The sequence below is a fragment of the Rattus norvegicus genome, chromosome X (genome assembly GCF_036323735.1).
Source record: "Rattus norvegicus strain BN/NHsdMcwi chromosome X, GRCr8, whole genome shotgun sequence".
NCBI lineage: Eukaryota > Metazoa > Chordata > Mammalia > Rodentia > Muridae > Rattus > Rattus norvegicus.
This window is the reverse complement of record NC_086039.1, coordinates 85018217-85087196: the sequence shown is the minus strand read 5'-3', so window position 1 is coordinate 85087196 and position 68980 is coordinate 85018217. Positions and strand designations below refer to the sequence as shown.

Below are 68980 nucleotides of genomic sequence, written 5' to 3'. Positions count from 1 at the left end.
AAAGAGGACCCATAAATTCATCTAGTACCAGTCAGACATATATGTCTATATTAGGCAAAACTTCCAAGAGCAAAAAGCAGGTCAAGCACATACTATTTAGCAGATTTCAAAAGTTTCCTGTCCATACATCAAGAAACTGGAAATTGATGTGCAGTAAATTTTACTATGCTGAGATTGCTCAAAATGTTTCCTCTAAGACCTGTAAAACCATCATAGGTAGAACAACATATCTAGTCATTAGAGTCATTATTCCCAGCACCAATCTATGAAAAGAAGAAATTTAATCCATGACTCATGTGCATGTTTTGCTTGTTCTTAAATTAAACCACAAAATGGCATTGAGGAGGGGAAAGAAGGAATGATTTTTTTTTTCAAATCTGAATCCTCTTGCCCATAGCAATGTATGGACATATATAAAATATGGAAAAATATCCAGGATACATGAGTTAAATAAAGACAATCTGATGGTAAATGTGTCTATTCTTGTATCAGAGCTTTCCTTGTAAGTCCAGTTATCATGAAAATCTCTGGAAGAGTTCTAAAATCTAAGATACCTTTTATACCTTTATCTTGCTGTTTCACATTGTAGGCTATATATTTTGATTAGTTTGTAATATAGCTTCATGTTCCTCCTCTATGCATAGTGCACAGTGCACAGTAATACCATAACTGTGTGTGTGTGTGTGTTTGACATTGTATTCAGTTGTATAAGATAAGAAACAGTAGCATGACATCTGTTTGAATATTTCTTCATATTATTGAATGAATGTTTTGCTCATTCTCTCATAACTATCTAGAATGTTATTGGGTATTTACATTCTTATTTCAGTGTTAGGAAATCTTTTGTTTATCTCTAACTGTGTGCCACAGAAATCAAATGTCGGTGAATACACCAGCAATACTAAAACTGTGTTGTTTACTTTATAGGCCTATTCTTTCAAAATTACGATTATTTTATATTTTTCAAATTTGGTTTGAATAATGGAGAAGGGATTATACCTAACCCTGATGTTGAAAGTGACTGTGATAATAGGAAATTTTAATAATGTGTGAGTTTAATGCAATTTGTGAATTAGAAAAATCTTAGAGAGGTACAGTGACCAGATTTGTTACAATTTCACAATGTGATTCTGTAGCAGTATCATTCTGCTCTCAGCTACAGGTATAAGAGCACATTCATACATATTGCATAAATGAGTCACCTTTGAGAAGATATGGATTTGTGAAAAATCCCTATGGACAAAGGCAATACAAAGAAAAATAGAAAATCTATCTGGAAAATCAACATGAGCAAGAGATGGGATTTGTATTTTAGGGCACATGACAACATACTTTAACAAATAAAGTAAAGAAATAAGTCAGTAGCATTTGCAATTTCAGCAAAACTAGAAAGAAGCAGAAAGTTAGCTAAACTTAAATGACATGCGCTTTTCCAAACATCTGGGCTCTCACATAGTTGCATCTAACTTTAATTGATTCAAGTACGCATTTGTATTTACATAAATTCTCTCATTTGATAAAGCAATAAAAGGAAATGGTAAAAAATACATACTACTGCTTTCTAAGTATACAAAGCTCTACAATGAAATTTGGTAATTTGAATATACTTCACTGTATGAGAAGGGTAATGACTGGAGGTACAATATTTGTAACTGTTTCTTTCCTTTCTTCTTTAATACACATAGTACATTAGTTTTGTCCTATTAACTTGCCACATGTGATCTTGAATAAATTCAATATACACAAAGGATGAATTGCAATTTAGTATGTCAATATGTAAAACCTCCATGCTATATGTGTCAATACATCCTTAAATGGAGCCTAGATTTAAGTAAAATTAAATTATTTATTATTATCCCCACTCATTCAGTGATATCTTGCTTTTTGTTATTTTCAGTCTTGTTGAAATGTCACACTCTTACCCAGCCCAATGTACATCTATTTACTTGTTCAAGAACATATCAAATGCTGATCTTTTATGAACCTTCCTCCATTAAAAATTAAAAACCTATCTCTTAGTGCTCTTGTAGTTCTTGCTTTATCTCTTGACAATACTTGCCACTTGAATATAAAAACAACATTTCCTGTTTAGATGTCAGCTCCCTAAGGATAAATGTAGTATGCTATTTTTATTTGTATGTACCAAAAATATATATGTAACCATACAAATTTATATTAATTCTAGACACTGTATTTATTAAAATTAGGGAATCCATTTATTTGCCTGCCTTTATTAATATAAATATCTGAGTATGAATCTGAAAAGAGAGAATTGCTATAACAAATGAAGGTAAACAATTGAATAGATAGAAAATGAGACTCTGAAGTTTTTCTATGCTTCTCCATACTACCATATCTGTTTTCCTTCTTTCTTAAAAAGAAGCTTAAATCTGTGAGGGAAAAATATTTACATGCCAATTCTTATCTCTCTGTTCTATTAAAAGTAACATCTCTTTTACCCAGGGAGGGTTTTTTTTTTTTCGTGAAAATTAGAAAGCAGTTAGTTTTAAACCTGTAATATATTTGGTCAAAATTTATGTGATATATTATATTTCAGTTTAAGTAACATTAAGACAAAAACAGTGCTACTTATCGGGAGATGGATTGGGGGTGGTTTCAGTATCATATGTGGAGAAAGACAGAGGGGGTGACCAGATTGCCATAAGCATGAATGGAAATCTGCAACAGATGAGGGTGGGGATGTAGGGGGCATCTCAAGGAGGAAACAGAGCTCTAGGATAAAGGAGACACACAAAAATCTATGGGGGTGACCTTAGCTGAGACTCACAGCACTGGGGATACGGAACCTGAAGGGGCCACCTCCCATAGCCAGGCAGAAACTACAATGGAGCAATAGAGACACCAGCCCACCTACAATACTTTCAACCCAAAATTTATCCTATCTACAAGAAATGTGGAAAAGGGGGATTGAGCAGACGCTGAGAGAAAGGCCAACCAATGACCAGATCAACTTGAGAGTCATTCCATGGGCAACACCAATCTCTTTCACTATTAATGATATTCTCTTATGTTTACAGACAAAAGTCTAACATGGCTGTCTTCTGAGAGGCTCCATCCAGCAGCTGACTCAGGGAGATGCAGACATCCACTCCAAATAGTGAATGGAACTTAGGGACTGTTATAGAACAGGAGGAAAGATTGCAGTGCCAAAGGGCATAGGAACTCCATAGGAAGACAAATATACACAGGCAAGGCCTAGGCTTTCTTGTACATATGTAGCAGTTATGCAGCTTGGTATTTATGTGGGTCCCAAACAATTGGAGAAGGGGTTATCCCAAAAGCTGTTGCCTGTATGTTGGATGTGTTCTTCTATTTGGGCTGCCTTTTCTGGTTTCAGTGAGAGAGGATCCTCCTAGCCTCATAGAGACTTGGTGTGCCATGGTTGGGGAAACCCCAGGAAAGCCCTACTTGCTCAGAGAGGAAGGGGAGGGGGTATGAGGGATGGGGAGAAGAATTGTGGGAGGGGTGACTGGAAGGCATACAGAAAGACAGAGGAAAAGTGAATAAGTGAAGTAATAAAGAATTTATTTTCAAGGTAAAATAAGCATAACATACAATCTTAAATCATTGTAATATACCAGTTTAAAAAAAACAGATATACTTTAGATTTAATCATAAGTATGTGTGTTATGTGTTTCTGTGTGAGTAAGTGTACATGATTTCAGGTACCTTTATATCCCATGGAACTATAGTTGTAAACCACCTTCCAGTGCTCCTGGGTACTTAACTCAGATTCTTTGCAGAAATAGTATGTGCTATCTTTTGCAGAACCATTTTTCCAGACTTGGAAAATGCTGGAATTGAAAAAATAGCTATATTCTTCTATAAGCACATTTTTCATAACCTAGTGTATTTATATGAAGATATATTAAAATGTCATGTTAAACCATCATTGAAGCAAAATCATAATGATTAGAAATAGCAAAGAAACAGATAATGACTTGACAGAGAAGGTGATAGAAATTTATCTATGCATAAATTCTTCCAAGAGAGTTAATTTCATGTTATGACTGTACTTTTACAGTAAGGTTTGTCATTCTCTTCATGAATCCAGCATATATATCCACCAAACCTAGACAATATTGATGAAGACAAGAAGTGAATGCTGACAGGAGCCTCATATATCTGTCTCCTGAGAAGCTCAGTCAGGACATGACAAATACAGAGACAAATGCTATCAGGAAACCATTGAACTGAGCACGGGGTCCCCATTGGAGAAGTTAGAGAAAGGTTTGAAGGAGCAGAAGAGGCTTGCAACTCCATAAGAACAACAATACCAACCAACCAGAGCTCCTAGGGACTAAACCACTACTCCAAGAGTACACATGGACAGACCTATGTCTCCAGCTGCATGCTCCAGAGGAGGGGAGGAGAAGCCCTTGGTCCTGACAAGGCTGGGAACCCCCCCACCCAGTGTAGGGGAATGTCAGCGCAGGGAGGTGGGAAGGGGGGTTGGTTGAGGAGGGGGAACACCCTCATAGAAGAAGGGGGTTGGGGGCTTATGGATGGGAAACGGGGAAAGGGAATAACATGTAAAATGTAAATGAAAAAGAAAAAAATGCTACGAAATCTTACATTGCCAATGAAGTTATTCGAACCCTGGTCAGTATATCATCTAACAGAATTAACCATGAAACTGTGTATAGACCCATTTTCCCTTCAGCATTTGTTTTAACATCATGCTAAAAAAGACAAATTTAGTATTACAATTTCATTGCTACTTTTATAGTTAATTATCAACATGGGTAACATTTGCATGTTAACATGGCAACATTTAGATGTAGCCTGCTTTTAATTTTGCAGTGGGTAGATTTATTCATTTCATAAATTTTTTATTCATTACAAAACACATTTTTCCTGTAAATACCTTCACATTTCTTCTCATGCACACATTTTCGTTTTTGGCTTTTCTGAAAATTGGATCTATGAGAATCATAATTGTAAAAGGTAGCTTTTATGGCAACAATCTTAAATTAGACTAGATAAAATGTCGCAATAAAATGGACACTGCTGTCTAATAATTTTAGCCACATTGTATAAATGTGAAAAGCAAAGCCAGATCTTGTAAAAATTATCATTGAATATTCAAGATTGGATTTCATTTCAGTTTAAACAGCCCTACCTTATAGAATACCATTTGACATTACATTATTGATCCAGTGACTTTTAAACACTTAAGGAATACTAATGGAATTCTTTACTGTCATTTTAAAGAATAAAGGTATACATTTCAAAAGACTCTTCTTTATTGTAATTGTTGGGTCTATTTTTTGATGTTTTACTCCTGCTACTCTGTAACAGTTTTAGAAGCAAAAATGTTTTGCCAGGGGCAGGAGAAATATAACAGAGGTTAAAGAGTGCTGACTCCTTTTACACAGGACCATGATTCTGTATGTACCTGTTGCTCTTATGCTCATGAAGATAGATGCATACACATGAATAAAACATAAATAAATGCATGCTTGAAAAGAATGCTCAGTAGCTGTTATTTTGCAGAAAACCTATGTTCAATTCCCATCACTCACATGGTAGCACTAAATCATTTATAATCTCAGTTTCATGAAATTCAATGCCCTAGTCTACCCTCTATGTGTACTAAAATTGCATATCATACATGTATATATAGGCAAGTACTCATACACCAAAAATAAAAATAAGTAAATATCAAAAATTAAAAATAAAACATAAACTTTTAAAAAATATCCTTTGCCAAAGAAGCAAATTTAATAATAATAATAATAATAATAATAATAATAATAATAATAATAATAACAATAATAATAATATATTCTGTACATTCTATAATTGTCAAGATTCTCTATTCTAGTTTTTTGCTTAAAAAGTGTTTTGGCATGCATGTGGTTGTTTGAATATAAATAACCCATATGTTAAGATATTTGAATAGTTGATTCCCAAATGGTAAATTATTTATGAAGCATTAAGAGATGTTGCTTTTTAGAGAAATTATATTACTGAGGATGGGCTTTGAGGTTTCATGCCATTCTAGTCTCCCTCTACTTTTGTCTCCAACTTGTAGACATGATGGGAGCTACTGTTTCACCATCATGCCTATCTTCTTGGGGCCATGGTAACCATGGTAACTGCAATGGAATGATACTCTGAAACTGCAAGCAAATCCCAGTAAGTTTCCTTGGTCATGGTGTATATTCAGAACAATAGGAGTGTAACTAAGACAGCACATACTCTTTCCTTTCTTTTTCCTGCAATTAATAAGATATTTAACAGTGAGATAACATTAAGCATGATGTACAGAACAGGTATAACTCAAACAGCATGTTTTAAAATACTGATAATTCAAGCCATTTAAATATATATATATATCTATATCTATATCTATATCTATATCTATATCTATATATATATATATATATATATATATATATATATATATATATATATATATATATATCTGTGTGTCCAAAATCAACAATGCTTTCTTACCTTGCCCCTAGCAAAGAGAGATCTTGTGTGTTGTGATCCTGATTCTTTTGTGACGAGTGTTTACTTTATAAATCAACAACGAAACTCAAGCAGTAAATTCGGCTGAGATTTTTTTCTATTTCAGTGGACAGTGTATTTCTATACTTTGGAGAGGAGAAATCCAATAGCTAGCTATCTGTAACAGTCACCATTTTACCCATTTCAAAGGACTTGCCTAATTCTTTTGGGGGAAACAAATCAAAGCACATAAAAATTGAGTCCATACTTAAAACAACAAAAGTTTCAGACTGAGAAATAAATTATAAGCAAAGTTCCAGAATGTTATAATAGAAATTAAGAAAGCATTTCAGTGTAAGATGACAAGAATTGACAAGAGTATAGCACATAGCAATAAATATTCTGCAGGCATACATGTGGAGAGGAGAAAAGGCATTTAGAATAAAACAACTGATGAAATATTTAGTAAGTCACCCACTGCTCACACAGGCACAAAAAAGTGAAGGATCAGTGTTCTCAACGCTCTTTCTTTAAGAGTAAATATTATGGCTTGCATTTAAAGAATATATAAATTAAACATGCAGAGGCTGTAAAATTTAGAATGCTGCTGTGTGTTTATAGGATATATGTAAACAAAGTCAGTGAATATTCATTAGGAAGGATTTCCCACTAGATCTCAATTTGACATTATTAGACAGAAATGGAACATATTTTTAATTAGCTAGAGAATGAAGAAGTAATACTGAAATATGACAGGTAAGCCATTTTCAATGACCCATTGCAAGCTACTAATTAAAGGACACATATAGCACTAGATCCATTATTTCCTAGCATTATGTGATTACTTTGTTAAAATGTTGGTTATGTTATTTCCATAAATACCTGTACTGTTTTTATTTTATTTATTTTTCTGAAATTGGTCTAATGTGCCTAACATTATTCACAGTTGATTTCATTTTCATGCAAATGATAACTTCATTCTTTTTTATAGCTGTATAAATTCAGTGTGTATATAAGCCACATTTTCTTTCTCTGTTGATGGACATTACATTGTTACATAACTTACTTTTATTAAAAATAGTTTATTGGTTATAGTTAATTAAAATTAATTAATAATATATATCTCCCTACCACAGAATTCCATCCCTCCTCTCCTCCATGTACTTCCCTTTAACCTCTCCCTGAATCCACTCCACCTACGTATCTCTTCAGAAACAGGGAGCAACACACTGACAGCAAGCAATTTTGTATAGTACACATTTTTTAATTAAGACCTAATGATTTTTGGATTTCCTCATTGTCTGTTTTTATGTCCCTCTTTTGTTTCTGTTTTGTCAGTTCTTTCTGCCTTCTAGTTAGTTTGCCTATGAGGTTTTTCTATCCTGCTGATTTTTACAAAAAATTAACTCTGTTTTATTGACTGTATTGTTCCCTTTGTTTATAGTTTATTGATTTCAGCCCCGACTTTCTTTCCTGCTGTCTAATCTTCTTGGATGTGATTGCTTCTTTTTGTTCTAGGACTTTCAGATGTTTTGTTAAGTAATTGATATGAGATCTCCCTAATTACTATGAACTGTCCTCTTAGCACGGCTTTCATTGTATCCCATAAGTTTTAGTATGGTATGAATTCATTTTAATAGGATTCTATAAAGTATTTGATTTCTTTATTTCTTCATTGAACTTTATTTCTTCATTAAGTAGAGTGTTTTTCACTTTACATGAGTTTGTAAGTTTTCTGCTGTTTGTTTTCTTGATGAAGTCCAGTTTTAGTGCATGCTGGTCTGATAAAAATATGTGTTTATTTCGATTTTCTTGTATCTGATGAAACCTGCATGGTGACCAAGTATATAGGCAATATAGGAAAAGGTTCCATGAGGTGCTGAGTACCCAGTATATTCTATAGTGTTTGGATAAACTGTTTTGCAGTATCTGTTAAGTCCATTCGAATCATAATATTTGTTAGTTCCATCATTTCCCGGTTTAGTTTCTGTATGAATGACCTGTTCATTGGTGGGAGAAGGGTGTTGAATATTAATATTAATGTATAGGGTTCAATGTATCATTTACAATTTAGTAATGTTTAGTTTACAAATGTGGATACCCTTGCCTTTAGAAGAACATAGATAATCAGAATTGAGATATAATTTTGTTAGATTCTTTCTTTAATGAATGTGTAGTGCCTTTCCCTATCTCTTTTGCTAACTTTTGGTTGAAAGGTTATTTGTTAGATATTAAAATGGCTATACTAGCTTGATTTTTGGGTTCATTTGTTCAGAAAACTTTTTTCAGAACTTTACTCTAAAGTAATGTCCCTATTTAATGTTGAAGTGTGTTTCTTGTATGCAGCAGAATGATGGATCCTGTTTTCGCATTCATTCTGTTATCCTCTGCCTTTTTATTAGGGAATTGAGTCCATTGATATTGAGTATAATATTATTAAACAATGATTGTTAATTACTGTTATTTTGTTGTTTCTAATGGTTGTGTGTGTGTGTGTGTGTGTGTGTGTGTGTGTGTGTGTGTGTGTGTTTCCCTTACTGTCTTATTTTGGTTTTGCGAAGGGACATTCTTTTTTGTGATTTCTTGGATGTAGTTATCCTCCTTGTTATGTGAGTTTTCCTTCTGGTATCCTCCATAGCACTGCAATAATTGATAGATACTGTTTAAGTTTGGATTGTCCTGGAATTCATTATATTCTCCAACCATGGTGATTGTGAGATTTTCTGGGTATAGTAGTTTTGGATAGCATCTGTGCTCTCTTAAAGAATGCAAAATATCTGTCCAGGCCTATATTCTCTGTGAAGCTATTTGTAATCCTGATAGGTTTGCTTTTTTTTCTTTTATTGCAGAGTTTTTTATTTACATTTCAAACATTATTCTCTTTCTCTATTTCCCGGACATAAGCCCCCTATTCAATCCCCTTTCCCTGCTTCTATAAGGTTGTTCCCCTCCTCATCCACCTTCCCTCCCATAACCCTGACATTCCCCTACACTGAGGGTCCAACCTTGCCAGGTCCAAGGACTTCTCCTTCCATTGGTTCCAACAATGCCACCCTGTGTAACATATGCAGCTGGAGCCATGGAACAGTCCACGTGTAGTCTTTGGCTAGTGGTTTCATTCCTGGGAGCTCTGGTTGGTTGGCATTGTTGTTCTTATGAAGTTGCAAGCTCCTTTAGCTCTTTCAATCCTTTCTCTCATTCCTCCACTGGGGGTACCATTCTCAGTTCAATGGTTTGCTGTTAGAATTCACCTTTGTATTTGACATTCTCTTACTGTGTTATCAGGAGACATCTATATCTGACTCCTGTCAGCATGCACTTCTTAGTTTAATCACTGTTATCTAGTTTTGGTGGCTGTTTATATATAGGCCACATGAGGGGCAGGCTCTGAATGGCCATTCCTTCAGTCTCTGCTCCAAACATTGCCTCCATATCCCCTCCTATGAATATTTTTGTTCCAGTTTTTGAGAAGGTGTGAAGCATCTGTATCTGGTTACTGTCAGCATGTGCTTCTTAGCTTCATAAATCTTACCTAGTTTTGATGGCTGTATATATATATGGGTCACAGGTGAATGGCCATTCTGTTCTAAATTTTGCCTCCATATCCCCTCCTATGGATGTTTTTGTTCTGCTTTTTAAAAAGGAGTAAAGCATTCACATTTTAGTGAGCTTCCTCTTGAGCTTGATGTGGTCTTGTAGGTGGACTGAATCTTGGGTAATTTGAGCTTTTGGTCTAATATCCACTTATCAGTGAGTGCCTACCATGTGTGTTGTTCTGTGATTAGGTTGCCTCACTCAGGATGACATATTCTAGTTCAATGCATTGACCTAAGAATTTCATCATTGTTTTGGAACACCAATGTGTAGATGTTCCACATTTTCTGTATCCATTCCTCTGTTTGAGGGCATCTGGGTTCTTTCCAGCTTCTGGCCATTATAAATAAGGTGGCTATGAACACAGTGGAGCATGTGTCTATATTGTATGTTGGAGCATCTTTTGGGTATATGCCCAGGAGAAGTATAGCTGGGTCCTCAGGTAGTAGAATGTCCAATTTTCTGAGGAACCTCCAGACTGATTTCCAGAGTGGTGGTATCAGTTTGCAATCCCACCAACAGTGGAGGAGTGTTCCTCTTTATCCACATCCTTGCCAGCTTCTGTTGTCATCTGAGTTTTTTATCTTAACTGTTTTGACTGGTGTGAGGTAGAATCTCAGGGATATGTCTGCGTTTATATATTGGCTATTTCCCTTGCAGCATTTTAATATTCCTTCTTTTATATGTACATATAATGTCAACAGACTAACTCTGAGCAACCAGCTCCCATGTAATGACACAGAAGCATATTAATATTTATAACATCTTAAGCACTAAAGCTAGGTACATCCCAACTAACTTAACTAACTTAAATTCGTCCATTAATTCTTTTTTTAAATGTAAGACATGAATTTATTAAATACTAGCAAATAAGGTATTTTTTCTTCCTTTTTTTCTTTATTAACTTGAGTATTTCTTATTTACATTTCGAATGTTGTTCCCTTTCCCTCTTTCTGGGCCAACATCCCCCTAACCCCTCCCCCTACCCTTCTATATGGGTGTTCCCCACCCCATCCTCCCCGCATTACCGCCCTCCTCCCAACAATCATGTTCACTGGGAGTTCAGTCTTAGCAGGACCAAGGGCTTCCCCTTCCACTGGTGCTCTTACTAGGCTATTCATTGCTACCTATGAGGTCAGAGTCCAGGGTCAGTCCATGTATAGTCTTTGGGTAGTGGCTTAGTCCCTGGAAGCTCTGGTTGGTTGGCATTGTTATTCATATGGGGTCTCGAGCCCCTTCAAGCTCTTTTAGTTCTTTCTCTGATTCCTTCAATGGGGGTCCAGTTCTCAGTGCAGTGGTTTGCTCCTGGCATTCGCCTATGTATTTGCTGTATTCTGGCTGTGTCTCTCAGGAGAGATCTACATCTGGTAATTGTCGGCCTGCACTACTTTGCTTCATCCATCTTGTCTAATTGTTAATTCTAGTATATATCTGCCACATGGCTTGTTACCTCACAGTCTCAAAACTTCTTACTTGTACCTATATATCAGCTATTGTTCCCTAGTTCTTTATTAACCAATCATAAGTTGACAGAGGTAAATATTTACAAATTACTTAGGCAGGTGATGATCCATAAAAATAGCAACACTGCTATTACTCAATGCTACAGAAATATAAAAATCAAGATTTGAATAATATAAAGACAACATTTATACATTGCACACAAAGATTACCCACAAGAATTTAGTGTTCTATTTATTATGTGGTGGGGTGCTTTTTTTCCTATTCCAATCTATGTGGTGTTATATAAGCTTCTTGCATGTTTATAAGCATTTGTTTCTTCAGGTTAAGAAAATATTCTCTTATGATTTTGTTGAAATATTTTCTGGTTCTTTGACATGAGTATCTTCTCTTTCCATTCCTTTAATTCTTAGGTATTTTCCTTTTCATAGTGTCCCATGATTCCTAAATGCATTGTGTTGGAAACTTTTTAGATTTAGCATTTTCTTTGACCAAGGTATCAATTTCTTCTTTTATATCTTCTATACATGAGATTGCTTCTTCAATCTCTTGGATTCTGTTGCTGACACTTGCATCTGTAGTTCTATTTGCTTAAAAATATTTTCCATCTCCAGGATTAACCATTTTGTTTTTTCTTTATTGCTTTCTATTTCCATTTTCTGGTCTTGTACAGTTTATTCATTTCCTTATTAGTGGGAGACTTCAAAACCCTACTCTAAGCAAAGGACAGATCAGGTGAACAGAAAATAAACAGAGACACAGAGAAAACAAGTTATGAACAGATTTAATAGATATCTATAGAAAATGTCATTGTAAAACAAAAGAATATACCTTCTTCTTAGCACCTCATGGTACCCACTGCAAAACTGAGCTCATAATCGGTCACATAAAAAAGGCCTCAACAAATACAAGAGGTTGAAATAATCCCATGCATCCTATCAGATCACCACAGACTAAGGCTGGTCTTCAATAACAACAAAAACGACAGAAATATCACATACCCATAGAGTTTGGACAATGTTTTACACAGTGATAGCTTGGTCAAGGAGAAATGAAGAAAGAAATTAAAGACTTTTTAGAATTTAAAGAAAATGAAGGCAGAACAAACCCAAATGTATGGGACACCATGAAAGCAGTTCTAAGGGTAAAACTCATAGCTATGAGTGCCTCCAAAAAGAAAATTGAAAGAGCATACACAAATAGCTTGTCAACACACCAAAACTTACTAGAATGAAAAGAATCAAATATACCCAAGAGGAATAAACTGCAGGAAATAATCAAACTCAGGACTGAAATCAACCAAGTAGAAACAAAAGGAACTATGCAAAGAATCAACAAAACCAGGAGCTGGCTCTTTGAGAAAATCAACAAGATAGATAATCCCTTAGCCAGACTAACCAGCAGGCACAGAGAGATGGCCCCAAAAAACAAAAATGAAATCACAAATTAAGAAATAAACAGGGATATATAACAACAGAATCTGAAAAAATTCAAAAATAATCAAATCCAACTACAAAAGGCTATGCTCCAAAAAAACTGGAAAATCTTAGGAAATAGACAATTTTCTAAACAGATACCAGGTACCAACGTTAAATCAGGATCAGATAAAACATCTAAGAAGTTCCATAACTCCTAAAAAATAGAAGCAGTCATTTAAAGTCTCCAACCAAAAATAGGCCGGGACCACATTTTCTATATCCATTCCTCTGTTGAAGAGCATCTGGGTTCTGTCCAACTTCTGGCTATTATAGATAAGGCTGCTATGAACATAGTGGAACATGTGTCTTTGCTGTACGTTGGAGCATCTTTTGGGTATATGCCCAGGAAAAGTATATCTGGGTCCTCAGGTAGTATAAATTTAAATTTTCTGAGGAACCTCCAAACTGACTTCCAGAGAGGTTGTACCAGTTTGCAACAAAAATGGAAGAATGTTCCTCTATCTCCACATCTTCACCTGCATCTGCTATCATCTGAGTTTTGACCTTAGCTATTATTAATGGTGTGAGGGGGAATTTCAGGGTTGTTTTGATTTGCATTTTCCTGAGAACTAAAGATGTTGAACATTTCTTTAGGTGCTTCTCAGCCATTCGATATTCCTCAGCTGTAATTCTTTGTTTAGTTCCATACCCCATTTTTAATAGGGTTATTTGGCTCTATGGAGTCTAACTTCTTGAGTTCATGGTATATTTTGGATATTAGCCCTCTATCAGATGTAGGATTGGTAAAGATAATTTCCCAATACGGTGATTGAGATTTTGTCCTAATGAGAGTGTCTTTTGCTTAATGGAAGCTTTGCAGCTTTATGAGATCCCATTTGTCCATTCTTGATTTTACAGAATAAGCCATTGTTCTATTCAGGAAATTTTCTCCAGTGCCCATGTGGACAAGACTCTTCCCCACTTTTTCTTCTATTAGTTTGACTGTGTCTGGTTTGATGTGCAGGTCCTTGATCTACTTGAACTTAAGCTTAGTACAAGGTGATAAGCATGGATTGATCTGCATTCTTCTACATGTTGACCTCCAGTTGAACCAGCAACATTTGCTGAAAATGCTATCTTTTTTCCATTGGATGGTTTTGGCTCCTTTGTCAAAAATCTAGTGACCATAGGTGTGTGGGTTCATTTCTGGGTCTTCAATTCTATTCCATTGGTCTATCTGTCTGTCTCTGTGCCAATACCATGCAGTTTTTATCACTATTGCTCTGTAATACTGCTTGAGTTCAGGGATAGTGATTCCTCCTGAAGTCCTTTTATTGTTGAGGATAGTTTTAGCTATTCTGGGCTTTTTGTTATTCCAGATGAACTTGCAAATTGTTCTGTTTAACTCTTTCAAGAATTGGATAGGTATTTTGATGGGGATTGCATTGAATATGTAGATTGCTTTTGGTAAAATGGCCATTTTTACTATATTAATCCTGCCAATCCATGAGCATGGGAGATCTTTCCATCTTCTGAGGTCTTCTTCAATTTTTTCTTCAGAGGCTTGAAGTTCCTATTGTACAGATCTTTTACTTGCTTGGTTAAAGTCACACCGAGGTATTTTATATTATTTGGACTATTATGAAGGGTGTAGTTTCCCTAATTTCTTTCTCGGCTTGTTTCTCTTTTGTGTAGAGGAAAGCTACTGATTTATTTGAGTTAATTTTATACCCAGCCACTTTGCTGAAGCTGTTTATCAGGCTTAGTAGTTCTCTGGTGTAAGTTTTAGGTCACTTAATATCCTACCATATCATCTGCAAATAGTGATATTTTGACTTCTTCCTTTGCAATTTGTATCCCTTTGACTTCCTTTTGTTGTCTGATTGCTCTGACTAGGACTTCTTGAACTATACTGAGTAAGTAGAGGAAGAGTGGGGCAGCCTTGTCTAGTCCCTGATTTTAGTGGGATTGCTTCAAGTTTCTCTCCATTTAGTTTAATGTTAGCTACAGGTTTGCTGTATATGGTTTTTACTATGTTTACGTATAGGCCTTTAATTTCTTTTCTTTCCAAGTCTTTTATCATGAACTGGTGTTGAATTTTGTAAAATGCTTTCTCAGCATCTAATGAAATGAACTTGTGTTTTTTTATCTTTGATTTTCTTTATATTGGATTACGTTGATTCTTTTTTTGTATATTGAACCATCCCTGCATACCTGGGATGAAGCTTACATAATCATGATGGATGATCGTTTTGATGTATTATTGGATTTGGTTTGCAAGTATTTATTAAGTAATTTTGTGTCGATATTCATAGGGGAAATTGGCCTGAAGTTCTCTTTCTTTGTTGGGTTTTTGTGTGGTTTATATATAAGAGTAATTGTAGCTTCATAGGTGGAATTTGGTAGTACTCCTTCTGTTTCAATTTTGTGGAATAGTTTCGACAGTATTTGTATGAGGTCTGCTATGAAGGTCTGATAGAATTCTGCACTAAACCCATCTGGTCCTGGGCTCTTTTTGGTTGGGAGATGTTTAATGAATGCTTCTATTTCTTTAGGAGTTATGGGGTTGTTTAAATGGCTTATCTGTTCCTAATTTAACCTTGATAACTGGTATTTGTCCATTTCCTCCAGATTTTCAAATTTTTTTGAATATACTTTTTTTTGTAGTAGGATTTGATGACTTTTTGAATTTCCTCAGATTCTGTTGTTATGTCTCCCTTTTCATTTCTGATTTTGTTAATTTGGACACATTCTCTGTGCCCTCAGTTTAGTCGGTCTAAGTGTTTAATCTAGTTTATTTTCTCAAAGAACCAGCTTTTGGTTCTACTGATTATTTCTGTAGTACTTTTTCTATCTACTTGGTTGATTTCAGCCCTGAGTTTGATTATTTCCTGCCTAACCAAAGACTATACATGGAATGACCCAGGGCTCCAACTGCATAGGTAGTAGAGAATCGCCTTGTTGCAGCACCAGTGGAAGGGGAAGCCCTTGGTCTTTCCATGATTGGACCCCCAGTGCAGGGGAATGTCCGGGGTGTTAATAATTTGGATGGAGGGAAGCACAATTATGGGGGAGGAGACGGTGTAAGGGTCTTATATACAGAAAACTGGGAAACAGTAACATTTGAAATGAAAAGAAAGAAATATACTCAATTAAAAAAAGTATAGAAAAAAAGCTGTATGGCATTTGTACATAGACAGGCAGGTAGATCAGTGGAATAGATCTGAAGACCCAAAATTAACCTATATACCTATGGTCACATGATCTTTGACAATGGAACTAAAAGCACTCATTGAGAAAAAGAGCATTTTCAACAAATGGTGCTGCTTCAACTGGAGGTCAGAATGTAGAAGAATGCAAGTCAATCCATTCTTATCACCCTGTACAATGCCGACATCCGAGTGGATCATAGACTTCTACATAATACCAGATACACAATCAAACTAATAGAAGAAAAAAGCAGAAAGAGGTTCAAACACTTCACTGGGGAAAATTTCAGAACACCAATGGCTTATGCTCTAAGATCAAGAATCAACAAATGGGACTTCATAATAATGGAAAGCTTCTGTAATGCAAAGGATACTGTCATTAGGATAAAATGAAACACAACAAATTGGGAAAAGATCTTTACAAAGATAGAGGGCAAATGTGCAATATACACAAAGAACTTAAGAATTTTGACTCCAGAGAATCAAATAACCCTATTGAAAATGAGGTACAGGGGGCTGGGGATTTAGCTCAGTGGTAGAGCGCTTACCTAGGAAGCGCAAGGCCCTGGGTTCGGTCCCCAGCTCCGAAAAAAAAAAAAAGAAAAGAAAATGAGGTACAGGGCCAAACAAAGAATTCTCAGCTGAGGAATATCAAATGGCTGAGAAGTACTTAAAGAATTGTTAAACATCCGTAGTCATCAGAAAAATGCAAATCAAACAATCTTGAAATTCCACCTCACATTAATCAGAATGGCTAAGATAAAAAAATTCATGCAACAGCTGAAAGAGGAACACTCCTCCATTATTGCCTGTGGGATTGCAAACTGGTACAACCACTCTGGAAATCAGTCTGGAGGTTCCTCAGAAAATTAGACATTGAATTACGTGAGGACCCAGCTATACCTCTCTTGGGCATATATCCAAAAGATGCTCTAACATACAACAAATCACATGCTCCGTTATGTTCATAGCAGCTTTATTTATAATAGCCAGAAGCTGGAAGCAACCCAGATGCCCTTCAACAGAGGAATGGATACAGAAAATGTACATCTACACAATCGAGTACTACTCTGCTATCAAAAACAATGACTTCATCAAATTCATAGGAAAATGGACTGAACTAGAAAATACCATCCTGAGTGAGGAAACTCAATCACAGAAAAACACACATTGTATGCAGTTACTCATAAGTAAATATTAGCCCAAAAGCTCTAATTACCCAAGATGCAATTCACAGACCACAGGAATCAAGAAGAGGGATGACTAAAGTGTGGGTGCTTCATTCCTTCTCAGAAGCTAGAACAAAAGTATTCATAAGAGGAGATATGGAGAAAAAGTTTGGAACGGAGACTGAAGGAATGGCCAGTTAGAGCCTGCTGCACCTGGGGATCCAGCCCATATACATACAGTCACCAAACCCACACAATATTGCTGATACCAAGAAGTGCATGCTGATAGGAACCTTATCTAGCTGTCTCCAGATAGGCTTTGCCAGAGCCTGAAAATACAGAGGCAAATGCTCACAGCCAACCATTGAACTGAGAATGGGTTCCCCTGTGGAGTATTTAGAGAAAGGTTTGAAGACACTGAAGGGGTTTGCAACCCCAGTGGAAACAACAATACCAAGCAATCAGAGCTCCCAGGGCCTAAACCACCATCCGAAGGTTACACATGGACAGACCCATGTCTCCAGCTGCACATGTAGCAGAGGATGGCCTTGTTGGGCACTATTGGGAGGAGAAGTCCTTGGTTCTGCCGAGGCTGGACCCCGCCATTGTAGGAGAACGTCAGTGCAAGGAGGTGGGAAGGTGTTGGTGTATTTGTTTTGGAGCACCCTCATTGAAGAAGGAGGAGGGGGACAGTATAGGGGGGTTATGGTTGGGAAACTGGGAAAGGGTATAACATTCGTAATGTAAATAAAATCCAATAAAAATGTTTAAAAATGACATTTATTCATTTCCTCTTCAAAGGCTTCTATCACCTTCATAAGATTTTATTTACTGTCATTTTGGTGTGATTCAGCTGTGTTGCAATATCCATGGCATGCTAAGTGGCATAGCTGACCCCGGTGGTTCCATATTGACCTGATAATTGTTGATTGTGTTCTTATACTCACTGCTAGTGATATGGCTTTGGGATCGCTGTAGGTTTAGGTGCCCATTTCTGATTTATCTTAGTTAGACATTTGCTTTCTCTCTCTCTTTCTTCCTTTCTTCCTTTCTTTCTTTCTTTCTTTCTTTCTTTCTTTCTTTCTCTCTCTCTTATTTATTTATTTATTTATTTATTTATTTATTTATTTATTTTGCTGGTGTTTTGTGGGCTTTCTGTTTTGGGGGTTTTGGTTGCCAGTGTTGTAACTGGAGTCCCTAGAACTGTCATGGCCTCCGGAAAAGGAGCTGGGGTTGTGAGTTGGAATATGGCGCCCAGGGGACAGGGTAGAGAGTAAGGATGCTGTTAGGCTTTACGGGAGTTGGTAGACAGTAGACAAGTTCTTACCTGAAATCTCTGGTAAGGTTGTGGCCTCCAGGATTGGAGCTAGGTTTCTGTCTTTAACTTAATTTTCAATAATTAGTTGGTGTAGAGGATACATTAAGGAACTTGTTGATGTTCACAGTTGTTTATTGCAGGAGCTAGAGACTATACCTATAATTATATAAATATTGCATATAAATAATTCTTATTTGAGGTGTATCCAAAATATTAAAGCAATATTAACAAAATCCAAGAATCAAGAAAGCTTGATTATATTATACAATGATCTTCATCCAGGAAATTCTATTCTCTTCATATCAAAATTAGATGAGGTAGGGACTGAAATACTCATATCATTATGAATGTACATTTAGAATTGATTATTAAACACGTACTTCAATGAAGTCCATTAACAATTCTGTTTATTCATAATATATAATATTTTGTATAATTATTATAGTCTCTAGTCAAAAGTTCAAAAGCCAGCTAAATCTTGAATTAAAAACTGATTTTAGAAAAAGTAACTTTGTGAAACACATTATACTGTTTGAGGTTCAGACAATTATAAAAACATATTGTACAATGATCACATTAAGTTATTGTTGCCATCATTAAAATAATAAATTTAATAATGAAACTAACCAAGTGAGTGAAAATACTGTACACTGAAAAAAATATTTACTGTACATTGATAAAAATATTTAAATATCAATTAAAAGCAATTCTCCATGCGTTGGAAAAATGGTTATTATGGTTATGTTCACACTAGCCAAAGAAAGTGACATCTATTACATAAAACCCAAAACTATTTTTTTAAAATTTGTCCAGAACGGCAATAGTCCATGGCTAGCTAATATAATCTTGAGAAAAGATTAATTGTAAAAAATTAGCATACTCCCCTAAAGAATATAAAATACAATATATAAACACAGCAATTGAAACAGTATTTTACTGGAATAAATACAGTTGTATCAATTACTATAAGAGAGTTATAAATCCAAGTGGTGAAATGATGTCTGACTAAATTGTCACAAATATTCAATATAGCAGGCAATTTTTTTTTACTATTTCTTGATTTCTATTCACTTTTTTTCTTGATTTCTTATTTACAAGCATTCTTTATCTTCCATGGAATCACACTGTTATTTACTCTTTTCACCTCTCCACTTGTTTTATTGTCTTTATCTTTTGTTGTTATTCCTTGTGAATCCTCCTGCTCAGTTAAGCTACTTACGTTGAAATGATGCTCGAGCATTGCTTTGTACACATTGCTTTCTTTTCTATTTGCACATGACTAATTTACATTAACTAATCATTCTTAAATAAATATCTGCAATGAATTATGTATACTTAGTCCATTGAGAATACAAACATGAGTAAAAGGAGTATAATACAAACTTTGTATAATCTAGTGGAATAATGAGAGCGAAAGAGAGGCTGAGACAGAGGCAGAGAACAACAAACAGAGCAACTCCACAGCATCAGCTGATTCGGCTACTCCAAATTCAGGTTGCAGACATACAGTAAAAAAGCCAACTAAATGGTCCACACACTGAACATACAGAATGCAAATGATTCCGGAAAAGCAACCAGTATCAGCCACTGAAACCTGTGTGGTATTTTTCTAGCTAAGTGGTTTTATCTATAACTATTCAAGCTATCTAAGTTCTTTGATCCTCAAACAAATCTGTTCTCTTCTAGTGATTCTTCTAAAACTGTAACTCTTATAAACAGTAATTAGCTAAAATAAATGGTTCATTAATGTTGTCTTAAATATGATTTTATTTTATATTCAACGATATTTTCCCAGCTGCCTTATCTGTGTGAAGTTGTCAGGGACCTTGGAACTGGAATTACAGACAGTCTGACAAGCAATGTGGGTGCTAGAAAATGGAACCAGGTTTTCTGAAAGAGCATTGAGTGTGTTCACTCACTGATCAATCTCCCTAGCCCCTAAAACTAAACATTTTACACTTACAGTTTCAATACAAATTTATCTCTGTTGTTTTGTTTGGATGTGTGACTGGACAAAAGAGGATAGAGCTTGTAATTGTTCAGAATTAGCAGAGGAATACAAAAGGAAAAGATATATATATATATCTTGATATATATATATATATATATATATATATATATATATATATATATATATATAACATGGAGAAAAGATGAAAGGGAAAACATAGGAAACATAATTTAGAGAAGAAATATATACAAGTTAAAAAATACAATGAATATTGATTACACTCACTGGAGGAAGGTATATCAGGCAATGTAGGTGCTATTTGGGCTGAAATCATGCTTTGTTTAGATTCCTCAAAGACAACAACTAAGGATATTATTTCATAATTCTTGAATGAAGTTATAAATAAATGTTTAAAAGATTTGTTTTAGAAGGTTGCCTGCATGGTAGAAAACATGAACATAAAACAGACTATCTTAAAATTTGTATTAGTGTAACTAGTGTTTTAGGAATTGATAGTTACTGTTTGCAAAAAATAGTTGCATAATAACATATGAATTTCAAAAATTGTTAATTTGTGAAAAGTTTGAGGAAAAGAGAGAAATAAGTCCCTCGGGAAATTCTGTTACATTATTTTTAAAATTGCTTTAATTTTGCAAAGACTTTTATATTGGCAATACATAAGGGATTTAAATAGTATTTTCAATTGATTTTAAGATTTTAAACTATTTCTCAAAATATGTAGTGTAACAATGTAAGAATGCATATATATTATTAGAATATATATTATTCTCAGACAAAATTGCTTTATTTGTGTCTTAAAATAATATAAATTTAAGATTGCAATTATTTGTTAACTGTCTTGTTTGACCAATGACATTATCTTATATTATAGCATACAATATTTATAATACTATAAAATAACATAGAATATAAATGTTATCCTACAGTCAGCATCACCCAGTAAAATATTTCTTTGAGAAAAATATTCTGGATTCTATAGAAAATAGAGAGAATGCAAGGCATATATCAAATACTTAGGTATCTCCATGGTACATTATCATGAAAGGAATATCATATCTTCAATTTCTTATATTTTTCAGGTTTTAATGTAATTATATCAATTTCTAGACTCATAGTTTTTATTATAATCTATCCAATATATACCTCCTTATTATATAGACATGACATGAAAAAATATACCTGAAGACCCAGCTATACCACTCCTGTGCAGATGATGCTCCAACAAATAACAAGGACACCTGCTCCACTATATTCATAGCAGCTTTATTTATAATAGCTAGAGGCTGGAAAGAACCCTGATATTCCTCAACAGAGGAATGGATACACAAAATATGGTACATTCACGCAATGGAGTACTACTACAATATTAAAAATAATGACTTCATGAAATTCTTAGGGAAATGGATGGAATTAGCGAATAACATCCTGAGTGAGGTAACCCAGGCACAAGAGAATACACATGGTATGCACTCACTTATAAGTGGCTATTAGCCCAAATGCTCGAATTATCCAAAATTCAATTGGCAATGAAGGCATTTTATGTCACGAATAGGAGGAGATGCCCTTGTCTCAAAGAATCTGTCCCCTGTGGAATCTGTGTATGCAGAAAAGAGATTCCTTTTTCAGAGGGAGTTGACAAAATTGAATACTGATCCTGGAACCCCTTTGCTCCAATTTGGCAGCATTAATCCTTGGTGGAGTATACTAGATCCCCATCAAGCCAGGGGCCAAGAGCAGCCTCTTCTGACACCACCGTCTACCATATCTCTGATATTGTCAACCCTGAGGGTATTGTCTATGCATTTGATATCTCCCACTGCTCTGGCCATGTCCCCATTAGCTTGGAAAAGAAGACAACTAACAATATTCTTTTTAGGTTTTAGGCACAATATTAAGGCTTAAATGAAATGTTAAGTCCTAGGTAACTGTTACCTGAATAGCCTGCCCTTATAAAGACATATTCTCATATGTTTATGTGTTATTAGGAAACTTTCTAATGCCAAGATTAATTACATATTTTGTTATGTTTTGTGTCCTTGGAAACCAGTCACAATAGAAATTAGGAGAACTGTTACCTACAATAAGCTTGTTCCAAAGTAACTAATCCACAGCAGTCCTGTGCCTATACATAAAAGCTGCCTCTGCAATGCAGCTTACCATAAGTGACACACTTTCACCAACATAAGAAACTATTTGGAGTAACACTTCCATTTTGCATAGTGGTCTAGTAAAATTTAATTTCCTAAGACCATCTTGCGATCTGGCATTTAACTTGGCAGAAAGAGCACCATACTGACATCTGGTAGCAAGTTAAGACATGAATGTTAGATATGTTTCATCCTGGTAGACAAGTTAGAACATAAATATTAAATGAGTCAAATCCCCTGCCATAGTTGGATACCCTAACCAATGAATGTAGGATTTGTGTACATCAAAGACATATTACTAAGAAAATCCTCTCTGCCTAAATGTTGATTGGTGAAATAAGATGGCACAGATGTTTGTGGATTTGGGGCTTAAAAACACTATAAAATCTTAACTGAATATCATGTTTCAGTTTCTAACTCAGGACAATGGCCCTGGTCTGCCAGTCCTGCGTCATATGCTCAATAAACTCTCCTTGTCTCCCTGAGATTGGTGTCCATGTGCTTTGTGAGGTGATTCTTGAACCCCAACAGTTCTTGTCATTGATATGCTCAGTACACACAAAATTACCACATGAGTATGGGCAATGGTTAACATGATTTTGATGATGTGCCCCAGCCAGATCAAACATAGACTATGGCCCTGAATGCCCATACTTAACCTGTGGAAAGGACGGCACTTTGTGATTTCCATTAAGGTCAACTTTATTGACTCCACAGCCTCAGTAGAAACTGTATTTGTTTCTGAAGTGAAGAAAATGCAGGAGAAGAACATGAAGCCCAAGGAGCAGTTGACACTAGAGCCCTTCAAATGAGACCATGCTGTGGTTGTCAGTGTGTACATGTATCTTCCCAAGACATTTTTTTTGTATTGTCTGGTCCTGCAGGACAGTCAGCGAGGGTGCAGAGAGTACCTGGAAGAGAATGGGGGACAAGAGTCATGAAGAAGGACGCCAAGACAAGAGTCTGATCAAGATGACAATTTTATTTTTTCTCAAGGCTGAATTTATACCATAGCAGGGGTAACAGAGGGAGGGGGTAAGTGGGAAACATTTACACAGGTCAAGGACACAGCTCTCTTGTGGTCAGGCAATCAGCTGACATTAACAGGATGTTAGAAAGGTCACAAGATTGTCATGTCTATTAGCAGGTTTTTGGTTTTTCAGAAAGATTACAGGTCATCACATTGGGCATCTTGACGTTAGATGTATTTCTCAGCAATGTCACAACTTTATCATATCATTATTCATTCTGACCACCAGATTTGTATTAGTCTTCTGCAGCTGCCTGGGGATTTTCCATGAACCCAGTCATACTTAACTCTAACAGTACTATTAACATCAATAATGGAGGGTTTTAAGGGCATTGCTCCCAACCTTCTAATAATAGACTCATATGTCAAAAAAAGAAAGAGAGGAAAAGAAAGATGTATGCATGTAATCTCAGCAATATAGCTACTTGAAAAAGATTGGCAAAATAACATCACTAGTTGACATGCCAAATCATAAGGGAACTCTCAGAAGCCACAACAAATTGAAGTGGAAACTTCTGGGTTCTTTGGAAGATCAGTTGTGTCATATCATGTTTTGCTGGGACAAATATGTGAAGGAACATTTAGATGTAGCAGAAACATGAAGTTTAGCTAGGCAGACTTGTGAAGGAACATTTTGCTAAAGCAGACACAAGTGAGAGGATGTTCTGCTAAAGAAAGCATGTGAAATGTATTGGTCAGTCTTATATTTTGTAATTAAGCTCCACTTATCAGGCCTCAATAGAGAGAAACACACCAATATCTTCTGGTGTTGTGCTGAAGCTTTCTGCCGATTCTACAGACTCAGGCTAAGTAGCACAATGATGTCAGCTGATACCAATTCACATGGATTTTAACTAAGACAGACTCGCATGCTCAGGCAAGACATGTAGTGAGGCAAGACCAGTGGAGAACTTGTGATGTTTTGAAGAAGTATAAAAAAGACTTAATGGACAGTGATGAAGGCTGGGTTTTGCTTGCTTCCATAGCTAAGTTCTTACTGACATCCTGTCTTAACTTATCTACACGTTGCTGAGACAGTCATAGCTGAAAACTTCTGGCCTCCCTATTGGTCGTGGCTTCCCTCTGACTTGTGCCGATTCAGCTGAGGCATGGCTGTCTCTGCTAGGACATGCTACTGCTGCTAATTGATGTTTAGTATCCTGATTCTATTTCACTAGAGTGCTCTAATATCTGCAAATTGTTTACAAATAGACTGAAGTGCAGCTGCTCATCTATAAACTAAATTGCTGATTTCCTGACAATGCAGATGAAATTTATTCCCATGACATATTTCTAAACAGGTATGCTTCCCTCATATACTTACTTTTCCACTATTTCTGGTGGGTGATGGGCTAAAATACAAGGTAAAATGCTTAAGAACCATCATTATAAGTTGACATTAAAAAATTAAAGTAACAACCAATTACTGCTGAGAGAGGGAAAATGAGTGTTCTCTAGGCATGACCAATATCAAGTGATCAGTTCCATGACACATGCGTTCAACAATGTTAAATGAATTCTGTAGGTTGTACATGCACGTGGATATATATGTATATACATATAACAATCCTTAAAGGAGGCAACATGCATTAGAAAGTAATGGGTGTGCTTTTAAGGAGTTGGAGGGGCAATGAGGTACTAGAGAAATGTAGAAGTGGTGCCTTTGTATGACTTTATGAAAATAAATTCTACCTCATCCATGCACAACAAAAACTCACTATAGAAATACGATTAGAATTAAACACTGAGAAAAGGAGAAATTGAGTGGTTTAGTCTGGGTCTGATACTGGCCTTTTTTCTCAACCAGGAAACTAGATATTATACCATATTAGCCCAGTGGCTAATGTAGACTACTGAATTTGAATCCATAGGTACAACACTTAAATAATTATACTCTGAGTCTATAATAAATCCTGTTAGATTCTATTAAATATAAATATTTGATTAATGCCATTTTCAAAACATATACCTGAAAATATACCTTTGTAGATGTAATTGACTTAAAATATTTCTTTATATTGAATATTGTTTAATTACATTTCAAATCTTATTCCTTTTCCCAGTTCTAGCCCATAAGACCCCTATCTGATCCCCATTCCCCTTATTCTATGAAAGTGTTCCCCCTCCCCATATACTCCACCTTTCTGCATCCCTGTCTTGACATTTCCCTATGCTGGGGGTCCAACCTTGGCAGAACCAAGGGTTTTTCCTTCCATTGGTGCCCAACAGGGCCATCCTCTGCTACATACGCAGCTGGAGCCAAGCATCTGTCTGTGTGTACTCTTTAGATGGTGGTTTAGTCACTGGGTGGTCTGGTTGGTTGGGATTGTTGTTCTTATGGGGTTGTAAGTCCCTTCAGTTCCTTCAATCCTTTATCTAACTCATCAATGGGGAATCATTTCTCAGTTCACTGGTTTTTGCTAGCATTTCCCTCTGTATATGTCACATTCTGGCTGAACCTCTCAGGAGACAGCTATGTGAGGCTCCTGTTAGCATGTACTTCTTGGCTTCATCAATATTGTATACTTTTGGCTCTGATTGGCCATTCCTTCAGTCTTTAGTCTCTGCTCCAAACTTTGTCTCCATATCTCCTCCTATGAATATTTTTGTTCCTCCATTTAAGAAGGACTGAAGCATCTTCACTTTGGTCATCATTTTTCTTGAGCTTCCTATAGTCTGTGGATTATATATCGGGTAATTCAAGCTTTCAGGCTAACATCCACTTATCAGTGAGTGCATACCATGTGCATGTAGGTGTTTTTTGTGATTGGTCTACCTCGTTCAGGATGATAATTTTTAGTTTCATCCATGTCAGCATCTGCTGTCACCTGATTTTTTGATCCTAGACATTCTGAATGGTGTGAGGTGGAATCACAGTGTTGTTTTGATTTGCATTTTAGTGATCATTAGGATGTTGAACATTGCTTCAGAAACTTCTAAGCCATTCGATATCCCTCATTTTCATTTGAGAATTCTACATTTAGATCTGCACTCCATTTTAATTAGGACTACTTAATTATCTAGAGCCTAGCGTCTAGAATATTTTGTATACATCGGACATTAGCCCTCTATTATATATGGATTGATAAAGATCTTTTCCCAATCTGTTGGTTGTCATTTTCTCCTAATGACAGTGTCCTTTGCCTTACAGAAGCTTAGCAATATTCAAAGTCCCATTTGTCCATTCGTGATCTTAGAGCATAAGCCAATGTTGTTCTGTTAGGGAAATTTTCCCCAGTGCCCATGTGTTTGAGGTTCTTCCCCAAATTTTCTTCTATTAGTTTGAGTGTATCTGGTTTTATATAGAGTTCCTTGATCCACTTGGACTTGAGCTTTGTACAGAATGGATCCATTTGCATTCTTCTACATGCTGACTTCTAGTTGTACCAGGGCCATTTATTGAAAATACTATCTTTTTCTCCTATTGAAAATGTAATCTTTTTCTTTTCCCAGCGGATAGTTTTAGATCCTTTGTCAAAGATCAAGTGACCATAGGTGTGTGGGTTCATTTCTGGGTCATCAATTCAATTCCATTGATCTACCAGCCTGTCTCTGCACAAATTCAATGCAGCTTTTACAACTAAATTTGGTTTTGTCATGGAATATCTTGGTTTCTCCATCTATGTTAATTGAGAGTTTTGATGGATATAGTAGCCTGGGCTGGCCTTTGTGTTCTCTTAGGGTCTATATGACATCTGCCCAGGATCTTCTGGCTTTCATAGACTCTGGTGAGATGTTTGGTGTAATTCTGATAGGTCTGCCTTTATATGTTACTCGGCCTTTATCCCTTAATGCTTTTAATACTCTTTCTTTGTTTTGTGCATTTGGTACTTTGACTATTATGTAATGAGAGGTATTTTTGTTTTCCAGTCCAATCTCTTTGCAGTTCTGTAGGCTTCTTGTATGTTTATGTGCATCTCTTTCTTTATGTTAGGGAACGTTTCTTCTATAATTTTTTGAAGATATCTAATGGCCCTTTAAGTTAAAAATACGGAATGCTTCATGAATTTGTGTGTCATGGTTGTGAATGGGTCATGCTAATTTTCTCTCTATAGTTCTAATTTAAGTACATGTACTGCTGAAGCAAGCACCTAATTTTATTCTTAAGCAATCATTGTATATCCATAATCCTACATTGGTAGAAATCTTTATAATTGATACAAAGTTGAAAATACAAATTTCTACATTGGTTTAGAATTTATATGTTGATTCAGATTTAAGATTTTCATTTATATACCTTTTATATTGATACAAAATTTGAAATTAATTTTGTTATACTAACATAGGCATTGTGTCAATTCAAACTCAATTTAAAATGTAAGACTTTGACAGAGTCCTTCTATCACTGCTATTATAAAGTCTTTAGGATGATTAATAAAGTTCAGGTACAGATGATGAATTCACGGTTATATTAGATTCTGATTTAATTATAATAAACTCTTTTCAATATTTTTATATAGATATAGCTAAGACTAGTCAAAGTTTAACAGTTCAGATATACTTTATATAGATAAAGTATTCAAGAATCCACAGAATACAGCATTTATAATAATTTCATTATTATTAGCTTTTTTTTTTACTAAGAGACATGTCTGCTCCTGACAGTACCACCTTCATGGTTCAAAGAAAATATTGAACATCATAACCTCCATATGGATTTGCAAGATAGCCACTAGGCAAGAATTGCACTAATTCATCCATAGACAAAAAATACTGTCCAGGAAAGGACACAAGACGTAGGATAGTCATAGCTTAGCTCTATCAACACAGAATAAGATAGCCCTTCATAATTCCTGCTGCACAAATGGTTTGTCAGATGGTTCTGCACCAGAAGGCTGAATACAGATGTTCCAACATTCTGAAGAATAGGAGACTGTACAGCTTTCTCTGCAAATTCCTTAAGTATTGGAAGCTATGGTTTGGGCCTCCTATATATTCAGGTAATATATAATTTGTTCTTAGATCTCTGATGGAATCAATGACTAGTTATAGTTTCATAATCAAACTTACATTGTACAGCATTAAGGAAGATGATCAAGACTTGGAAAGCATGTTAAAATCAGAATAAAATTTAGATATAGAAATGTAAACTCTTGGAGCCCCAAACGCTTGGTCAGGTGGGCACTCCTGAGGCTGCAGAGCGGAAGAGACCACCAACACTGCTCACCACTGCCCACATCCCTGGCCCAAGAGGAAACTGTATAAGGCCTCTGGGCTCCCGTGGTGGAGGGCCCAGGAGTGGCAGGACCCCTGCCTGAGACACCGCCAGAACCTGAAGGAAACAACCGGATAAACAGTTCTCTGCACCCAAATCCCTTGGGAGGGAGAGCTAAACCTTCAGAGAGGCAGACAAGCCTGGGAAACCAGAAGAGACTGCTCTCTGCACACACATCTCGGACACCAGAGGAAAAAGCCAAAGACCATCTGGAACCCTGGTGCACTGAAGCTCCCGGAAGGGGCGGCACAGGTCTTAATGGTTGCTGCCGCTGCAGAGAGCCCATGGGCAGCACCTCACAAGCGAACTTGAGCCTCGGGACCACAGGTAAGACCAAATTTTCTGCTGCAAGAAAGCTGCCTGGTGAACTCAAGACACAGGCCCACGGGAAGAGCTGAAGACCTTTAGAGAGGAAAAACTACACGCCCGAAAGCAGAACACTCTGTCCCCATAACTGACTGAAAGAGAGGAAAACAGGTCTACAGCACTCCTGACACACAGGCTTATAGGACAGTCTAGCCACTGTCAGAAATAGCAGAACAAAGTAACACAAGAGATAATCTGATGGCGAGAGGCAAGTGCAGGAACCCAAGCAACAGAAACCAAGACTACATGGCACCATCGGAGCCCAATTCTCCCATCAAAACAAACATGAAATATCCAAACACACCAGAAAAGCAAGATCTAGTTTCAAAATCATTTTTGATCATGATGCTGGAGGACTTCAAGAAAGACGTGAAGAACTCCCTTAGAGAACAAGTAGAAGCCTACAGAGAGGAATCGCAAAAATGCCTGAAAGAATTCCAGGAAAACATAAATAAACAAGTAGAAGCCCATAGAGAGGAGACACAAAAATCCCTGAAAGAATTCCAGGAAAACATAAATAAACAAGTAGAAGCCCATAGAGAGGAGACACAAAAATCCCTGAGAGAATTCCAGGAAAACACAATCAAACAGTTGAAGGAATTAAAAATGGAAATAGAAGCAATCAAGAAAGAACACATGGAAACAACCCTGGATATAGAAAACCAAAAGAAGTGACAAGGAACTGTAGATACAAGCTTCACCAACAGAATACAAGAGATGGAAGAGAGAATCTCAGGAGCAGAAGATTCCATAGAAATCATTGACTCAACTGTCAAAGATAATGTAAAGCGGAAAAAGCTACTGTTCCAAAACATACAGGAAATCAAGGACTCAATGAGAAGATCAAACCTAAGGATAATAGGTATAGAAGAGAGTGAAGACTCCCAGCTCAAAGGACCAGTAAATATCTCCAACAAAATCATAGAAGAAAACTTCCCTAACCTAAAGAAAGAGATACCCATAGGCATACAAGAAGCCTACAGAACTCCAAATAGATTGGACCAGAAAAGAAACACCTCCTGTCACATAATTGTCAAAACACCAAACGCACAAAATGAAGAGAGAATATTAAAAGCAGTAAGGGAAAAAGGTCAAGTAACATATAAAGGCAGACCTATCAGAATCACACCAGACTTTTCGCCAGAAACCATGAAGGCCAGAAGATCCTGGACTGATGTCATACAGACCCTAAGAGAACACAAATGCCAACCCAAGTTACTGTATCCAGCAAAACTCTCAATTAACATTGATGGAGAAACCAAGATATTCCATGACAAAACCAAATTTACACAATATCTTTCTACAAATCCAGCACTACAAAGGATAATAAATGGTAAAGCCCAACATAAGGAGGAAAGGTATACCCTAGAAGAAGCAAGAAACTAATCATCTTGGCAACAAAACAAAGAGAATGAAAGCACACAAACATAATCTCACATCCAAATATGAATATAACGGGAAACAATAATCACTATTCCTTAATATCTCTCAATATCAATGGCCTCAACTCCCCAATAAAAAGACATAGATTAACAAACTGGATACGCAACGAGGACCCTGCATTCTGCTGCCTACAGGAAACACACCTCAGAGACAAAGACAGACACTACCTCAGAGTGAAAGGCTGGAAAACAACTTTCCTAGCAAATGGTCAGAAGAAGCAAGCTGGAGTAGCCATTCTAATATCAAATAAAATCAATTTCCGACTAAAAGTCATCAAAAAAGATAAGGAAGGACACTTCATATTCATCAAAGGAAAAATCCATCAAGATGAACTCTCAATCCTAAATATCTATGCCCCAAATACAAGGGCAACTACATACGTAAAAGAAACCTTACTAAAGCTCAAAACACACGTTGCACCTCACACAATAATGGTGGGAGATTTCAACACCCCATTCTCATCAATGGACAGATCATGGAAACAGAAATTAAACAGAGATGTAGACAGACTAAGAGAAGTCATGAGCCAAATGGACTTAACGGATATTTATAGAACATTCTATCTTAAAGCAAAAGAATATACCTTCTTCTCAGCTCCTCATGGTACTTTCTCCAAAATTGACCATATAATTGGTCAAAAAACGGGCCTCAACAGGTACAGAAAGATACAAATAATCCCATGCATGCTATCGGACCACCACAGCCTAAAACTGGTCTTCAATAACAATAAGGGAAGAATGCTCACATATACGTGGAAATTGAACAATGCTCTACTTAATGATAACCTGGTCAAGGAAGAAATAAAGAAAGAAATTAAAAACTTTTTAGAATTTAATGAAAATGAAGGTACAACATACCCAAACTTATGGGACACAATGAAAGCTGTGCTAAGAGGAAAACTCATAGCACTGAGTGCCTGCAGAAAGAAACAGGAAAGAGCATATGTCAGCAGCTTGACAGCACACCTAAAAGCTCTAGAACAAAAAGAAGCAAATACACCCAGGAGGAGTAGAAGGCAGGAAATAATCAAACTCAGAGCTGAAATCAACCAAGTAGAAACAAAAAGGACCATAGAAAGAATCAACAGAACCAAAAGTTGGTTCTTTGAGAAAATCAACAAGATAGATAAACCCTTAGCCAGACTAACGAGAGGACACAGAGAGTGCATCCAAATTAACAAAATCAGAAATGAAAAGGGAGACATAACTACAGATTCAGAGGAAATTCAAAAAATCATCAGATCTTACTATAAAAACCTATATTCAACAAAACTTGAAAATCTTCAGGAAATGGACAATTTCCTAGACATATACCAGGTATCGAAGTTAAATCAGGAACACATAAACCAGTTAAACACCCCATAACTCCTAAGGAAATAGAAGCAGTCATTAAAGGTCTCCCAACCAAAAAGAGCCCAGGTAAAGACGGGTTTAGTGCAGAATTCTATCAAACCTTCATAGAAGACCTCAAACCAATATTATCCAAACTATTCCACAAAATTGAAACAGATGGAGCACTACCGAATTCCTTCTACAAATCCACAATTACTCTTATACCTAAACCACACAAAGACACAACAAAGAAAGAGAACTTCAGAACAATTTCCCTTATGAATATCGACGCAAAAATACTCACTAAAATTCTGGCAAACCGAATTCAAGAGCACATCAAAACAATCATCCACCATGATCAAGTAGGCTTCATCCCAGGCATGCAGGGATGGTTTAATATACGGAAAACCATCAACGTCATCCATTATATAAACAAACTGAAAGAACAGAACCACATGATCATTTCATTAGATGCTGAGAAAGCATTTGACAAAATCCACACCCCTTCATGATAAATGTCCTGGAAAGTATAAGAATTCAAGGCCCATACCTAAACATAGTAAAAGCCATATACAGCAAACCAGTTGCTAACATTAAACTAAATGGAGAGAAACTTGAAGCAATCCCACTAAAATCAGGGACTAGACAAGGCTGCCCCCTCTCTCCCTACTTATTCAATATAGTTCTTGAAGTTCTAGCCAGAGCAATCAGACAACAAAAGGAGATCAAAGGGATACAGATCGGAAAAGAAGAGGTCAAAATATCACTATTTGCAGATGACATGATAGTATATTTAAGTGATCCCAAAAGTTCCACCAGAGAACTACTAAAGCTGATAAACAACTTCAGCAAAGCGGCTGGGTATAAAATTAACTCAAATAAATCAGTTGCCTTCCTCTATACAAAAGAGAATCAAGCCGAGAAAGAAATTAGGGAAACGACACCCTTCATAATAGACCCAAATAATACAAAGTACCACGGTGTGACTTTAACCAAGCAAGTAAAAGATCTGTACAATAAGAACTTCAAGACACTGAGGAAATAAATTGAAGAAGACCTCAGAAGATGGAAAGATCTCCCATGCTCATGGATTGGCAGGATTAATATAGTAAAAATGGCCATTTTACCAAAAGCAATCTACAGATTCAATGCAATCCCCATCAAAATACCAATCCAATTCTTCAAAGAGTTAGACAGAACAATTTGCAAATTCATCTGGAATAACAAAAAACCCAGGATAGCTAAAGCTATCCTCAACAATAAAAGGACTTCAGGGGGAATCACTATCCCTGAACTCAAACAGTATTACAGAGCAATAGTGATAAAAACTGCATGGTATTGGTACAGAGACAGACAGATAGACCAATGGAATAGAATTGAAGACCCAGAAATGAACCCACACACCTATGGTCACTTGATTTTTGACAAAGGAGCCAAAACCATCCAATGGAAAAAAGATAGCATTTTCAGCAAATGGTGCCGGTTCAACTGGAGGGCAACATGTAGAAGAATGCAGATCGATCCATCCTCATCACCCTGTACGAAGCTTAAGTCCAAGTGGATCAAGGACCTCCACATCAAACCAGACGCACTCAAACTAATAGAAGAAAACTAGGGAAGCATCTGGAACACATGGGCACTGGAAAAAATTTCCTGAACAAAACACCAATGGCTTATGCTCTAAGGTCATGAATCGCCAAATGGGATCTCATAAAACTGCAAAGCTTCTGTAAGGCAAAGGACACTGTGGTTAGGACAAAACGGCAACCAACAGATTGGGAAAAGATCTTTACCAATCCTACAACAGATAGAGGCCTTATATCCAAAATATACAAAGAACTCAAGAAGTTAGACCGCAGGGAAACAAATAACCCTATTAAAAATGGGGTTCAGAGCTAAACAAAGAATTCACAGCTGAGGAATGCCGAATGGCTGAGAAACACCTAAAGAAATGTTCAACATCTTTACTCATAAGGGAAATGCAAATCAAAACAACCCTGAGATTTCACCTCACACCAGTGAGAATGGCTAAGATCAAAAACTCAGGTGACAGCAGATGCTGGCGAGGATGTGGAGAAAGAGGAACACTCCTCCATTGTTTGTGGGATTGCAGACTGGTAAAACCATTCTGGAAATCAGTCTGGAGGTTCCTCAGAAAATTGGACATTGAACTGCCTGAGGATCCAGCTATACCTCTCTTGGGCATATACCCAAAAGAGTCCTCAACATACAAAAGAGACACGTGCTCCACTATGTTCATCGCAGCCTTATTTATAATAGCCAGAAACTGGAAAGAACCGAGATGCCCTTCAACAGAGGAATGGATACAGAAAATGTGGTACATCTACACAATGGAATATTACTCAGCTATCAAAAACAACGAGTTTATGAAATTCGTAGGCAAATGGTTGGAACTGGAAAATATCATCCTGAGTGAGCTAACCCAATCACAGAAAGATATATATGGTATGCACTCATTGATAAGTGGCTATTAGTCCAAATGCTTGAATTACCCTAGATCCCTAGAACAAAGGAAACTCAAGACGGATGATCAAAATGTGAATGCTTTACTCCTTCTTTAAATGAGGAAAAAGAATACCCTTGGCAGGGAAGGGAGAGGCAAAGATTAAAACAGAGACTGAAGGAACACCCATTCAGAGCCTGCCCCACATGTTGCCCATACATATTCAGCCACCCAATTAGACCAGATGGATGAAGCAAAGAAGTGCAGACCGAAAGGAGCCGGATGTAGATCGCTCCTGAGAGACACAGCCAGAATACAGCAAATACAGAGGCGAATGCCAGGAGCAAACCACTGAACTGAGAATAGGTCCCCCGTTGAAGGAATCAGAGAAAGAACTGGAAGAGCTTGAAGGGGCTCGAGACCCCAAAAGTACAACAATGTCAAGCAACCAGAGCTTCCAGGGACTAAGCCACTACCTAAAGACTATACATGGACTGACCCTGGATTCTGACCCCATAGGTAGCAATGAATATCCTAGTAAGAGCACCAGTGGAAGGGGAAGTCCTGCGTCCTGCTAAGACTGAACCCCCAGTGAACTAGACTATGGGGGGAGGGCGGCAATGGGGGGAGGGTTGGGAGGGGAACACTCATAAGGAAGGGGAGGGGGGAGGGGGCTGTTTGCCCGGAAACCGGGAAAGGGAATAACACTTGAAATGTATATAAGAAATACTCAAGTTAATAAAAAAAAAGAAATGTAAACTCTTTTATGTTAGGATAAATATTATAATAATGTACTTAAATTGACAAAAATGATGGAATGAACATTATTAGTATTGTACATCATACAATTTATTGGATATTTTATTCCTTTGCATTTCAAATGTTATCCTCTTTCCCAGTTTTTCTTCTGGGAACCCACAATCCCACTCTCTCCCTGCATCTATGAGGGTTCTACTCAACTCCCATACCTATGCTCTACACCCAGCCATGTCATTCCCCTACACAGGGTCTTTGACCCTTACCAGCACCAAGGGCCCATCCTCCCACTGATATATGACAAAACCATACTCTGCCACATATGTGAATAGAGCAATGTGTCCCTCCATGGGTACTCTTTGGTTGGTGGTTTAGTCCCTGGGAGCTCTAGGTTATCTGGTTGGTTGATATTGTTGTTCTTCCTATGGGGTTGCAAACCCCTTCAGCTCCTTCAGTCCTTTTTATAACTCCTCCTTTGGGGACTCTGTGCTCAGTCCAGTGGTTGGTTGAGAGTATCCACCTCTGTATTTTCAGACTCTAGCAGAGCCTCCCAGAAGCCTATCAGGCTTCTGTCAGCAAACAGTTCTTGGCATCTACAATATTTTCTAGGTTTGGTGTCTGTATATGGGATGGATACCAAAGTGAGTCAGTTCCTAGATGGCCTTTCCTTCATTCTCTGCTCCACACTTTTTCTCCATATTTCCTCTCTTGAGTGTTCTGTTACCCCATCTAAGAAGGACTGAAGCGTCCACATTTTGCTCCTTCTTCTTCTTGAGCTTCATGTGGTCTGTGAATTGTATCTTCAGTATTCCAAGCTTTTGGGCTAATAACCACTTATCAGTGAGTGCAGGCCATGTGTATTCTTTTGTGAATGGGTTACCTCATTCAGGATGATATTTTCTATTCCCTTCCATTTGCCTAAGAATTTCATGAAGTCATTTTTTTAATAGTTGAGTAATACTTCATTCTGTAAATGTACCATATATTCTGTATCCATTCCTCTGTTGATGGACATATGGGTTCTTTCCAGCTTCTGGCTATTATAAATAAGGTTGCTATGAAAATAGAGGAGCATATGTCCTTGTTGTAGGTTGGAGCATCATTTTGGTATATGACCAGGTGTGCTATAGCTGGGTCTTCAGTAAGTACTATGTCCAATTTTCTGAGGAATAGCCAGACTTATTTCTATAGTGGTTATCACATTGTGCAATCCCACCAAAAGTTTTTAGTAACTTATAGCTATGCTCATTGTACATCGGAGAGAAAAGGCCTTTTAATGACAAAAAGGTTGAAATGTCAATGATTTGGTTTCTTTCTTATATTATGTTAATTGGGTTTCCAAATTACATTGGAATTTGCTTGTCTGCTTGAGAGAAGATGAGGGACTCCTTCCCAGCTGGTTCTAATTGGTAAATAAGGTTGTCAGTGTACAATGGCTGGACATGGAGACAGAGGCAGAACTTTAGATTTCCTACACAAGGGAACCCACAGAGGAAGAAGGGTTTGGGCAATAGCCATTTCCAAAGAAACAGGAGGTCCTAGACAGATAAATTGAGGATATATAGAAAGAAATACTGCCAGCATGTAAGCATCTGGGATCATGGCCCCAGGGGCCACTCCCTGATATGGGTCTAGGGTAGAAAAGATTGATTATTGATTTTAGTGATAATTCAGGAGTCTAGGAGTAGAGGCATTAGCAACATGGGAGTTAGGGAATGACCCAGTCATTGAGTAGCTTAGGGGATATTAAAAATAAGGCTCTTCATGTCTGTCTTTCATTTGAGAATCTGGAACATTAGTTAGTAGTGAGAAACATGCACAGTCATCAGTGGGGAATTTAGAGCTGATAAATTTTACTGCTTCATATGGACACTTGATTTTTGATAAAGGAACCAAAACCATACAATGGAGAAAAAGAGAGCATCCTTAACAAATGGTGCTGGTCTAACTGGATATCTGCATGTAGAAGAATGAAAATAGATCCATATTTATCACCATGCATAACAGTCAATTTCATGTGGAAGAAGGACCTAAGTATAACTTTGGATACTCTGAACGTCACAGAAGAAAAAGTGGGAAATACCCTTGAATGAATTGGTACAGGAGATAATTTCCTGAATATAATACCAATGGCTAAGGCTGTAAGATCAAGATTTGTTAAATGGGACTTCATGAAAATGCAAATTTTCTGTAAGACAAAATGCAGTATCAATAGGACAAAATAGCAGTATAGAGATTAGGAAATGATCTTCACTCACTGCATATCTGACAGAGGGCTAATACACTAAATTTACAAAGAACTCAAGAAATTAGACACTAACACCCAAAATAACACAAGTATCAAATAGGCTACAGAGTTAAACTGAGAATTCTCATCAAAGGAATCTAGAATGGCAGAGAAGCACTTAGGGAAATGTTCAAAGTCCTTAGTCATCACTGAAATGCAAATCAAAATATCTCTAAGGTTCTATCGTACACTTATCAACCCACCCATAAAACTTTCAAATCAAAATTGATCTGGTTTACAGAAAATATATGCACAAGGGATGGAATAGATACTAAGGATGTGGCCAGCCAATAACTGGAACAACATGAGATGCAACGCAAGGGCAACTACCAATCCTTTAAAAGATTGGTGATAGTTTGTTATGCTTGAAGACAGGAGCATATTGTCCTCTGGCAGGCTCCTTCCAATAAAAATACATATACCCACAGCCAAACAGTAGATGGAGCTTTCAGATGCTTATGCAAAAATAGGAAGAAGGATTATGAGTTGCAAATGGGCTAGGAACTCTACAGGAAAACACACAGAGTCAATTAACCTGGACCTCTCAGTCTCTCAGATTCTGAAACACAATCAAAGAATATACTCAGGGTGGACTTAGTTCTTCCTGCAAATATGTAACAGATGTGAAGCTTGGTCTTGATATAGATCCTGAACAACTGGAGCAGGGACTATCCCAAAAGCCTGTCTGTGGCATTTGTTCTTCTGGCTGAGCTGCCTTGTCTAGCCTAAGTGGGAAAAGAAGTGCCTAGCCTTGAAGACACTTCATGTGACTGGGTTGAGAAATAACCAGAGGGCCCCTACCTGCTCAGAGAAGGGGTGGGGATGGGGTAAAGCTTTTGGGAGCAGTAATCAAAAGGAGCAAGTGAGAAGAATGCAAAGTGAATAAGTTAAAAATACAGTTAAGTAAGAAAAGATATTCAAAATGAAATTATTTAAATTAAAATTCATGAGTTATGTACATATTAACATATAAACATGGCTATGTAGATAATATGTAACATGTTTCTTTGGTCTCCTTTTTATGAAAATAGAGATTTTTTTAAAAAATAACACATATAACCCAACGACAGATCCTGGTCATCTTTTCACATATTCAAATTCACACACTTTCTCTCTCTCTCCCTCCCTTCCACCCTCCTTCCCTGTGGCTCACACTGCAATAAAATAATAATAATAATAATAATAATAATAATAATAATAATAATAATAAAGTAATAGAAAATATAAACAAAAATTTAAAAAGAAAAAAAGAAAAGGTTCAAGAAATATAGATGAAGAGATATACTCATGCACGCAGATATGCTATAGAAACAAGAACCTTAGTATCATAATGTACTTGTAAAGGACAGAACAGAAGAAAGAAAGAAAGAGAGAGAGAGAGAGAGAGAGAGAGAGAGAGAGAGAGAGAGAGAGAAAGCTAACCATTGGACAGAACAAGGGGACCCCAATGGAGGAGTTAGAGAAAAGACTGAAGGAACGTAAGGGGTTTTTAACCCCATAAGAAAAACAATATTAACCAACCAGACTTCACCAGAGCTCCCAGGGACTAAACCACCAACCAATGCATACATATGGTGGGACCCATGACTCCAGTCACAGATGTAGCAGATGATGGCATTGTCCACCAACACTAGGAGGAAAAGCCCTTGGTCCTGTGAAAGCTCCTTTCCCCCATATAAGGGAATGCTAGGGAGTTGTGGTGGGAGTGGGTTAGTGGAAGTGGGACTTTCCTCACAGAAGCAGGAGGACAGGTGAGGGATTATGGGAGAGGGGAAAAGGGGGATAACATTTGAAATGTAAGTACATAAAATATCCAAGAAAAATAAAAATTGAAAACCAAAAGGAAGATGAGAAAAATAACTTCTAGCTTTGCCATTGAGCTTGTTTTCCATTGACCATCTACTGCTGGGCATGGGGCATAACTTTAAAAGTGGTTGTGGATTTCAAGATATAGTCTTGTAGCCACTTCACTGCACAATCCTGGGACTTTGTCAGCCCTACACTTATGCAGACTCTGTATACTCTGCCAGTCTATGTGAGACCAAAATGTGCATTGTTTTAGAAGGCCTCATTTCCTTGTGCCCTTCATCCCCTCTAGCTCTTATAATCTTTTCACCTCCTCATCCACAGAGTTCCTTGATCTATGAAGATGATTCTTTGAAGATATCCCATTTAGGACTGTAGTGAGAAATTTTATTTTTTTTAAAAACACAGAAATAAAATGAGCTTCCTTTATAATTACAAGTGTAAGGTATGGGACTTCTTCAGATTGTCTACAGCAGCTGACTGTGATTTCCTTATTTCAGTCATGATTTTGCCAGCTGCAGATAGTTTCTCTAATTGTATGACAATTGAAATTCTGTGGAATTTTCAAAGTGTATATAATTGCTATGACCCAGAGAGTTTGTTGGTTAGTTGATGCATTGTATGTGGGATGGTTGTTATTGGTTGTTGTTGGTCATGGTTTGATAAATAGTCATGTGCAAAGAAGAAAGAAACAGCAGAAGAAATTACATATCTGGACAATGAAGATCAAAGTTGCTTAAAGGAACTTGTTGCACTTAATCAACAGGAAGTATTCTAACTAGAATGTTTCCCACTTTTCAATCTATCCTCTTTTCTCCTATCTAGTATGAGGGTGCTGAAAGTTTTGAAAAAGAGTGGAGACAGGTGGAAGGAAAAAATCCCTCAGAGTAGCTAATGCCAGCTACAGAACTTAGTATTCCAAGGTCTCTGACTCTGCACTTATTTCCAGTTGTTCTCTGTATTTATTCCTATCTACTATAGGAGGGAGCTTCTCTGATGAAGTCTGAGAGATATACTGATCTAGGAGTATAGTCTAATGTCATTATCTGTCATTATATTTTTATATTTACGTGAGAAAACAATAATATTTTGTTTTTTCATAGTCCATGCCCTGTCTATACTTAGATTCATGGCCACCTGAGCAGTGACAGAGGTTGTTTCCATTTCAGGGAATGGGTCTCAAATCAAATCTAATACAGCTTGGTTAATCTTGTAAGCTTTGAGCCACTATTGAACTAGCTCGTCATGAAGGTAGTTCACCATTGTAGATGGAAGAGTTTGTAGCTGGGCCGTTACATTGTTTACCTTTATCCACTGGTAGCATGCAAAGCATTTTTCACTCATATTAACATATGTGAGTAGTAACAAAGGCACCAGTAGCTAGGCACCATCAGTTTGTGGAGAGCAAACAGTTGACTTGGATATATCCTGGGTTGTTGGTGGTTTCCCATGGGAAACCTCTGGACAACAATGTGATTAGGTCTCATTTGGTGACAGATGTGCACCTTGGACTCTGATTTATACATTACTTGACAATTCTATTTAGGTCATCTTTATATATGCATATATTTTAGGAAGCTTCAATTGTAGTAGGTTTCTGTACAATATCTCCAATGATTCAGTTTTAATTATCTCTCTTAATATTACCTCCCTCAATTCCCTCTTCATTCCCCCCTCCCTATTTAATTTTCCCTTTCCAGTCCCCATGTTAAATCACTCATAACTGCCTATTATTCTATTTCCTTCCTTAAAGTGATCAAGCCCTCTCACCTAGTTCTCTAATTTACACCTAATCTCTAGCTATAAGGATGTTAGCCTGTTTATCAGAGAATTAACTGATAACATCCTCAAACAAGCAAAGGTACACTATATTTGTCTTTTGGGAGTTACAGTACCTTACTCATGATTTTTTTCTAGCTCCATTCATTTACCTGTGTATTTCATGATTTATTATTTTAAAACATACCACATTTTCTTTACCTACTAATTTGTTGATGAACATACTGTCTTTTTCTAGTTTCTGTTTTGAATAGAGCAAGTACCTCTGTAATAGGAATTACAGCCCTTTGTGAATATGCCCAACAGTATATACAATGTTTTTATATAGACACTGTGGTAATATTTGATAATGTTCTGTCATCTCATTCAAAATTTTAAGTCAGATGCTGGTTTATTTGACTTTTTACACAGGGCCTGTATAATCTCAAGGCAAACCATTTCCTCCTGCAGACTAGCAAGGTTGCATGAAGTTACACCTTTAGAAACAGAGCTATCAGAAACTATTAGTTGCTGGAAGAGAGGGTGTTTTGGCTTGTTTCATGTTTTATAATTGTACTCTTAGGTAAGTCAACTACTCATTTGTGAAAAGCAAAAAAATCCACAACTTTATGGCCAGCACAACTTGTGTATAGATGATAGATAGATAGATAGATAGATAGATAGATAGATAGATGATAGATAGATGAATGGGGATAGACAAAGACAGAGAGATAGATATAGATAGAGATAGAGATACATAAATATATATAGGTAGATAGAGATAAGTAGATAGAAATATATATGATAAAGATAGATACAGATATAGATATAGATATAGGGATATATAGATAGATGACATAGATATAGATAGTGAAATATATAGATAGATATATAGATAGATAGATATAAATAGAGATAGAGATAGATAGAAATATAGAAATAAATATAGGTAGATAGAGATAGATAGATAGATAGATAGATAGATAGATAGATAGAGATGTAAATGATATAGATATAGATACAGATATAGGGATAGGGATAGAGAGAAATAGATGATGTAGATATAGAGAGATAGAGATAGAGATGTATAGACAAATATAGAGATAGATAGATGACAGATATGGAAATATCTGGGAAGATATGAGGGGGCAAGTTATTAGATTCTCAATGAGATAAAATTAAAAGTCTATAAATTAAAAAACAGAACAGCACTATCACCAACAAAACCCCACTACTAATATACTATTAAAAGTAGCCTGTAGAATAAAGTTTTCTTTGGGTTGTAGTTCCAAAATTAGAGTCATAGCAGTTAGATGGATGGAGTGCAAAGATGAGCAATTACATCTTCAATGGCAAACTCAAAGAGAAGACTTAAACTGAAAATGGTACAAGGATATGTACTCTCAAAGTCTTCCCCTGATGATGTACTTCCTTCTCAAATGCCTTCTTCCCAAACAGTGTCAGCAACTTAGACCCAAGTATTCAAGTATCTGAGCATATGGAGATATGTCTTATTCAAATCACTCCAGCTCTTGTTTCTGTTTTGCTTCTGATTGTTTGTTTTTGTTGCTGCTATTGTTGTTGCTATTGTTTTTCAGACAGGATCTCATTTTGCATCCCAGGCTATCATAGAATTCCTGAAATTTCTTATGTTTCACTAGCTACATGTCTTAAACAATGAAGCATGTACCCAAAGACAAGTAGCAGTGAGTAAATTCATACTATTAATCAAAGTGATGCTTTAGTAGCTTATACTGAAATATCTAATTATTCAATGATCAAGTATGGTACACATTTTAGAAATGTCAGGTCAACCGTATACCAAAAGAGATGGAGAAATGAAGGCAGAAGTCAGCAATTCACTAGAATATTGCCCCAGAACTCAATAAAAGATGGTTTGTAGTCTATGACAGTGAGAGGTTCTAGAAATAGAGGATGATGGTGGACAGATACTTTCTTATATTATGTATGCCCAGGTTCTGCACAAACCATTTTATAAAATGAAGGGACTAGATAAAGTTCACATAATTAGGACATAGCTAGTCTTGAAAAAGAAGATAACTTCAAAATAAGGTGAGGTTATTTCTTTTCATTATTGAAAGTAACTGTAACCAAAAGAGATATAGACTTTGTTTCTGAACTTAACAAAACCATGGGGTTTGGAAATTTGGAGTGGAAGTGCTGTCCCAATAATGAAATAGATTCATCCCTGCTAATAGTGTCTTGAACTCCCATCCTAAGTTCTCAGATAAAAGCCTTGCTTACAAATTATTGCAAATGCTAGGGAATATGTTACATACTGAAACAGAGGACAAAATAATTATATGGCTTTGCCTGTGTCCAAAGCTGAAATTCAGATGTCAGGAGCATTGACACACCTGAGAGCAGAGGCAAGGCTACCAACTCTGTTCTGAGGGAACTTCCTAGTGCACTCAGGACACAGAAACCCAGGAGCAGATTGGGACAAGGCCCTTTCACTTTCTGCCTGTGCAGGAGATGACCCAGTCCCACAGCTCTCTGCACCCAGATACCATGGGGGAGAGAGCTCGACTCCCAGAAGTGCAGACAATTCTGAGAGCTCAGGGGAGACCACCATTTCTGCTTACCTTCCTGGCCTAAGAGGAACCTGCCTAGAACCCTCTGGACATAGGAACCTAGAAGCAGTCAGGAATAGGATCCTTCTGTTCTCTGCCTGTACCCAGAGCTGAAAGCAAGTTGCCAGGAGCGCTGACACACATGAGAGCAGAGGTAAGGCTACCACTTTTCCTCTGAGGGAACTGCCTAGAGCACTTAGTACACATGAACCCAGGAGCAGACTGGGACAGGACACTTCCAGTTTCTGCCTACACTCAGAATTGACCTGGTCCCACACCTCACTGTAACCAAATCCTGCAGAGAAAAAGCTGGTCTCCAGGAGTGCTGACACAGGCTTAAAAGAGGGACAAGTCACTGTCAGAGAAAGCAACACCAGCTGACAACAGAAACAACTAGATGGTGAGAGGCAAGCACAGGGATTTAAGCAACATAAACCAAGACTACTTGGCAACATCAGAGCCCAGTTCTCCCAACAAAGCTAATACTAGATATCCCAACACACCTGAAAAATAAGATTTGGATTTAAAATCACCTTTCATGATGATGATAAAGGACTTTAAGAAGGACATAAATAATTCCCTTAAAGAATTGCAGGACAGCATAGGCAACCAAATGGAAGTCCTTAAGGAAGAAACAAAAACAATTCCTTAAAGAATTACAGTAAAGCACAATCATACAGGTGAAGGAATTGAACAAAATCATCTAGAATCTAAAAATTGAAATAGAAACAATAAAGAAAACACAAAGGGGGAATACTCTGGAGATAGAAAACCTAAGAAAGAGAACAGGGGTCACAGATGCAAGCATCAACAATAAGAATAGAAGAGAGAATCTCAGGAGGAGAAGATCATAGAAAAAATGGACACAACCATCAAAGAAAATGTAAAACTAAAAAAGTTCCTAACCCTAATATCCAGGAAAACCAGGATACAATCAGAAGATCAAACCTAAGGATAATAGCTGTAGAAGAGAGCAATATTTGCATCTTAAAGGACCAGTAGATATTTTCAACACCTTTATAGAAAAAAAAAACTTTCATAACCTAAAGAAAAAGATGCTCATAAACATAAAAGATGCCTACATAACTCAAAATAGATTTGACCAGAAAAAAATTCCCACCATCACATAAGAGTCAAAACACCAAATGCATCAAACAAAGAAAAAATATTAAAAGTAGTAAGGGAAAAAGGTCAAGTAACATATAAGGGCAGACCTATCAGAATTACACCAAACTTCTCACCAGAGACTATAAAAGCCAGAAGATCCTGTGCAGATGTCATACAGACCATAAGAGAACACAAATACCAGCCCAGGCTAATATACCCAGCAAAACTCTCAATTAACATAGAGGGAGAAACCAAGATATTCCATAACAAAACCAAAATCTTTCCACAAATGCAGCCTTGCAAAGGATAATAGATGGAAAACTCCAAAACAGGGTTGGAAACTACACCCTAGAAAAAGCAAGAAAGTAATCTTCTTGGAACAAACCCAAAAGGAGAGAGCCACACAAACATAATTTCACCTCTACCAACAAAAATAACAGGAAACAAAAAGCTCAATTCCTTAATATCTCTTAACACCAATGGACTCAATTCCCCAAAGACATAGACTAACAAACTGTATTCATAAAGAGGACCCAGAATATTGCTGCACACAAGAAACATAGCTCAGTGACAAGACAGACACTACCTCAGAATAAAGGTTGAAAAACAAATTTGCAAGTCAATGATCCCAAGAAACAAGTTGGAGTAGCCATTCTAATATAGAATAAAAACTATTTTCAACCTAATGTTATCAAAAATGGTAAGACAGGACATTTCATATTTAACAAAGGAAAAATCTACCAAGAAGAACACTCAATCCTGAATATCTATGCTCCAAATGTAAGAGGATCAATATTCATAAAAGAAACTTTAATAAAGATCAAAGCACACATCGCACTTAACATAATAATGCGAGATTTCAACACACCACTCTTAACAATGGACAGATCATGGAAACAGAAACTGAACAGAGACATAGAAAAACTAAAAGAATTAGTGAACCAAATAGATTTAACAGATATTTATAGAAAATTTCATCCTAAAACAAAAGAATATACCTTTTTCTCAGAGTCACATTGTACCTTCTCCAAAATTGACCATATAACCCATCACAAAACAGGTCTCAACAGACACAAGAACATTGAAATAATTCCATGCATCCTATCAGATCATTAAGGATTAAGGCTGGTCTTAAATAACAACAACAACAACAACAACAAAAAGACAAAAAGCACACATAAACATGGAAGTTGAACAATGCTCTACTCAATGATAACTTGGCTAAAGAAGATATAAAGAAGGAAATTAATGGCTTTTTAGAATTTAATGAAAATTAAGGCACAATATACCCAAACTTACGGTTCACAATGAAAACAATGCTAAGAGGAAAACTCATAGCTCTGAGTGCCTCCAAAAATAAACTGGAGAGGGCATACATTAGCAGCTTGACAGCACACCTAAAAGCTATAGAACAAAAAGAGCAAATCCACTGAAGAGGAGTAGATGGGAGGAAATAATCAAAATCAGTACTGAATTCAACAAAGTAGAACAAAAAGAACTATACGAAGAATGAACAAAACCAGGAGCTGGTACTTTGAGAAAATCAAAAAGATAGATAAGCCCTTAGCCAAACTAATGACAGGGCACAGAAAGAGTATCCAAATTAACAAAATCAGAAATGAAAAGAAAAACATAACAACAGAATGTGAGAAAAATTTTAAAAAATCATCAGATCCTAAATGCCTATATTCAATAAAACTAAAAAATCTGGATGAAATGGACAATTTTATAGACAGATAACAGGTACCATAATTAAATTAGGATCAGATAAACCATCTAAACAGTCCCATAACTCCTAAAGAAATAGAAACTGTCATTATAAGTCTCCCAATCAAAAAAAAAAAAAACAAAACAAAATAAAACAAAAAAACAAAACAAAACAAACAAACAAACAAAAAAGACAAACCCAGGACCCATTGTGTTTATTAGAGCATTCTATCAGACCTTCATAGATGAGCTAATAACAATACTGTCCAAATTAATCCACAAAATGGAAACAGAAGGAACAGAAAATAATTTCTTCTATGAAGTCACAATTATGCTTATACCTGAACCACACAGAGACCCAACAAAGAAAGAGAACTTCAGACCAATTTTCCTTATGAATATCTACATAAAAATACTCAATAAAATTCTCACAGGCCGAATACAAGAATACATCAAAATGATCATCCATCATGATCAAGTAGGCATTATCTCAGGAATGCAGGCATATTTAGATATAAGGAAATTGATCAATGTAATCCACCATGTAATTAAAGTCAAAGACAAAAACCATATGAAAGTCTCATTAGATGCTGAAAAATCATTGGACAAAATTCAATGACCCTTCATGTTAAAAGTCTTGGAAAGATCAGGAATTCAAAGCCCATACCTAAACATGGTAAAAACAATATACAGTAAAAAGAGTAACCAACATCAAACTAAATGGAGAGAAACTTGAAACTATCTCACTAAAATCAGGGACTTGACAAGGTTGCACACTCTCTTCTCTCTCCCTCCCTATTCGATATAGTACTCAAAATCCTAGCCAGAGCAATAAGTTAACAAGAGCAGTCAAAGGGATACAAATTGTAAAGGAAGATGTCCAAATATCTCTATTTGCAGATGATATGATAGTTTACTTAAGTGAACCGAAAAGTTCCAATAGAGAATTACAAAGCCTGATAAACAACTTCAACAAAGAGACTGGGTATAAAATTAACTGAAATGAATCAGCAGCCTTCCTCTACTCAATGGATAAACAGGCTGAGAGAGAAATTAGTGAAATCACATCCTTCACAATAGTCACAAGTAACATACAATTACTTGGTGTGACTCTAACCAAGCAAGTGAAAGATCTGTATGACAAAAACTTTAAGTCTCTAAACAAAGAAACAGAAAAAGAACTCAGAAGATGAAAAGATCTCCCATGCTCATACACTGGCAGGATTAGTATAGTAAAAATGGCCATTTTGCAAACAGCCGTCTCTAGATTCAATGCAATCCCCATGAAAATTCCAACTCAATTCCCATAAAGTTAGAAAGGATAATTTGCAAATTCATTTGTAATAACAAAAACCCAAGACAGTGAAAATTATCCTCAACAATAAAAGAACTTCTAGGTGAATCAGTATCCCTGACCTCAAGCCTTGTTACAGAGCGATAGTGATTAAAACTATATGGTACTGGTACAGAGAAAGGAAGGTGGATCAATGGAATAGAATTGAAGATCCATAAATGAACCCACACACCTATGGCCACTTGATCATTGACTAAAGAACTAAAACCATCCAGTGGAAAAGAAATATAATTTTCAACAAATGGTGCTGATTCCACTGGAGATCAGCCTGTAGAAGAATGCAAATTGGTCCATTCTTATTGCCCTGTACAAAGTTCAAGTCCAAGTAGATCAAGAACCTCCACATAAAACCAGATACACTCAAACTAAGAGAAGAAAATTGGGGAAGAGCCTCAAATACATGGACACTAGGGAAAATTTCCTGAACCGAAAACCAGGCTTATGCTCTAGGCTATTATGATCTTATAATAAGATCAAGAATCACCAAATGGGACCTCATAAAATTGCAAAGCTTCTATAAGGCAAAGGATAGTGTCATTACAACAAAATGGCAAACAACGGATCCAGAAAACATCTTTACCAATCTTACATCTAACAGAGGGATTATATCCAATATGCACAAAGAAATCCAGAAGTTAGACACCAGAGAGTGAAATAACCCCATTTAAAATGGTGTAAAGAGCTAAACAAAGAATTCTCAGCTGATGAATTTTGAATGACTGAGAAGCACCTAAAGAAATGTTCAACACCCTTAGTTATCAGGAAAATGCAAATCCAAACACTCCTGTAATTCCACATCACACCAGTCAGAATTGCTAAGATCAAAAACAAATGCTGGCAAGGATGTGAAGAAAGAAGAATACTTCTCCATCTTTGATGGGATTGCAAGCTGGTTTAACCACTGTGGAAATCACCCTGGAGGTTCCTCAGAAAATTGGACATAGTACTATCTGAGGACCCAGATATAACTTTCCTGGGCATATACCCAAAGATGTTCCAACATATAATAAGGACAGATGCTCAACTCTGTTCATAGCAGCTGTATTTATAATAGTCAGAAGCTGGAAAGAACCAAGGTGTCCTTCTACAGAGGAATGGATTCAGAAAATGTAGTACATCTACACAATGGAATACTACTCAGCTATCAAAAACAATGGTTTCATGAAATACATAGTCAAATGGATGGAACTAGAAAATACCATCCAGAGTGTGGTAACTCAATTTAAAAAAAAACACACATGGTATATGCTCACTGATAACTGGATATTAGCCTTAAAGTTTGAATTACTCAATATTACAATCCACTGACCACATGCAGTTCAAGAAAAAGGAAGACAAAAGTGTCTTCAGTCAGGATGCTTCAGTCCTTAAAAGAGGGAACAAAACTATTCATGGTAGGAGATATGGAGACAAAATTTGGATCAGAGACTGATTGAATGGTCATTCAGACCTTGCCTCACCTGGGTTCCAGCCCCCCCATCTCTCTCTCTCTCTCTCTCTCTCTCTCTCTCTCTCTCTCTCTCTCTATATATATATATATATATATATATATATATATATATATATATATATATGCAGCCGCCAAACCCAAAGAATATTGCTGATGCCAAGAAATGCATGCTGACAGGAGCCTGATATAGCTGTCTCCTGAGAGGCTCTGCTAGAGCATGACAAATATAGAGGCCAATGACAGCAGCAAAACATTGAACTGATAAAAGGCTCCCCACTGGAGAAGTTAGAGACAGGATTGAAGGAGCTGAAAGGGTTTACATCCCCCTAAGAACAACAATACGAAATAACCAGAGCTCCCAGGGACTATACCTATACCCAAATTATATACATGGACAAACCCATGGTTCCAACTGCATATGTAGCCTTGATTTTCATCAATGGGAGGAGACACACCTGGTTCTGCCATGTCTGGACCCCCTATTTAGCGGAATGTCAGGATGGGGAGCCTGGAAAGAGTGGTTGCTTGGTGAGAGGAATCAACCTCATAGAAGAAGGGGTTGGGGGAATGGATAGGGGGCTATTGATGGGAAACCACGGGAAGTGGATAACATTTCAAATGCAAATAAAATATCCAATCAAAAAAATAAAGGGTCTTGAGGCCCCAGGGACTGAGGACCCTTGGTGGGTTGAGAGTTGGGTAGCCATATCCTCTTGGAGACAGGGGAGGAGAAACTCTTGGTTAGCAGACCAAGAGGGGAATAATGCCCGGACTCGAAAACAATAGAAAGATTAAAGATAATTAACAAAATTCAGAGACAAAGATATAGTAGAAATGGAGAACATAGTCAAACAACGAGTGCCCCAATCTGAGGCCTATACCACAGGCAAAAACTGATCCTTGATACTATTAATGATTCTGTTATGCTTGCTGATAAGAACCTAATGTAACTGTCCTCTGAGAGATTTCACCAAGCAGCCAATGTAAAGAGATACAGAGACCTGCAGCTGAACATAAAATGGAGCTCAGGAATCTTATAGAAGTGTTAGGAGAAGTGGTGAGTGAGACAAAGAGGACAGGTTGTCCACAGCAAGACCAACTGAGTCAACTAACCTGGAACCCTCGGGGGTTTCCAGGGCCTAATTTACCAACAACAAAGCAAGCATGTGCTAGACCTAAGCCCCTGCACATGTGTACCAGAAGTCAAACTTGATCTTCATACAGGTCCCCCAAACGCTAGTACAGGAGCTATCTCTGAGTTTATTGTCTGTCTACTTGCCTCTGTTTGTGTCACTGACGGTGCTGAGTGTACCTGGAAGAGAATAGGGGACAAGAGACGTGAAGAAGAACGCCAAGACAAGAGTCTGAACAAGGCAACAATTTTATTTTTTTCCCAAGGTTGAATTTATACCATAACAGAGGTAACAGAGAGAGAGGGGAAGTATGAAACATTTATGCAGGCCAAAGACACAGTATTCGTGTGGTCAAGGAATCGACTGATGTTGACAGGATGTTAGAAAGGTCACAGGTTTATCATATCTATTCGTCAGTTTGTTTTTCAGAAAGGTTACAGGTCATCACATTGGGTATCTTGACGTCAGATGTATTTCTCATCAAGGTCAGAGCTTTATCATATCATTGTTCATCTTGACCACCAGATTTGTGTTAGTCTTCTGCAGCTGGCTGGGGATTTTCCATGAACCCAGTCATACTTAACTAATCATAATAATAACATCAATAATGAAGAGTTTCAAGGGCATCGCTTCCAACATTTTTGTAGTGGCAAGAAATGATCTGCCTTTCTGCCTTACTGAGAGAAGAGGTGCCTAGTACTGTTTGATGTGCAAATGCAGTGAGTGCTGGGTAGTGTGGGAGCTAGTATCCAAAGGGGGGCTACTCGTTATAAAAGGAGAAGGGGAGGGTAGAATGGGGGAGTTGTTTGTGAGGGGGTACATGGAGGAGAGGGGCATATGATATTGGGAAGTAATGAGAATAAATAAATAAAATTAATTTAAAAAGAAGTACATTTTTGAAGCAAAGTTTAGTAAATAAATTTATGTGAAATTAACAAAAATTACAGGATAATTGTTATAAACAAGTTTTATGGCCAAAAACTCTATTTATGAATACACACAGTCCATATGCTAGAAGCAGAAGGCAATTAAAACACATTAAATATAAACTTGACCTCATTAATTATTTTTATTTATAGAGTACTAGGTATTCTGAAAAATCAGATAAGTAGAGATTAATTTTATGCAAATGTGTGAATAAACATTTTTGACATCCTGAATGTATGAGACATACAGAAATAGAAACCATAGTAGTTATAATAAATTATAAAAAATGTGGTTAAATAAAGCATTTTTATTGACTAATTGTCTGACATGAGAAATACATGTCATATCTTTGAGAAAGAAATTTTTTGTTAATCAACTTTATACTAATTAAAAGTATTGTTTATTTCGATAGTTATTTTAATTCATAGCAAATTTCATTTCAAATAAGTTTGCACTATTTTGACAAATAGATATTAACAGTTTATCATAGATTTCATGAGAAATTTTCAATTGAACTTTGCATTACTTTTGTTAATTATTTCCTTATATCACATGAGAACAAAGTTGATAACATATTGAGTTAAAATATTTCTTCATGTCTGGAATACTGAGCACTATAAAGGAATTGGATATCTACCTATGAAATAACGAATATGCTTGACCTCTATGGTATGAAACTGTTCTTTTGGTCACATAAGAAATTTATAAAATTAGTCAAATTTTATGACTATAAATATTGTTTCTTCAAAACTCAAATTCATCTAAATATTTTGCATAGTAATTTTTTAAATATGATTCTGATTTTAATATTATAATGCAATTTTTAATAATAAATGAGTGCTGTTTGTCTTTATAATAATTTTTTTTAGTCAAAGATTTTCCCCAAGACACCATAGGCTTGCTCTTATGTGGAGATATTAGATAATTGTATACTTTATAAATATTTTAAGATGGTAAACAAAATTTAATAGGATAAATACTTGAAAATATTTTGAAATACAAGATTATTGATGTATTTCTAAAACCAAAACTTAGTTTTGTTAATTTTATTAAAATTTTCTAAGCTAATGAAACAGTAAAACAAGACAATTCACAGACCATATGAAGCAAATGTGGATGCTTTAGCTCTTGTTTGAAGGGGAAACAAAATACTCACCAGAGGAAATAGAGAGACAAAGAGTGAAAAAGGGACTGAAGGAAAGGACATCCAGAGACTGCCCCACCTGCAGATCTATCCCATACGCAGACACCAAACCCAGACACTATTAAGGATGCAAAGAAAGGCTTGCTGACAGTTGCCTGATACAGCTGTCTTCTTAGAGGCTCTGCCAGAGCCTGACCAATACAGATGTGGATGCCTGTCGCCAACCCATCAGACTGCACATGGGGACCCTAACGAACGATTTAGGGGAAGGACTGATGGAAGAGTAGGGGTTGGCAACCCCATAGCAAAACAACAATGTCAACTTACTGGACACTCCAAAACTCCCAGGGACTAAACTACCAACCGAAGAGTACACATGGAGGGACATATTGCTCCAGTGGGCATATGTAGCCTTGTCTGGAATCAATAGGAGAAGCTCTTGGTCCTCTGAAGGCTTGTTTCCCCAGTGTAGGGGAATGACACTGTGTTGAGGTGTGGGTGGGTGGGTGCCAATAGGAGCTTATTCACAGAAGAAGAGGGAGGCATGGAGTGAGGAGGAAAGAGAGGGGTAAGGGGATAATATTTAAAATGTAAATACATAAAATATCCAATAAAACAACACTGATATACTAATTTGTACATTAATTTACAGTGAATACCTCATGAATCTAATTATTTGCTCTCTTGCATAATGAGTATAAAAGAAAAATTATAATATATAATAAGACACTGAAAATTGGTTTTTATAAGGTTGTATGATGTAGGAGGAAACAAGAATTCAATTTGAAATACTGTACGATCCCTTAATAGGCAATTCACCCTTACACCATGGAAAATGGTAGTGTTTTTGAATTATTATAATTCAGATTAAATGTACTGAAATATTTTCTTTAATTGCAAGGAATCAAGTGAGTAGAATCATTAAAAGAGCAATTAAAATTCTAAAGTAGAGATACAAAGTGTATGTTATTAAAAGCTTATGAGAGTCTAAACTAGTTCATTTTACTATTTTGTAGATGAAAATGGAATATATATATATATATATATATATATATGTTTCTCTATACGGATGTGATATATATGTGGTATGTGTATATATACATACATTCAACACATAAGCTTTATTTATTCACATGTTGAATGGCACTAAGGCTGATTCAAAACTTGCTTACTACGAATAGTGCTGCAATAAACAGAAATGAGCATGAAAGTCTCTGGCACAGAGTACTTTGGGTGCATAAAAATAGCATCACCAAATTATATGGTAGTTCTGCTTTTATGTATTTAAGGTAATTGTATTTTATTTATTTTATTATTTAATCCTTTTTACAGTCCAGATTTATCCTGTTCCTTTTCCAACCTCTTATTGTCCCATATCCCATAACTACTTCCCCAGTCTCCAAGAGTATGTGGCTACATTCCCACATCCCCCCACAAAACCTTCCCACTCCTTGGGGATTCAAGTCTCAGTAAGAGCAGACTGCAGGAAATAGTCAAACTCACTGCTGAAATCAACCAAATAGAAATGAAGAGAACTATACAAAGAACCAACAAAACAAAGAGCTGGTTTTTTGAATAAATCAATATAGAAAAACCCTTAGCAAATCTAACTAAAGGCATCAGAAACACTATCCAAATTAACAAAATCAGAAAAAAGGGAGAGACATAACAATAGAAACTAAAGAAATTAAAAAAAAATCAGATCTTACTGCAGAAACCTATACTCAACAAAATGGAAAATCTAGATGAAATGGATGATTTTCTAGAGAGATACTATATACAAATTTAAATCAAGAAAAAGCAAAGTATCAAAACAATCCCATAACTACTAAGAAAATACAAGAAACCATTACCCCCCCCCCCCACCGCACAAAAAAAAAGCTCTCAGGGGTAGATGGTTTTAGGGCAGAATTCTACCAAACCATCAAAGAAGAGCTAATACCAATACTCCTCGAACTTTTCCACAGAATAGAAACAGAAAGAGAACTACATATTTCATTCTATTAATATCGTATTCTATTTGATACATAAAACACACAATAACCAAACAAAAAGAGAACTTCAGAATAATTTAACTTATTAACATTGATACAAAAATTCCCTACATAATTCATGCAAATGGAATCCAAGAACACATAAAAATGATCATTCACCACGATCAAGTAGGATTCATCACTGCAGGGATGATTCAATATATGAAAATCCTCTCTGTACCAAAATTCCGTGGGGGAAAGAGCTGGATTCTCCAAAGTGTGGACAATCCTGAGAGCACAGGGGAGAACACCACTTCTGGTCACATTCCTGGCCCAAGAGGAACCCACCTAGAGCCCTCTGGACACAAGAACCTAGGAGCAGTCAGGAGAAGATCTTCCTGTTCTCTGTCTTCACCCAGTCCAAGATTCATAACCCCAGTGTGTATGTGTGTGCATGAGTGTGTGTTGTGAATCATTCTCTCTCTGCATCTCTTGGAAACCCTGTTTTTTTTTTTTGTTTTTGTTTTTTTTTTTGTGTGTGTGTGTGTGTGTGTGTGTGTGTGTGTGTGTGTGGAGTGGGCAGGTATGTGTGTGTCAATCTCCCACACAGGTGCTCCGTCTCCTTTCTCTCCCTCACCCTATCTCCACTTTTTCTGCTATAGGTTCAACAATCTGCAGTTTTAGAGGTGCAGGGAGAATAGTGTCTTCCAGTCTGGGATGAAGACTCTATTTTGGATTGTGGACTGCCTTTCTATCTTATTTTGTTTCCAAAATTGTATCTCCTCATTTGCTAATGAAACTAGTGTCTCACCAACAGCATTATGGGATACTTGCTTTACAGGTGTATAACATAAAGTACTTTGAAAGAGCATATTGCAGACCCTGTTGTTCAAGATAGATATAATATCAGCAAAATATATCTAAAAAGTTAATATGTAATTACTCTATTAGGATGCTTTTCTCTAGGTATGATAATAGCCATCTTGAAAATAAAGTAACAATCATTAGAGTCATGAAAACATCTTCAAACAGAGCATATCATTTTCTAATAAAATTGTTTTTGTGCTTATTAGCATGACTATTAAAGTTGTTTTGTCGTTCAAATTAGCTAGTTAAATTCTCAGAAATATATTTTTGATAGTGAAACGTGTATATTGTGGAGTTTTAAATGTATTAATGTATAATTTGACTAAACCATTAAAATTTGGAGTATTTATGCTCTTAAATATAATGTTGTTTGTAATTATGCAAAATGCTGCATTTCATTATGACATTTTCATAAATGGGCAAAATGTATTTGAAGCATATGTGTCTTCCTATTTTCTTCTTTTGTCTCCACTTACTCTTTTTAAACATCCCTTTATCTTCCTGTTCCCAAGTCATCCTGTAACCTTCAAATCAAATTTAATTTTAAGTGTAGACTCTAATGATACATACTGGCTTTTTTTATGTCCTGTTTATTGAAATTAAAATAACGCCCATAGGTTTTACCATTACTTTATCTGTTAATGATAAAATGTAATTCTTTTATGCCCAAATAACTATACATTGAACATTCACAGGCATATATGTATATAAATATCACTGTATGACTTTCCAGTGATGGACACTGAAGACAGTTTTGAAATCTGAGTATGAGGAACAATGCAATGATAAATAAATCCTCAGGTTTTTTTTTTTTTGAAAGCTAAAGTAGATTCATTTAGTTCAACAAGTCAGGGAATAAAATCAAATCAAAACTATATCAATAATCAATCATTACCAATATTTTTTGGCTACAAGTTCTTTTTTTTTTTTTTTTTCGAGCTGGGGACCGAACCCAGGGCCTTGCGCTTCCTAGGCAAGCGCTCTACCATTGACCTAAATCCCCAACCCTGGCTACAAGTTCTTAATGGCTATGACCATTTGCAAATCAAAACAACCCTGAGATTTCACCTCACGCCAGTCAGAATTGCTAAGATTAAAAACTCAGGTAACAGCAAATGCTGGCGAGGATGTGGAGAAAGAGGAACACTCCTCCATTGTTGGTGGGATTGCAGACTGGTAAAACCATTCTGGAAATCAGTCTGGAGGTTCCTCAGAAAATTGGACATTGAACTACCTGAGGACCCAGCTATACCTTTCTTGGGCATATACCGGAAAGATGCCCCAACACATAACATGGACACATGCTCCACTATGTTCATAGCAGCCTTATTTATAATAGCCAGAAGCTGGAAAGAACCCAGATGCCCTTCAACAGAGGAATGGATACAGAAAAGTGGTACATCTACACAATGGAATATTACTCAGCTATCAAAAACAATGACTTTATGAAATTCATAGGCAAATGGAGGGAACTGGAAAATATTATCCTGAGTGAGGTAACCCAATCACAGAAAAACACACATGGTATGCACTCATTGATAAGTGGCTATTAGCCCAAATGCTTGAATTGCCCTAGATGCACAGAACACATGAAACTCAAGACGGATGATCAAAATGTGAATGCTTCACTCCTTCTTTAAAAGGGGAACAAGAATACCCTTGGCAGGGAATAGAGAGGCAAAGATTAAAACAGAGGGAGAAGGAACACCCATTCAGAGCCTGCCCCACATGTGGCCCATACATATGCAGCCACGCAATTAGACAAGATGTTTGAAGCAAAGAAGTGCAGGCTGACAGGAACCGGATGTAGATCTCTCCTGAGAGACACAGCCCGAATACAGCAAATACATAGGCGAATGCCAGCAGCAAAACACTGAACTGAGAACGGGATCCCCGTTGAAGGAATCAGAGAAAGGACTGGAAGAGCTTGAAGGGGCTCGAGACCCCATATGAACAACAATGCCAACCAACCAGGGCTTTGAGGGACTCAGTCACTACCCAAAGACTATACATGGACTGACCCTGGGCTCCAACCTCATAGGTAGCAATGAATAGCCTAGTAAGAGCACCAGTGGAAGGGGAATTCCTTGGTCCTGCTAACACTGAACCCCCAGTGAACGTGATTGTGGGGGGGGGAGGGCGGTAATGAGCGAGGATTGGGAGGGGAACACCCATATAGAAGGGGATGGGGAGGGGTTAGGTGAATGTTGGCCTGGAAACTGGGAAAGGGAATAACATTTGAAATGTAAATAAGAAATACGCAATTTAATAAAGATGGGGAAAAACATTAACAAAACTAAAAAAAATCTGTACTGTGTTTATCGAAAATTTTATGATATATTTATTTATTCAGTTGAAGAGTATAGCACAATTAGCTTCATGTTAAATGATTTAAAAATTGGTAAAGTATAATTTAAAAAATTTGTTTAATCAGAAACACATGAAAATTATTAATGTAATTATAAAACAAGGATATGGTGGTACTTTCCTGAAATTTCAGCATCTGAAAAACAGAAACATTGAGCTGATACAAATTCAAGGGTAGCCTAATCTATATAGTGATTTCTAGGTCCATCGTCGTGATGCAATGGAGATATATTTCAAAGGACTCCAGTCAAAAAGTATTCCTCAGGTGATAAATATGTTCTGAGCAGCTTAGTCATATCGGTCACAAAGATTTAATAACTTTGTGAACATTATACTCTATCCTAAAATTGCATAGAATTACTTAGAAATTAAAGTTTACTAACTTTAATGAATATATTAAACTAAATAGAAGTACTAAGAGTACTAAGGTCATGCCACATAACAACAGATTGAATGGCCACTCAATAAGGGGTAAAGAATCATTATATCCTCACATTGTACAACAGGGCAATTACAAAGTAGCTACCGAGATAGAGCTCAGCTTTTAGGAATATGTTTAACAAGCGTGAAATTTTAAGTTCAATCCTCCACCCCAATAACATTCCCCCAAAATAAAACCTCTTTGACATTGAGTACTACCAACATGGCTACTTATATATGTATCTATCCATTTGTTTCTCATTAGAGTAGCTATTTACATTAACACAAATTTTGCTTTGGATTTATGAATCATGAACTATTGTTCCTATGGAAATATGTACCTATGTACATGCACACGTGCACATGCGTGCCTGCACATGTGTGCACGTGCACACACACACAATAATCTTCTATATCTATTTTTTTCAGAAAATTTATTGTAGAAGGTTCCTGATATTTCCAAAGTTAAAAGCATAACCAAATTAAGACAAATATATTATTTTGTTACTGATTTTATTTGACTACTATCTAATGTTTATTATTTGTTTATGTTGACCCACTGAACCATTTATATTTGTATTCTTTGGATGAAGCCAAATTGTTATGATGTATGATCTTTATAAAATGTTTTTTATTTATGCTGTAAAGTAATTTGTTTTCTTTCTTAGATCAATATTTACCAAGATCTTAGTCTATAATTTTTTCTATCATATCCTTATCCAGTTTAGTGTCAGGGTAGGATGGTTTTGTAAAATAATTCCTTAAAACTTGATAATATTCAGCATTAACTCTTGGTGCCCAAATTCTTCTTATTAGAAGATTTTATACAAATGTTTCTATTAATTTTTAAAATAATTTCATATAATATATTTTGATCATATTCATCCCGAAGTTGTTTCCTTAATTCCTATCAGCATTAAATCTTCCTTTCAACCCCTCTCAAATTCTTGTCTTCTTTTAATAATCAACAAACTACTACTATTGGTACCCAAATACTTCTGTGTAGGAAACCTTCTACTGGAACATGGGTGATCTGTAAAGAACCATATCCCTAAGGAGAAGAGACTCTTCCTTCCCAGAAGCCATGGAGTTAGGAGGAGGGACTAACAGCCACCTTCCCATTTAATGCCAGACTGCTGACTTGATCTTGTGCAGTTTTTTTTTTCCATCGTTGTTAACTTGGTATTTCTTATTTACATTTCGATTGTTTTTCCCTTTCCCGGTTTCCAGGCCAACATCCCCCTAACCCCTCCCCCTCCCTGTGCAGGTTTTATATGGGCATCTAGAACTTGCTTGGCACGTCACAAAGATACTGTATTATTCAAGTCCACTCCTACCTTCGACTATTTTTTTTTGTCTATCCTCTCTTTCATGATGGTTCCTGTGTCTTGAGGTAGAATGTGATATGAATGGTATGTCTGTGGCTGAGAACTCAGTAGTCACTTATTCTCTGCATTTTACCTATTCTAAATGTCTGCATTAGCCATCATAAACTGCACAAAGAAATATCTCTAAGAGATGCACTAATCTAAAAGTAGAAAGATTTGGATTTTGAGGAGAGTTTTATACTATGACTATTTTACAAAATAATAGTAATGGGTTTACAGGTTGCAATAGTTGAACTTTATCACTTTCTAGCAGAAGAAAAAAATGGAGAGTCAGCAACATAGCCTATTTTCCTTAAGGACTATGTTTATCAATGAAACATTTTAATTAGGTTGTAGAATACTGAAAATGTTCAATTTATGTGGTTTTTGTCAGATTTTTTTCAATTTTGATATATAAACATGCTTTAGAAGTTCTTTAATCCACAACTCTTATTATTTCTCTTGACTATTACATTTTATCAAATGTCTTTTCTGTGTCAGCTGAAATCCTATTGTTTCTCTTCATTAGCTTGTTAATAAGAAATTTTATGTTGATTAATTTCAAATATGGATCTTTCTTACGTCTGCAAAATGAATCCCCTTTCCTCATGATGTGAAGACACTTTTACCTGCTGCATGATATTATATTAAGTAGCTTGAATCTACATATGTGGAAAGGGTTATTACAATAAACCTTTTTTACAAAAACTATTCTGGTTTTTGTTTCTACTCATCTCTTTGGAATGAGTTCACAAAACTGGTTTGAAAATGTCTGTTTTACCCTTCCATCTGCGCCGGGGAGACGACACTATGCCACAATCCTATACATTTCATTCTTGCCCAGAGAAAGTTGTCTTCCATGAGAGTTGACATATCAAAGCTCACAAGTGAGACCACCACTGTCACCTCAATACGTGGGCCATGTGGGACCTACCCAGGGCCCAGTGGATTCATAAACCATAGGGTAGCCAGGGACATTATCATTCCAGTTTCCATCTGCACCCCAGAGCTGACCCTCTGCCACACTCCTCCACATCCCAAACTCACCCAGACTAAGTTTGACCCCGACGAGCACCAACTCACACAGGAGCACAGATTCACAGGAGGAACAAGCTCCAGTCAGAGACAACAGGACCAACTAATACCAGAGATAACAAGATGGCAGGAGGCAAACACAAGAAGGTAAGCAACAGAAATCAAGGATACATGACATCAAAAGAATCTAGCTGCCCTATCACCACAAGCCTCAATACCCTAATAAACCTGAAAAGCAAGGCTCTCATATAAAATCACAACTCCTGGGGCTGGGGATTTAGCTCAGTGGTAGAGCGCTTACCTAGGAAGCGCAAGGCCCTGGGTTCGGTCCCCAGCTCCGAAAAAAAGAACCAAAAAAAAAATCACAACTCCTGATGATAATAGAGGACTTTATGAAGGACATAAATAACTCCCTTAAAGAAATACAGGAAAACACAGGTAAACAGGTAGAAGCCCTTAAAGAGGAAAAACATGAATCCCTTAAAGAATTACAGGAAAACACAAACAGACAGGTCAATGAATTAAACAAAACAATCAAGAACCTAAAACTGAAAGTAGAAACAATAAAGAAATCAAAAAAGGGAGACAACCCTAGAGATAGAAAACCTAGGAAAGAGATCAGGAGTCATAGATGCAAGCATAAGCAACAGAATACAAGTGATAGAAGAGAGAATCCCCGGAGCAGAAGATAGCACAGAAAATATTGAGACAACAGTCAAAGAAAATTTAAAATACAAAAAGCTACTAACCCCAAACATCCAGGAAATTTGTAAAGGCAAAATTTAAGAATAATAGGTATATCTGTTGAGGCCTCTTTCGTTACTGATTATATGGTCAACTTTGGAGAAATTACCATAAGGTGCTGAAGAATTTTTTTCTTAGCTTTTTACTCTCTCTCTCTCTCTCTCTCTCTTTATATATATATATATATATATATATATATATATATATATATATATATACACACACACACACACACACACACACACACACACACACACACACGCTTTGAGCTTTACTAAGGTTTCTTTTATGAATGTGGGTGCCCTTGCATTTGGAGCACAGATATTCAAAATTGAGAGTTCATTCTGGTGGATTTTTCCTATGATGTTTATGAATGTTTTTCCTTATCTTTTTCGATAACATTTGGTTGAAAATTAATTTTTTCAATATTAGAATGGCTACTCCAGCTCATTTCTTGGTACCATTTACAAGGAAATTTCTTTCTTAGCTTTCTACACTGAGGAAGTGTCTGTTTTGTCACTGAGGTGCCAATGTTATTGGGATACATTTTATGAATTTCTCAGGTAATCAATAAAAAATAGTATGTTGGAAGTAAAAGAAACAGTCCTTTCTTTTGATGGTTCTTATTAGAAAAGAATTTATATATTTAGTGTCCACAGAATTTTCTTTTTGTGTTCAATTTTACTATTCTGCAGATAAGTACTTTTGATGTATGATCTCCCTTATTTTTAATGATTCTCTAATGAAATTTTTTCCAGATGACTTGTCTACTGGAGAACATTGTTTGTTGATATACCTACTAATTACTAATGGTTTAATGTTAATATATATATATATATATATCCATAACTTGAAAACAACTCTAAGGTCAAGAACAATTTTATGACATAAAATCAAAATTTAGGAAAGATCCCCAACTAATTTGACACTCACAGAGGTACACAAAATCTCAAAAATACAAACGTATCAACACACAAATATGCACTAATTCCTCTCCTCTGTGTCTCTGTCTCTGTCTCTGTCTCTGTCTCTGTCTCTGTCTCTGTCTCTCTCTCTCTCTCTCTCTAGCTTTTTCCCCATTTTTCTCTCAATAATAATATCCTAAAACTACCTTTCTTCATTGATATCTTGGGCTTTGTTTCTCAACATGTCGAATGCTTCAAATATTTAATAGAATTCTTTTTTTGTAGTAATTCACGACCCTAAAAATATTTTATTACTATTTCATAATTGGAATTTTACTACTGTTACTAATAATAATATAACTGTATAATATGCAGGATATGTGATATGCAATTCTGAAGGTGGTCCCTAACCATAGGTTGAGAAAAGTTGAGCTAGAGAAATACAAGTTAATTTTTTATTCTAAAAATATTTTGTTCTTTTTTTTATCTGTTTACAAAAGAGAAAATGAAGAACTCATGTGCAATCCTAAAAGAAAAAAATGTTTCTACATAAAATTTTGATATGTTTGTGTTAACTCACACCTGTCATGGTTGCTTTCTGAAAGATAAGGGAAGATTACTGCCTTAGCTATATATTGAGGGTGTCACTAAGCTAAACCATACTGAAGAAACAACATGAAAAAAAAGACAATTAAACACAAACAGGTCACCTCCTCTTGATTTAAAAATTAATCTATTTATACTTAGCTTGTTACATTCATTTTTAGTATGCCAGTCTTATTTAAGTATATGATTATTCAAAAAAATAAAGAATAGTATTTCTAAAACCACAATCCTCATGCATGTAGTTATGTTCTTAGGTTAAAGAAAAGATAGTAAAATTATTTGTGAATTGTAACTACTTACTAAAATTGTCTCATTTTTAAGTCATTATTCTAAGTATGTAAACTTGTTTGAAATAATTTATTTCATATAGATGAATTCTAATTGATATTACAAACATTAACTTGATTCTTGATTTTCATAGAAGCAATTGAGATGTATGTTATCTAATTTATGTAAGATTGCATAAGCTGCTTAAACATTGAAACCAATGTTAACCTTTATCCCATTGTGATAACCACTATTAGGAAATCTGAAATGTCACTTTCATTTATTTACTTGTTTATTTTTATTATTTTTTCTTTTTTTCCCCTGTCCAGTCATTATACCCCTCCCAGTCAGCCTCTGGCTGTTCTGCATACTCTATTTCCTCCCTCTCTCTCCAGGAGGATGTCTCCCCCACCCCATCACTACCTCAACATTCCTCCCCACTCCATGGATACTCAAGTGTTTTGAGGGTTAGTTGGATCCTCTCTGACTGAGTCCAGACCTGTCAGTCCTCTACTTTATATGTGTTGGGACCTTCATCTCAGCTGATGTATGCTTCTTTGTTGGTGGTCCAGTGTCTAAGAGATCTCAGAGGTCCAAGCTAATTGAAACTGCTTTTCCTCCTACAGGGTGGTCCTCCTCCTCAGCTTCCTCCAGTTTTTCCTTATTTCAAATAGAGGGGTCAGCAGCTTCTGTTCATTGGTTGGGTGCATATATCTGTACCTGACTCTTTCAGATGTTTGTAAGGCCTCTTGGAGGGCAGACATGCTAAGCTCCAGTCTGTAAGCATACCATAGCATCAGTATAGTGTCAGGACTTGGAGTCACCCATTAAACTGGATCCCAATTTGGGCTTATCACTGAACCTCCTTTCCCTCAGTCTTTTCTCCATTTTCTTCTCGGTAGTTATTTTAGACAGAAACCTTTCTGAGTAAGAGTTTTTGACTATGGGATGGTAACTACATCCCTTCAGTTGAGACACTGTCATTCTACTGGAGGTAGAATCCCCAGTTTCCTCTCCCCCTATAGTACATTTTATCTAAAGTCCCTCCCTTCGAGTAATGAGTGTCTCTCAATTCCTAAGTCTTTGGTACATTCTAGAGGATCCCTCCACTGCCTACCATGGTTGCCTATTTACATTCTTTCGACTGGACCTTGAGTCTTCACACTTGGCCCTCCAACACACAATACCTGATCATGTTCCTCTTTTCCCTTCCCTGTCCTATCTCCCACCCAGGTTCCTCCCTCCCTTCCTCTGCAGCTTTGATTGCTTCCTTCTCCCTCCCAAGTGGGATTGTGTCATCATCAAGTAAAGCTTATTAACCTTCTTGAGTTCTGTGAATTTTATTCTGTGTATTATGATCAGTTTTGGCTAATATCTACTTTTTAGTGATTATATACCATACATGTCCAAATTAACTCACTCAGAATAATATTTTCTAGTTCCATCTACTGACCTACAAAACGTATGATGTTCCCATTTTTAGTAGCTGAGTAGTATTCCATTGGTACATATTCTGGATACATATTCTGTATCCATTCTTGAGTTGTGGGATATCTGGTTTGTTTTCACCTTCTGGCTATCACAAATAAGGCCTCGATGAACATAGTGGAACACCTACCCCTCTGGCACAATGGGGCATCTTTTAGATATATGTCCAAGAATGGTATAGCTGGGTCTTCAGGTAGACTTATTTCTTATCTTCTGAGGAACCTCCAGATTGATTTCCAGAGTAGATATACCAGTTTCCAGTCCCACCAGCAATGGAGGAGTGTTCTTCTTTCTCCACATCCTCCCCAAAATGCGCTGTAACTAAGATTTTAATCTTAGGTGTAGCTCAGGATCATTTTGATTTGCATTTCCCTGATCACTAAGGACTTTGAATATTTCATTAATTTAATTTAATTTAATGGCTTCTTGGCCATTCAATATTCCTCTATTGGGAATTCTGTTTAGTTCTATATTCCAGTTTTTTTTAACAGGTTGTTTGGTTTTTTTTGGAGGGTATCTTCACTTTTAAAAATTGATAAAAATTGAGAGAATGTTTGATTCCTTCATTCCAGAGTAAAAATCATCAACCTGGGAAACACCAGTCATAGACTTGGCTCATAGCAAAAGGGTTATATTCTGAATATACCAAATAGATAATATCATGCTTCATTAACTTTTTATTCATTTCCATCAAGTAAATGTTCATTGTGTATCTGTCATGTGTCAAGATTATTAAAATTTTGTGTGAACTGATGTGTGGAAAGCCGTGATAACATTCACCATTACAAGATGGTGCTGGCTTCCACTGCGACAGCCCGACTTCCTTTCAGGAAACTAGCTGTGTGCGCATGTGCAAGAGTGTGTTCGCGCCAAGTCTTTGCCCACCCCGGGGCGTGCCAATGAGATCATTGGTAAGCGACCAATCAGGCGTGGACACACCACATTAGGGTGTATATAAGCAGCGCCAATCTGGGGCTCGATCTCTTCCTCTTTAAGACGCAATAAACGCTTTGCTGCAGAAGGATCCTGGTGTCCGCGCGTCGTTCTTGCTGGCGAGACGTTAGGCGTGCAACACTGATGAACTGAATAAACAATGAGTTGGGAGGTAAACATATAAAACGATAAATAATATTTCATATAGTCAAAAATATAGGTAATTTAACGATGCTATAAACATATGTCTGAAATGACATTGAGGTCTACCTGGATTAATTCAGGACAAACATACAAAGCTACAATTTAAGTAGGTTTAAATTGGGTGAATATTTTGCCTAGAGGTTAGAAAGGCCAGAGCACGTCTATAAGGAGAAAAAAAATCACCAGGAAAGAAAAATCATTGTGAAGAATCACTGATTTCTTCAAAAGAGATGCTTATAGGGTTTTTGTACATAATTTGAAGGTTGAATTTCTATTAGATTAACAAAGATTTCAACATCGTCAATGATATAAAGATTTAATTTAGAACATCTGATGTGAAGCTTTAATATATTTCAAAATAAATAAAGAATCTGTTTTCCTGACAGATTTATAAAGCACAAATTTAGCCAGAATAAGTGTGTATTGTATATGGACACCACTGGTTAATTAATTTCTCAGAAACAATGTAAGCTTGGCATACATCAGATCTAAATATCTTTTATTTAGTAAGCTCCTAGCTTTGGAGTTCCAGAAAATTTTTAATGTTTCAGAATCTCAGATTTAAAGGTTAGAAAATAATATAATGGTATATCAGACATCAAAATATTTATTGAATCTTAAAATTAGATAAACCATACGCAAGATTCCTGATAACAGTGGATAATTACCCAAAAATATTCTTGTTAATAATAAACAAGTCATTGACCACCAACAGTAAACTAAGAATTATGATAATTTTTACATTAATTTCCTTTATATCTCAGAAAAATTTAAATTCAGCAAATGATACAGGAACAAAATTGTTCACAGCTATAATTGTATTGAAAGTAAAGAAAGAGTAAGGGATATATTTTATTTTCACATTATTGCTGCACAAACATATTTTGTATTTGTTATCAAAATAAGAGGAATAACATTAGCTAATAGGATATAGTCTAGAAATTAAGTACAAATTAAATATTGAAGTGATTAGGTAACTTTATTGCATTGATAATAAATTCTTATACATCTGAAATTAATTGTTGTACTCATTAAATAAAATATAAAATTTGCCCAGAAACTGTGATGGCCATCATACTGACACTAATATCTTATCATAACATAATTTCAGAAGTTTAAAAAAAGACAAAGAAGATAAGAAATTTTCCACAAATGTCCTGGGAGAACCAGTTTTTGAAAACATGAAAAAAAATTTTTTAGGCTGAGAATTTGCAAGTCAAAAAAATTAGGGAAAGTCATGTAACATCATTAAACTTTTATGATTAATCAAAATTTCTTAAACTGGTTGGAATTCATTATCCAATGTAGATTTAAAAAAAATTCTTCAGGGTTTTCTAGTTTCCATCCATGTCAGAGCTGACCCTGTGCCATGCTCCCTATGACCCAAACACAACCTGAGAGAGCTTGTCCCAGAGGAGTGCTGACACAAATATACTCACAGATGAGATCATCACTGCTGCCACAATATCTGTGTTGGCAACAGAGAACCCAGGAACTTCCAAGCAAACATGGACAGGATCCTTCCAGTTTCCAGCTGCAGGAGTGATGACACACCTAAGGTCACAGGTTCAAATGATCACAGTAGGGATAAACTTCAGTCAGATATAACAACACCAGCTATCACCAGAGATACTGAGACGGCAAGAGGCAAGCACAAGAACATGAGCAACAGAAACAAGGGTACATAGAATCATCGGAACCCAGTTATCCTATCATAGCAAGCCCTGGAAAACCCAACACACCATAAAAGCAAGATTCTGATCTAAAATCACATGTCATAATGATGATAAAGCACTTTAAGAAAGACATAAATGACTCCCTTAAAGAAACACAGAAGAAACTTATGTGAACAGGTAGAAGCCCTTAAAGAGGAAACACATGAATACCTTAAAGAATTACAGGAAAACGCAGTTGAAGGAATTGAACAAAATCAACCAGGATCTAAAAATGGAAACAGAAACAAGAAAAAATCACAAAGGGAGACAACCCTGGAAATAGAAAACCTATAAAAGAGATCAGGAGTCATAGATGCAAGCATCACAAACAGAATACAAGAGATAGAAAAAGAATCTCAGGTGTAGAAGATACCATGGGAAACAATGACACAACTATCAAAGAAAATGCAAAAGGCAAAAAGCTCCTAATCCAAAACATCCAGAAAATCCAGGACAAAGTGAAAATACCAAATATAAGAATAATAGGTATACAAGAGAGCAAAGATAACCAATTGAAAGAGACAGTAAACATCTTCAACAAAAGTATGGAAGAAAAGTTCCTTGACCTAAAGAAAGTGTTGTCCATACACACACAAAATACCTACAGCACTGCAAATAGCTTGGATAAGAAATTCCTTCTGTCACATAATAATCAAAACACGAAATGTATAAAAAACAGAAAGAATATTAAAGCAGTAAAGGAAAAAGATCAAATAACATATAAAGACAGACCTATCATAATTACACCAGACTTCTCACAGGAGACTAGGAAAGCCAGAAGATCATTGACAGATGGCATACAGACCTTAAGAGAACACAATTGTCAGCCTAGGCTACAATATTCAGCAAAAGGCTCAATTAACATAGATGGAGAAACCAAAATATTCTATGACAAAACCAAATTTACCCAAAATCTTTCCACAAATTCAGCCCAATAAAAGATAATAGATGGAAAACTCCAACACAAGGCGGGAAACTACACCCTAGAGCAAGGAAGTAATCTTCTTGGAACAAAACCAAATGAAGAGAACCACACAAACAAAATTTTACCTCTAACAACAAAAATAACAGGAAATAAAAATCACTATTCCTTAATTTCTCTTAACATCAATGTACTCAATTCCCCAATAAAAAGACATAAACTAATAAACTGAATACGTAAAGAGGACTCAGCATTTTGCTGCATACAGGAAACACACCTCAGTGAGAAAAACAGACATGACCTCAGAGTAAAAGTCTGAAAAACAATTTTCCAAGCATATGGTCCCAAAGAAACATGCAGAATAAACATTTCAATATCAAATAAAATCAATTTTCAATAAAAATTTATCAAAAAGATAAGGATGGACACTTCATATTCATCAAAGGAAAAATCAACCAACATAAACTCTCAATCCTGAATATTTATGCTCCAAATGCAATGGAACCTACAATCATTTAAAAAAAAAA

The 68980-nt window shown here is 36.3% G+C and overlaps 1 non-coding gene across 1 annotated transcript; it reads right to left on the bottom strand.

Moving 5' to 3' along the window:
- Positions 1–27782: 27782 nt before the first annotated feature.
- Positions 27783–27889, bottom strand: LOC120099409 (U6 spliceosomal RNA). The gene has a single exon (XR_005498597.1). It is a non-coding gene; the product is annotated as a U6 spliceosomal RNA (small nuclear RNA).
- Between the last annotated feature and the right edge of the window lie 41091 nt (positions 27890–68980).